The sequence below is a fragment of the Cucurbita maxima genome, unplaced genomic scaffold, assembly GCF_002738345.1.
Source record: "Cucurbita maxima cultivar Rimu unplaced genomic scaffold, Cmax_1.0 Cma_Scf00023, whole genome shotgun sequence".
In the NCBI taxonomy this organism is placed as follows: Eukaryota; Viridiplantae; Streptophyta; class Magnoliopsida; order Cucurbitales; family Cucurbitaceae; genus Cucurbita; species Cucurbita maxima.
In genome coordinates, this window is record NW_019272039.1 from 3,123,170 (window position 1) to 3,191,181 (window position 68,012).

At 35.9% G+C, this 68,012-nt stretch overlaps 9 protein-coding genes across 12 annotated transcripts in view; 5 read left to right on the top strand and 4 right to left on the bottom strand.

The window, feature by feature from the left end:
* The window catches only part of LOC111497115, a 7,772-nt gene extending 1,231 nt beyond the window's left edge, over positions 1-6,541 (top strand). Inside the window, exons 3-12 of the mRNA XM_023147779.1 lie at positions 164-244; positions 1,072-1,181; positions 1,298-1,433; positions 1,617-1,715; positions 2,268-2,373; positions 2,452-2,897; positions 2,960-3,136; positions 3,415-3,612; positions 5,627-5,956; positions 6,132-6,541. Coding sequence (XP_023003547.1) covers positions 164-244; positions 1,072-1,181; positions 1,298-1,433; positions 1,617-1,715; positions 2,268-2,373; positions 2,452-2,897; positions 2,960-3,136; positions 3,415-3,612; positions 5,627-5,956; positions 6,132-6,224 — 1,776 coding nt within the window. The 3' untranslated portion in view covers positions 6,225-6,541. The remainder of the gene's footprint in view (positions 1-163; positions 245-1,071; positions 1,182-1,297; positions 1,434-1,616; positions 1,716-2,267; positions 2,374-2,451; positions 2,898-2,959; positions 3,137-3,414; positions 3,613-5,626; positions 5,957-6,131) is intronic.
* Positions 6,542-8,566: 2,025 nt separating this feature from the next.
* LOC111497215 (nodulation protein H) lies at positions 8,567-12,639 on the top strand. Its single transcript, XM_023147936.1, has 6 exons — positions 8,567-9,110; positions 9,891-10,120; positions 10,194-10,452; positions 11,644-11,823; positions 11,913-12,068; positions 12,168-12,639. The coding sequence occupies exons 1-6, from the start codon at positions 9,081-9,083 to the stop codon at positions 12,333-12,335; spliced, it is 1,023 nt and encodes a 340-aa protein (XP_023003704.1). The 5' UTR covers positions 8,567-9,080; the 3' UTR covers positions 12,336-12,639.
* Positions 12,640-26,714: 14,075 nt separating this feature from the next.
* LOC111497183 lies at positions 26,715-32,251 on the top strand. Its single transcript, XM_023147887.1, has 3 exons — positions 26,715-26,945; positions 27,764-29,612; positions 30,293-32,251. Exons 1-3 carry the CDS (start codon positions 26,887-26,889, stop codon positions 32,213-32,215), a joined length of 3,831 nt encoding a protein of 1,276 aa, XP_023003655.1. The 5' UTR covers positions 26,715-26,886; the 3' UTR covers positions 32,216-32,251.
* A 2,231-nt stretch (positions 32,252-34,482) lies between these two features.
* On the top strand, positions 34,483-37,897 carry LOC111497263. Of its 2 annotated transcripts, XM_023148019.1 has the most exons (12): positions 34,483-34,616; positions 34,694-34,839; positions 35,008-35,076; positions 35,377-35,490; positions 35,569-35,685; positions 35,800-36,336; positions 36,416-36,750; positions 36,834-36,933; positions 37,017-37,076; positions 37,156-37,239; positions 37,314-37,430; positions 37,552-37,897. In XM_023148019.1, exons 3-12 carry the CDS (start codon positions 35,020-35,022, stop codon positions 37,858-37,860), a joined length of 1,830 nt encoding a protein of 609 aa, XP_023003787.1. In that variant the 5' UTR covers positions 34,483-34,616; positions 34,694-34,839; positions 35,008-35,019; the 3' UTR covers positions 37,861-37,897. The 2 variants fall into 2 exon arrangements, with proteins under 2 accessions (XP_023003787.1, XP_023003786.1); XM_023148018.1 differs by having other exon boundaries at positions 34,483-34,839.
* Positions 37,898-39,492: 1,595 nt separating this feature from the next.
* Positions 39,493-41,788, top strand: LOC111497403 (NADP-dependent 3-hydroxy acid dehydrogenase YdfG). Its single transcript, XM_023148188.1, has 5 exons — positions 39,493-39,960; positions 40,037-40,296; positions 40,439-40,532; positions 40,868-40,979; positions 41,141-41,788. Exons 1-5 carry the CDS (start codon positions 39,825-39,827, stop codon positions 41,349-41,351), a joined length of 813 nt encoding a protein of 270 aa, XP_023003956.1. The 5' UTR covers positions 39,493-39,824; the 3' UTR covers positions 41,352-41,788.
* An 850-nt stretch (positions 41,789-42,638) lies between these two features.
* LOC111497146 (CDPK-related kinase 5-like) lies at positions 42,639-46,613 on the bottom strand. Its single transcript, XM_023147819.1, has 11 exons — positions 45,691-46,613; positions 45,079-45,209; positions 44,932-44,973; positions 44,726-44,834; positions 44,577-44,655; positions 44,190-44,486; positions 44,004-44,116; positions 43,751-43,858; positions 43,614-43,676; positions 43,358-43,525; positions 42,639-43,237 (listed from the first exon to the last, which is right to left on the bottom strand). The coding sequence occupies exons 1-11, from the start codon at positions 46,270-46,272 to the stop codon at positions 43,100-43,102; spliced, it is 1,830 nt and encodes a 609-aa protein (XP_023003587.1). The 5' UTR covers positions 46,273-46,613; the 3' UTR covers positions 42,639-43,099.
* Positions 46,614-49,043: 2,430 nt separating this feature from the next.
* Positions 49,044-54,356, bottom strand: LOC111496962 (mitogen-activated protein kinase kinase kinase 5-like). 3 transcript variants are annotated; one of them, XR_002720536.1, is made up of 12 exons: positions 53,475-54,356; positions 52,517-53,281; positions 52,350-52,437; positions 51,823-51,885; positions 51,566-51,729; positions 51,258-51,333; positions 50,677-50,736; positions 50,413-50,538; positions 50,032-50,241; positions 49,846-49,946; positions 49,411-49,739; positions 49,044-49,330 (listed from the first exon to the last, which is right to left on the bottom strand). XR_002720536.1 is itself a non-coding variant. In XM_023147551.1 (11 exons), exons 1-11 carry the CDS (start codon positions 53,972-53,974, stop codon positions 49,568-49,570), a joined length of 2,325 nt encoding a protein of 774 aa, XP_023003319.1. In that variant the 5' UTR covers positions 53,975-54,356; the 3' UTR covers positions 49,044-49,567. The 3 variants fall into 3 exon arrangements, 2 of the variants coding, with proteins under 2 accessions (XP_023003319.1, XP_023003320.1); XM_023147551.1 differs by having other exon boundaries at positions 49,044-49,739; XM_023147552.1 differs by having other exon boundaries at positions 49,044-49,695; positions 53,475-54,355.
* A 3,705-nt stretch (positions 54,357-58,061) lies between these two features.
* LOC111497148 (transcription factor HHO5-like) lies at positions 58,062-60,089 on the bottom strand. The gene is made up of 5 exons (XM_023147822.1): positions 59,633-60,089; positions 59,324-59,538; positions 58,842-59,226; positions 58,689-58,765; positions 58,062-58,600 (listed from the first exon to the last, which is right to left on the bottom strand). The coding sequence occupies exons 1-5, from the start codon at positions 59,829-59,831 to the stop codon at positions 58,346-58,348; spliced, it is 1,131 nt and encodes a 376-aa protein (XP_023003590.1). The 5' UTR covers positions 59,832-60,089; the 3' UTR covers positions 58,062-58,345.
* Positions 60,090-64,776: 4,687 nt separating this feature from the next.
* Positions 64,777-68,012, bottom strand: part of LOC111497096 (probable disease resistance protein At5g66900) — a 3,505-nt gene continuing 269 nt past the window's right edge. The window contains exons 1-6 of the mRNA XM_023147735.1: positions 67,291-68,012; positions 66,727-67,136; positions 66,273-66,628; positions 65,927-66,129; positions 64,957-65,836; positions 64,777-64,919 (exon numbers count right to left, since the gene is read on the bottom strand). The exon at positions 67,291-68,012 is cut by the window's right edge and continues 269 nt beyond it. Coding sequence (XP_023003503.1) covers positions 64,989-65,836; positions 65,927-66,129; positions 66,273-66,628; positions 66,727-67,136; positions 67,291-67,936 — 2,463 coding nt within the window. The 5' untranslated portion in view covers positions 67,937-68,012 and the 3' untranslated portion in view covers positions 64,777-64,919; positions 64,957-64,988. The remainder of the gene's footprint in view (positions 64,920-64,956; positions 65,837-65,926; positions 66,130-66,272; positions 66,629-66,726; positions 67,137-67,290) is intronic.

Consider the following 68,012-nt stretch of genomic DNA (forward strand, 5'->3'; position numbering starts at 1 on the left):
AGTCCAGATAACATTAGGTTTCCTTTCCACTTGATAATCCCATAATAATCGTTCCATAAGGTCTAGAATCCTTTGCGGAAGAAACCATTGTGCTATTTTAAATCAGATTCGGCAACTTATCTTCTTGTGCTTCTGGCTAACTGCTTTTCTATTTATGTTGAAGGAAGCGTATGAGGAGTTCAAGCATGTTCTACTTGCCTTCATTTATGACAAGGATAATCAAACATCCCCAGTGACATATGAGGTGGATAATACTATTTTCTCCATCACATCAGTGAATATTATCTTTGGTATTTTGGATATTGTTCAGTGGTTGTTGACTATGCCGCCATTTGGAAACCTGTAACATATGCCTGTTCTTCATAATTAGAATGCACATTTTGTATTTGGGCATCATATACTTCCGACTGTTGGAAGGGTAACCTTTCCTTTTTAACCAAGAAGGACTTCCCTGCTCTCTCATGATTCATCACTATGGAATTCTAAGAAGGAAAAGATGGTCCATTAATTTCTTGGGATTTGACCACTTTTTAGGTCCATTAAGCAATCAAACTGAAGTCTAATGTTTCACGTTAGTTTTTACTTTGACATGTTTAGAATAATCTCTGTTTAGATTCAGGCCCTCAGGCATTCTATAAGTTCAGTACATATATCTCTTTTGCCTAGAAAATTCGAGCTCCCTGGTTCTGGGTGCGTAGCATATGGAATTGTCTTGTATATTGTCAATGTTTCTTATTTGAGACAAAGAATTGTTTATTTTATTTAAAAAAATCATTGTTATTTTTATTTGAGATGTGAATTATCGTCTCATTATTCACAGTTGCTTTCCCTATTATGTTTATGTTGTGTGTGTGTGTTTGTGTATGTTTTTTTTTAATCTCTAAGTTAAATATAATGCAAAATCTACCCTTTGAAGTCTGAACTACGTAATTCTCAAGGAAATTTTTGTTTTCTTATGATGGATACTTTTAGTTTAAAGTGCAATATGTTATTCTTCAGTGGTCTGAACAGGGTGGAACTCTGAATTGCATTCAGTTTTTCTGTCTGAAAGTGCATTTTCTTTTGTTTCAGTGGTCTGAAAGGAGGAGATTTGATATTGCTGGACTAATGTCCTCAGTCTTACGAGCTCATATGCAGGCATATGATCCAGTCTTCTCAATGACCTTGAGATACTTGATAAGGTTTCTTTCTTCATTTTTGCAAAAATTTCCTCCCCATAGTTGGTTGTATGCTTGATAAAAGTTTGCATTGAATATAAAATTTAATTACTTTTATTGTTATTTGTTATTTCTTGCAGCATACATAAAGGTTTTTGCTTTCATGAAGGTGTGTCATCTCCCATATCAGATCTCACTGAGAGGTTGCTTCTAGATGAACTTGATCCGCCTGCCACACCCAAAGAGAGCCTGTATGAAGCGCCTCCATTTGATGAAGTGAGATGTCTGAATTTTTTTAATAAATTTTTTAATTAAAAAACTTGAGCTTTTAGGTAGTTCTATTAATGATGTGGTACAATGTGAGGGTCTGTCCCTCTTTGCATGTTTATGGTTTCCTATTTATCCAGAGTTGTTATTTTCTTTGCTTCTTATTTTTTTTTGTGCTTAATATGAGTGCAGGTGGACATTCAAGCTCTTGCACATGCTGTAGAGCTAACGAGACAGGGGGCTATTGATAGCTTGAGATTCACCAAAGGTGATTTGTTTCATGCATTCCAGGTAAGCATCTATCTGAATTTTATCCTTTCTGATGTTTTGCGTTTATTAGATTCAATTTAAGAAAATCTTTGTGTATAGGTGCTAAACCCACTGTATGCTATTTAGTGTTGCACTAGACAATTTGAACCATAACTTTATTGGGTGTCATGCTTGTAATTTATACTAGCATGGGACTTTAAAAAATGACCCAGAGTTTGTGGTGAATAGAAATGGGTAGTCATATTGGAACACAAGGTTGATGGAAACATTGAGAAATTTAAGGAAAGAACAAGGACCATAGTTCATTTAAAAATTTAGTTTATGTAACTCTGTAATAATTTTTGAGATAGATTGTTAATTTTGTTGACATTTTCTGATACCAGAACCTTTGCTCTTTATCTCTCGATTTTCTCTAACATGCAAAATGGTTTTATTCTGTACAGTATTCTCTCGATGTTTTGTGGTTATGACCATCAATTCCAACTATCTTGGCAATTAAAATAGTATTGTTCATTTTGTTTCATTGTCATGATGGTTTCATTGATTATATGAGTTTTTACTTCCACATCGCAGAATGAGTTGTGCCGGATGAAATTGGACCTTTCTGTTCTTGATGAGCTTGTTCGTGAGTACTGCATCTACAGAGGAATTGTGGACTCTGGTTGTGGAGTTCTCTCTGGTAAAACTCAAACTCTTAGTCCCTTTATCAATAAGCTTTTTTGCCTTCTAAACCCGTTTGCCATTTCTTGATAATCAGGGATGCAGAATCTCTCTAGCTCATCAAAAGTTAACCAATCAGAGCTGGAGTATTGTTCATCTAGGAATACTTCTTTTGAAGTGGACTATGCAACCAGTAAACTTTCGGATGGTGAAATTTCTGTCAGTAATTCTCGTGTGGATAGTTCTCCTGAAAATATTGCTGATGTGACGAGCTCACAAAGTAATAATGAGGTTGAGTTACGATATGCATCGGAGCCAACGTCCAATCGAGAAGATTGTAGCACTAGTGATTCAGTTCATGTGGGAAATTCAAGAACATTACAAGCAAACAAGAATCGTGGGATTGTAGAAAGGAGCAAGCGTAAGAGATGGAGAGGAAGACACGATGATAGAGAACTTCATGATGTGTCTTACAGTGGATGCAGTAAAGCAGAACTTAGCGCTATAACAGTGGCCAGTATGATCATGTCTAAGGAACAGCAGGTAGATCCATAACTATATTTCTTCCATCTAATGAAATGATCTGACTGAAGTGTGTTCTGCAGAACCTTGAAAAACATATACCGATAGACTCTACTGGCAGGGAGGATAAATATGAGATTGTCTTGGGGATTAGGGAACTGGCTAGTAAAAGGTTGGCTGCCGAGGTTGTGGAAGAAATTAACGCCCTGGATCCGAACTTTTTTGTACAAAATCCTATTTTACTATTCCAACTTAAGCAGGTAAATTGGTTTTAACGAGGTTAAGTATGAGTTTTCTTTTTATACTCGTTATTCCTACTACACCGTTAGCTAGTTGTTATGGATGGAAGTTTACAACTGTATGTGGTTTGAGGAGAGTTGTTTATTTTCACTTGTCTCAAGTATGGAAGTAGATGGCAGTCTTAGTGTTTGTTGAAAACAATGTATTTAGTTTCTTCTTAGCATTGAAAGATGGGCAAAATCTTGTTGAGTTTATTGAATACTTCTTTGGAATTTATTTTACGTTCCTATGGTTTCAGGTTGAATTTTTGAAGCTGGTTAGTTCTGGTGATTATTCTAGTGCTTTGAGGGTCGCATGCACTCACTTAGGCCCATTAGCCGCTAATGAGCCTTCCTTGTTGAAGCAATTAAAGGAGACCTTATTGGCTTTGCTCCTGCCTAACGAAGATTTTCTTGGGAAAGGCTTCCCTGTGAATGCTCTTGCTAATTCTCTTCAGGTATTAGACGAAAATTATAGATGCCACTATATTTGAGGAGAAAATTTTATATTTTACTGATCATTAGAATAGCATATTCGTTACTTATAATCAGTATATGCTCAGATTCTATCCCTTCTGGCCATCCTATAAAAGTATATGCTGACATTCTTTGGTCACTTTGTCAATTATCTAAATGAGCTTTGCGAGCTTGGTGACTTCATAGTGTGATTGGAACTTGTGTGTATTTGTGCCAAGTTAAAAGTGAAGAAGGTGCTTGGTGCCTTCATAGGGAGGTGAATCCATGTTGCGGTTCTTGTAAGCCCTACATTGTGGATAGTTGGAAGTGAAAGAAAAAGAGAATGATTTCATTATTAAGTCTTAAATCTAAAAAGTTGATTGGAATTATCTTTGACAGAAAAGCCTTTGGTTCCAAGTAGAGTAAATTTATTTCTTTTGTAAGTTACTCTTTTTTAATGAATGATTGTCATGACATCGAAGCTAAACCAGTTTGAATGGTGTTTGGCTGGCGTTCTCTGGGTGTTATGATTTTTTCTGCTCACTCAAACAACCTTCATTCATTAAGGGCAGCCCCCTCTTAGTTTATACTATATTTTACCAAACTAAAGTGTAAATGTAATCTTAATTGTTGTGATAGAGTTACTATTTCATTCAATCTGCAAAAGATTTAGCTTTTCTGGTGTGTATTAAATTTCTACTTGGAGTAAATGTTTGAATATGCTCCATTCAGAAAGAATCTTGTTGCACATCTAGATTTTTCTTTATACATTGAACCACATTTATATACTGGTCACAAGCTAAAGTAATCGTTCTTCAGTGTAGACCATTATTTAGGTACAAATGTTCAACCATTTCTAATGCTGATACCTCAGGATCTGACCCATATAAACAGGCTAGTAGTATGTTCACTTATTGACAATGAGCCATGCAAACTCATTATTTTTTCATGAACAATATTTTATTCAGAAGTATTTCCTTTAGAAATAACCAGAAATAAGAGGACATTCCAAGGGGAAGAATCCAGCCAAGAGATTTTTTGGGAGGATTTTCTGCAATCCCTTTGGCTTGATGGGGATCCCTCATCTCCCCCTTTGTTATCCTCTATTTGAAAATGAATTTGAGTTTCTTATATTGAAAAAATCAAGATTATTTCAATATAAGTTAAAAAAGTGCTTCTTTTATTCAATTAAACATGTTTTTCAAATAATCAGTTCACTAAAATGAAGGTGGTTTGGGTTAATCAAGTGAGAAAGTGCATGCATGTATGTATTGGTAGAGAGATTAGTATGAAAAATGAGTGCAAAGAGGTAAAATAGAGATTAAACATGGAGGAGAGAGGGGAAGCCTCCTTCCTCTTTTCTATTCAATTTGATAGTTGGAGCTCAACCATAATACATAACTTATCTTCAATGTGCAGATAGCTGGTTTCTGTATTGTTTGTATGTTTGTTTGTTTTTGTTTTTATTTTTATTTATTATATAATTTTTGCAATTATTACTTTTTAAGGACGATGTGGGAAAAGTCTTAAATTAGTGGCAGCTACTTCATTTATTGTGGAAGGCCTCGTGGTTGAGCATTGATCTCCTGAAATCATACATAATTTGAGTGGATGTTTTCTTTTTCTTTGTGTGTGTGGAGGGGTGGGTGAAGAACAGATATTTTTAGACTGCAGGAAGGAGTAATTTTCCTTTTCTTATCTAGTATTCTAGTGAAAATTTGAACATTTTGCTTTGGGAATTATCCGAATGAATGTTTGTTTGACTGACCTATTGGATGAAAGGTCCCGACTTCAAGGTAGGTTGATCACTGCACCTCCCTAATCTGCATCATTATACAAGATGGTTATATATGCGAGCAGGTAAAAGAATGTCTTAATGGTATTAGAATACTGACTCAAGAGGAGATAAACCTCGTTACATTTACAAAAAATTCTACCATGAAGAAAATAAAATAGACTATGCTCTGTTTCTATTCATATGCAGCAATATGACTAAAAATTTTACATTTTCGACAGGTTGCTTTTGGTAGGAGACTAGGTATTGAAGAACCCCGACTAATGAAGTTGATGAGAGCCACAGTTCACTCTCATAGTGAATGGTTTAAACTTCAAATGTGCAAGGATCGGTTCGAAAGTCTTCTGAAGATTGATTCCTTGAAGGAAGTTAATCTGCCTTCGCTTTCTACTTCTGGTGCGCTGTTGAAATCAAATTCAGATAGTTGCATCCATGGTTCTTCCCAAGTGGCAAAATCTTCGGCTGCAGCAAGAACCTCGGAAGATGGTAGCAGTCCTATGCAAGCGTCATCGATAGATGCTGGTGATGAAAATGCAATACTTAAAGTCATGGTAAGCAAGTTCAACTTGAACAACAAACTTTTATCACCCCCTGTTTTGTTTGGATTTGTTTCCACGGGCTTTTTACGAATTATGTCTGGTAGAAAATGCGGTTTTTTTCTATAGTTCTTCTGTTGAAGGCTTTCTCCATATACTTATGATGCCAAATTTTTGTGCTGGGGTTCAGGAGTTTCTTGCTTTGCCCAGGGCTGATGCCATCCATCTTCTTGCACAGTATAATGGAAATGCAGAGATGGTCATCCAGCAAATATTTGCTTAAATTGACGTGTAAAAAGTTGTACTGTATGATGAGGTTCATTTGTTTATTATTTGTCTAACATTATTTCATTCATTTTGTGTACTTTACATGTCGTATACCATCTTCATATATGCTAGAGCTCCAATGTATAAAGAGTCCGTACAAAAGTTAGTATTCCTGATGTTCTCTTATTATATTTATGGGTGGTGAATGTGTAGTGCAGTCGAGTAGATCGGGAGTATATAATTAGGAGTCAAATGTGCATAAGAATGGATTTCGATCATACCAATTGTAAATTAGATGTTATCTATTCCATTACATATATTTGTTTTGTGGTGGGAACAGGATTGGCAGAATGTAATTATTTATTCCATATTTAAACTATATTGATATTCTGTGGAGTTAAGTTATAAGGTAGTAACACAAATTTGCTTGATTTGTGGAAGTATATATATGTATATGAAAAGTTGTGGGGTGCAAATTTAGGCAGATGAGCCCATCCATAGCCATGATTTTTATGGACCAAAAAAGCTAAGAGGGAATAAAACAAAAGTGTACCTACAGGGACCTAAGATTCTCCAAAAACACATTTTATTTGAAAATAATTGTTGCAGTCCATATCCAGGTGGGACATTTTTATTCAACTACAGCTCTCTTCCTTCTCCTTGGGTAAAAAATTACAATAATTGAACAGTGAGCAAGAATGGAAGGCAAATGTTTTTCCACTTTATTTTTATTTACATTGGATGAAATCATATCAGCGTGGGATTCACGTCTTCATTTTAAAGCTTCAACTGTAAGGCACCTCCTCTAACTAATTAATTGCCTTGCGTATTTCTAACCTAACATCTTTGCTTGATTTCGCTAACAGGAAAAACATCATGGTTTCAGTTTGTTTTCGTTGTTCTTTTTTTTTAAGACGGTTACAAAAGTCAGAAGTCAATGTTGACGGACTGGCTTGTATAATTTTTTTATTTAGAATAATATGCAATCCTTATCCATATGTTTGACCTACACGCTGATATATGGAGGAGTTTAAATAATTTGAAATTAGAAAATACTTAATTCAGTTGACAAATTGGCCAGAATTAAATATAAAAAAGAAAAAAAAATTATGTCACATCTGTTATCGAAAAAACGTGGTTAGTATATAGTAACGTCTCAACATTGACAAGTTCAATGATGGTTTATAACCCTTGAATTTTCTTTTTATCTTATGGTTATGTAACATAGGGATTTAATTGTTATCTTTTTTTAAAAAATAATGTTATTAGAAATTGAACCAACCCGAGCAAAATATGATATGTCATAGTGATTCTAAGTGATACTTGTTTTTAAATTGGTTGGTTTTGTTAAACTAATTATCTTTAAGTTATTTATTTGTTTACTATTAAGAATGGATAGTCTAATCAACCGACATAATAATCATTTTGTTTTCAATAGTCAAATTTAAAAAATGGAACTTATTAATCAACAAATTTACTATGATCTACTTTTTCATAAGATTACACAACCAACGTTTGGAAAGAAAGAAAGGAGGTGTTTTATGAAGCACTCAAAAGCATGGGGTGGGGATGGTTCATTACAAGAATTGCTTGCGAGATAAGGATGCTGAGTTTAGGCACTCATTGTGAATGATCATGCGGCCCCATCCTCACCCTTTTTTACTTACCACTCATAAATTAATTCCATACGTTCTTCTAAACACATTTTACACGATTCATACTCCACCACTTATCAATAAACTCGTTCGTAGTTCATTACTTGAAATCGAGATTGAAGTCTAATTAGAAATTGTTTACAATCAAGTCGGTTATTTTGATATTGTAATATGATTTAATGTTACTAAATTTACAAATATAACCACCAATTTTGTCGAATTATAATTTCACTTCATTATACTTGTAGAAATTGATATGGAATATGTAGCTGTTCAAACCTGCTTAATCTACTTGTGGCTTCTGTCAATAAAAGATTATTTCTAAATTTTAACTTTAGAAAATGTAGACCTAAATTTAATTTTGTAGGCAAATTATATTTTAATGATGAAAAAGGGTAAAGTTAGGATGTCAGGTTGGACACCAAATTCAAGAGATCAAACGTGTATATATATTTATAAATTGAAAAAAAAAAAAAAAACACTTCCTTTTAAATTATTTTTAAAGAAAAACAGAAAAGGGAAGAACAGTATAATATAGTGTCCAGTTTAAAATAATTGTGGGGATCGTTCTCCAACGAGGCTCCTGCCGCCTGCAGTGTTCTTTATTATTATTATTTTAATTGTCCAGAAAGTTGTATTAATAAGATCACATTAGCAGCATTTAAAGCCAGGTGTTGGAAGGTGATAAAATTAATACCGAGATCTTCCATGATTAATTTATCTCCCTCGCAAGGGAAAAAAAAGGCATCGTAGTCTAAGGAGTGTTCTTTTGACGATGCCTTTTTTCTCCCTCACTGCCCCACCTTCATTCTTTGACGCGGCTCTGCAACTTTCTTTAGCGTTTGGTAAATAGCTGTTTTTTTGCACTTGTCGATTGGTTCTGTTTCGCATTACGCCGTCTGGGTCGAGTTTTTGAGTAACAGACAACGGGAGTTGCACGGAGTATTTACAAATTTTCGATTTTGTTTGGAATTTGAAAACAGACCGAGTCCAATCCCATTTAAATTACGCGTCAGCTTGTTTCTTCTTGTTCTGTGTGCGTCACGTGGCGAAGTTGGCTTCTTCAGCTTAAACCCAAATGCGTCTCTCTTTGAATCTCTCTCTCGCCTGTTTTTGAAGCTGATAGGCAGCTGCTGGGGTTAGAGTACAAACAGGGTCGACGGTTCTAAGCTGATATCTGTCCTCTGTTTCTTTTTTTAGCTGTTCTTGTGATACACATGGCGGAACGTATCTGTTTCTTCAACAAGGTACTCCTTCGTTCTGTGTTTTTCTTCTTTGTCTGCACTTTACCTTTCCAATTCGATTTTCTTTTGGTTATAGCCAAGTTGCTGGTTTGCTTCATGCAGATTCTGGGTTTCAAAAGATTTTCCTTCCTAGTTTTTTCTTTTTTTTTTAGTTTGAATGTTTTTGGTTGTTTTGAGGTCGAGAAGCTTCTTTTCTTCGTTTATGGAACAATCTACCTTAAAGATATTACTTTTTTTGTTCTTTAATTCGCGTTACCACCATTGTGATTTAAGGGTATCTGACAAACTGTAATGTATTTTGGCAGTGCCATGGCTAGTCTTCTACATGTTTCTGTGTGGGGTTTTGGGGGTTGAGGGGGGGGGGGGGGGGGGGGGGGGGGGGGGGGGGGGGGGGGGGGGGGGGGGGGGGGGGGGGGGGGGGGGGGGGGGGGGGGGGGGGGGGGGGGGGGGGGGGGGGGGGGGGGGGGGGGGGGGGGGGGGGGGGGGGGGGGGGGGGGGGGATGCGTTTACTTTACTATTCCTTGGGCCAGTTCATATATTGAAGAAATTGTTTTCAGAAATGTGTCCGTAGCCATTATTTTCACATGGAAATGTTCCACCTAAACTGTACATGTATTTGAGTTTCACTGGGTATGCGTTATTCATCACTTTGTATCACCATGTCCCTGTACTTTAATCTTCAATTCCTTCAATTTTCTTGTGAAAATTTCATCTATTGGATAGGCCTGAGTTATTATATTGTGACAATAACCTATGTTCTTCTCACCTTTCATGGTTTCTCAGGATACTCTGATTATAAAACCTCCCAAGAAATCTCCTCTATTGTTGAGAATGGCAGTTTTGATGTTTGCGATGGTCTGTAGTGTTTATATATGCTCAATCTGTGTGAAGCAGTTAAATACTCGCACCAAGGCGAGATTTTTGAGGGTTCAAATAGCCGAATGTCCTGAGCTAAGTATTAGACTGAAGAAACTTCCTCCTGAGCATTATCCAAGGCCCAAAACTTTTAGCAGGTATTTGAAACTTACGCTTCTGCTCATTAGTCCCAAAGTTTATCTCTAAATACTTGCTTTTGTGTTCTATCAGGGCTGAATGCTCAAACAATCCAGTAAGACTCTTTGCGATTGTTTCGATGCAGAGGTCAGGAAGTGGATGGTTCGAGAGTCTTCTGAATAGTCATGTTAATGCAAGCTCTAATGGAGAAGTGTTTTCTGTTTTGGATCGGCGAAAGAATATTACCACAATTGTACAGACTCTGGATAGGATCTACAATCTGGACTGGCTCAGTAGTGCTTCTAAGAACCATTGTTCTGCAGCAGTAGGCTTCAAGTGGATGCTTAATCAGGTAATAAACAGTTCCTTTTTCATCATGTTATGACCGTTAATTGATGATTTGTAGCCATTATACTACTTATATATTTGTTTCATTCAAAGGTGGAAATGTTATTGGTAGCCCTTTAAAGTTCTATATTTTGATCAAAGGACTTTTCATACTTCTTTCAGAAGTTGTAAAATTAGTCATGGAAGGTAAAGGGCCACCCTTTGTTGAAAATTGTTTTCCGAGAATATAAAATACAGCTTTGTAGTATTTACTTGAATACAAAGCATGCAAAAGATAGGCCCTAAGCAACAAAAAGAGTAAGGTTACTGTGAGATCCCACATCGGTTGGAGAGGAGAACGAAGCATTCCTTATAAGAGTGTGGAGACATCTTCCTAGTAGATGCGTTTTAAAACCGTGAGGCTGACGGCAATACATAATGGGCCAAAGCGGACAATACCTAATAATGATAGGGCTTGGGCTGTTACAATTACAATAAGCAACTCCAGTTGAGAATTTTAATGACAGAAAACCATAACAAGCTACATTTACTATGAGTCCCACATCGGTTGGAGAGGGGAACGAAACATTCCTTATAAGGGTGTGGAATCTCTCCTTATTAGATGCGTTTTAAACCGTGAGACTAACGGCGGCAGCGGGTGTGGGCTATTACATTCACAAAAATTCATATGGTGACATTAAAGTGAGCAGTGCTCCAAACGTTTTTGAATGAACCCTCTACACCTTGATATACTCTCTTATTCCTCCCGAGCCAAAAGATTCAAAGAACTGCAAATAAACCATCTTGCCACAATAGCATCGAGTTTGTTTATTTTGAGAATGCCCAATTCATAGCATACGTTTGAATGACAAAGTATGGATTGAAAATTTTAAGGGGTGTTGGGGTAACTTCTTATCTTTCTTTTGAATCTATATGTAATTCTTAGAAGCTTCCTTGTGAGTTATTTTACATTATAATAGATGGTTGTTAGGTAGGTTTTATGTACACTTCCTCCTCTCCACCCTTGAGGAGATACAAGGCCATGTATGTTCATAAATCTATCTGATTATGTGGAATGTTGTCAACCTGATTCTTATAAAAAATGTAGTATATGCAACATAGTATTATGTTCATTATCTGAATTACTTGCTGTTTTGACTGAGGGATCTCACTTGATGAATTAGAAGAGCTAACTTATGTGATTTTATTTAAATAGGGATTGATGCAGAATCATGAAGAAATAGCAGAGTACTTCAACCGTAGAGGTGTTTCTACAATTTTTCTCTTTCGGAGAAACCTACTACGTCGTATGGTTTCGGTTCTTGCAAATTCATATGACCGTTATGCTAAGATGTTGAATGGAACCCACAAATCACATGTGCATTCTCTAGAAGAGGTTACTCTCCCTCTCACTCTCTTGCTACCTTTGGCTAGATTTTCTTTGTTTCTCGGGTCTTAAACAGATTCAATTGAACATTGTTTCAGGCCAAAGCACTTTCCACGTACAAACCTGTTATAAATGCTACCTCCTTGATCTCTGATTTGGAGGGAATGGAGGCAACAATTGCAAAGGCCTTAGAGTACTTTGGTAACACGAGGCACCTAATTTTGTACTATGAGGACCTAATCAATAATCGAACGGTAAGGGACAACTGGAAACTTAGTGATTGTAATTGCCTTTCCCCTACCCATCTTCTGCAGCTTTGTTGTTTACTGTCAAACCCTCAATTCTTGTTGCAGAGACTGAAAGATGTACAAGAATTTCTTAACCTGCCGCCAGTGGAACTAACAAGCCGTCAAGTTAAGATACACAAAGGAAACTTGTCCGATCACATCAAAAACTGGGAAGATGTTAAGGTTACTCTTAAAGGGACCGCTTATGAGCATCTTCTACATGCAGATTACTGAAAAGATATCCTCCTGCCAGTTCTCTTAACAAAGTAGCTGAACCAGTTTGAATGGTGTTCGGCTGCATGTTGTTTGGAGCGTTGTGACTGTTTCTTCCCTCTCAATCAACCATCATTGATTGAGGCCAACCCTTTTTGTTTAATACTCTGTTTGGCCAAACTGAATTGTAAATGTAAGCTAACTTTTGCGAAACCAAAGTAGGAGCTTTTGTGGTGTGGCTTAAATTTCTACTTGCAACTAACTATTTGGTTGGCTCCAATTAGAAAGAATGTTGTTGCACATTCAGATATTTCTTCATACTTTAGACAGCCTTTACATGCCGGCCACAGGCTAAAAAGTAAGAAAGAGTTCTACAAAGACAAAGACAAACGTTAGCGAGAGACTGACAACATGTGAAGAAGATTTATGACTGAAATAGTGTACTCAAAAGAGAGACCAAGTTTATCTCTAATAGATATTGTTATCTATCTCTAATAAATATTGTTATGTTGTTCTCTTCAGATGCGATGTATATTGTTTTCTTTCGACTTTCTCTTAGGGGATTTCATATAAACACTAAAAAAGTTCTCCTTTAATAATTAGGAGTCAACCCCTAGAACTCCCAAATTTCCCTATATAAAAGTCTTCCCTTTTGTGAGAGATGAAAAGTCAAAGACCAGAACTTAATTATTTAAACCCCCCATTAACAAATCGTAATTACTTCTGTTTAGCCAATTGGGAGCCCAAAATGGGAGCCTCCACTGCTTGGGCGAGCTCACGAATAACACAAAGTATCTCCCACTTCTCCTATAAATAGCCCCTCAGTTTATGCTTCTTCTGCACATACTCTCTCTTAACCCTTCTAACATCTCATTACACCTTTATTGGCTTTCCTTGGAATTTGTTCGATTGCCCTCCTCTTCAAAACCATGCCACCAACCAACCTAAGCTTTGCCTTTCTTTTCATTGCCCTTCTAGTTTTCTCTCATTTTATAGATTCTGCCTCCACCAGGCCACTCAAAAAAAACACAAACCACCAACTCTCTGCCAGGCCAGCAAAAGAGGCTCATTTCCAATTCCATGGTGAAAGTGTGGCGGAAGGAAAAGGAACAGATGGCCTTGTTTCTACTCCAAGCCCTCCCACCGCAGCGGCGGGTTCGTCTCCAGGCCGGAAGGTGGATGACTTCAGGCCAACCACCCCCGGCCATAGCCCAGGCGTTGGCCATTCCATTCAGAACTAAAGCTGCAATATTATGATTATTATTATTATTATTATTACCATTACCTATTTCTGTATGATGCATTTCATGTGAGGCCGGAAAAACCAAAGTCGGCATCGTGTGATACGTATGTTAAGCTTCATAGTTAGCTCTATGAAGTTTATGTAACTACTTGGATTGCTTTCATGAAAAAAAAAAAAAAACGAATGTAAAACCATTTATACATTTTTAAATGGAAATGGAAATTTGTTCGCTTTATTTTAGTTTATTTGCTTTGTTTATACTGCTCTCTAATCAAATGGGAACAAACTCGAGCCTTATCATAGATCATATAGCTGCACAAAGAAGAGACCAAATCTATATACATATATATATTTTTAAACCTACATTCCAGTTCAGCTTTATGCAGTTCCATTTATCTTTATTCATATTTTCCGAGGTTGATCCAAAATAAGTAGTTCCCTCCTGGCGGCCTTGGGGATGCTACATTTTTCATACTTCCATGCTGCTAAGATATTAAATTGATTCATAAGAACTACTTGTTAATTGTTATATATATATATATTACATTATTACTTTTTATTTGAATGTGTTATTTGGTTGGTATCTAAACCATTATTGATCATTCAATTTAAAGGAATTCGAAGTACACATGAGAGGTCTAAAGTGGTCATTTGTCCATGTGAGATCGCACGTCGGTTGGAGAGGGAAACAAAACATTTTTATAAGGGGGTGAAACCTCTCTATAACATAGACATTTAAAAATCTTGAGGGAAAACCGGAAAAGGAAGCACAAAAAAGACTATATCTGCTAATAGTGGGTTTAGATCGTTACAAATGGCACTATAGCCAGATATTGAGGACGCTCACCCCTAAGGGGGTGGATTGTGAGATTCTACACCGATTGGAGAGTGAACGAAACACTCATTGTAAGGGTTTATAAACTTTTCCTTAATAGACGCGTTTTAAAACCATGAGGGTAACGACAATACATAACGGGCCAAAATGGACAATATCTTAAAGTTCGCTAAATAACCTTAATCATATTTTTCTTAATTTTCAGATTCCATTTAAATTCTTTTCACCCATCAAGGTTACATACTATACTCAAAATCCTCAGCTCTCAAATTATTATGAATCTAAATTTGATTCCCCAAACAGTTTTCCATGGAACTCTCTTACTGACATATCAACATTGTTGGGATATCCAGCGATGCTCTTATTTTGGGGGGTTTGGTATGGGATGGAAGTATTTCATCCATGATGAATGATGAAGTTTGGTATCATAGGAAAAGTTAGCATTATACAAAAAAGAAGTCATAAGACTTGTATAATTCATAATATAGTGATTAAAAGGACGGCATGATTAATGGAATAATGACCCTTTTGACAAAGGAAAAGACCTGAAATTTAAAAAGTGGAGGGTTGAGAAGAGATCATCCCTTCCACCAAATCACCGCCCTCTAAGCTATGCCTCTCGCATGCAAACCCTTTTCTCATTGCTTTAATATATACAAGTAACCACCAAAACACAGGCCCTACTCCACAACAAATGCTCTTGCCTCTGCTCCACACCTTGCCACTATACATATTCAACACACTCCTTTTCCTTTTCATTTTGTATGCCAATATTAGTGGGAGGGAGGCTTCCATATATTCAGGAACCAACCCGAGTGGCCTCTATTCGGGAAATATTCTGCGATCAATTTTACCTATTCCAATTTTAAATCTGGTTTAAAACTACGGCATGGCTGCTGCAACAGACTCTCAAGTGGACTTGAGGCATACCACTAACCTTATTAAATTTAGCCTTACTATCATCAATATCATCATCATCATTATATTTTAAATTTGAAAATTGACCTTCTGATTTGAAAGCTATTCTCACACTTTGTGACAGAATGAAGTGGTGTGGGCTCCTTTTTTCCTCTTGCGATCTGTGGTGCCTTTGACCTGATTTTCCCATTATATTAAATGTAAACCATTAGTTATATAATGGCTTAATCTACATACCACATTAGTATTCATACAATATGCATTAACATTATTTTAATTTTGACCAAGTGTTTATAAACTTCTCCAATTATGTCCCGGTTCATAGGGAGCTATATAGCTATAGGAACTTGAAGGGAAAATAGAATGGTTTTGGTTGGGGTATATTCGAATTAAAATAGACAGGCAGAGGTGGGTTGACTTGGAAAAGTGAAAGTGTCAAGTGATACATGTAAATGTTTTTTAAGGTTGTAATGATTTTATAATATAGTGTTGGAGTCAAAAGCGTTGCATTAAACTATATAATAATATTAATATGTGAATAAATATTGAAAAGAGCACACGAGCACTTATACTAGGGACTGCTGAGATTCGGTCAAATATACAATTGTTTTGTTTTTTTTTTGTTGTTGTTGTTGTTCTTTGCGTTAGTGGTAGCTGGTTCAAGTAGTTTTGAATATTCAATCATATCTATGCACTTCCCTTGTACTATTACTCTCAACCAAAAGCACTCATTTTCTTTTTTAATAATATATTGCAAATATCTATCTCACAAATATTTTAAGCGGGTTGGCAAAAAACGAATAGCTTATTGGTTTGAATCAATTTGATCTCCTTCCATTACAAGACCATCACTGCTTTTATTGCAAAGAACAACAATTGGCTATCTGTTGTGACTAAAAACAAGGCCTGAACTGAGCAGTTTCCATAAGAGAAGTAGGCGCCAGTTGAGCATTGAGCAGGCTGCTGTGAGTTCAAAAAAGGTATTTTGTTCAATTTCCTTGAATGAATTTAAAAAGGTCTCAATAGGAAAAGCTAAAGAGAAGGACACAATCAGGCACCAAAGTTGATCGGAGATCGACCTCTATCATTCCTTTCCCTTCCCTCAATAAATATTACAACTTATGTTAAGCTAGTTGAGAGATCAAAATCCAATAGCCTCAATTCATATCCAATACGAATTTGAAATAAGAAGCACGCAACATTCCATTCTTTTCGACAGGCCCCTTCCACATTTGTTTAGAGTCAACTATCACAAACTCATTCATCATTTTGGATCTATTTAAACAAAAATAATCGTTGCTAAAGCCAAAATGAAAAAAGTTAGAACGGAAGCCCATGAAAATGAAATCAGTGAAACTATTTAAAATCTTAAAGTTGGTTCTTATGGCTAGTTTGAAGTTAGTTTCTATTATTATTATTTTTTTATTTATTTTTTTTTTTTTGATGAAACAAGTTAATAATAATCAATTTAACTTGTTACAAGTAGGCTAAAACTAGTCAAGTATAAGAAATGTGTTTTTTTCAATAAAAAAAAAAAAAAAGATTATGAAATATGATTGAATATTAAGTATAAAGTTCATTCACTTCCTGTAGATGGGGTCATCGCAAACAACACAAACACATATACAAACATAAACTAAACACAAAATTTCATTACCAACTACCTAACGCACACATGATTGGAGAAGATGTGTGTCCAAAAAAAATATTGACGCATTACAAGATCCTTGATTTATTTGACCCAAACATGAAAATTGAAAATTGAAAAGCAAAAAGAATAATAAATAAGAATGGAAGGGGTGGGTGGATCTTGGGTTGGGGTGGTCCTAAGCAGTCGCCTACCCCCTAATAAACTTTGTTTTGTGCAGCCTTCATTTCCAAAACTCACTCTTTTGGTAATCATAATTTTATAAACAAAAAAGAGACAGAAGGAATCGTTGGTTCAGAAAGGCTGCAGCTTGAACGCAGCAGTACTCAACCATCAACCATGTGCTCCTGTTTTTTTTCTTCTAACTCTCAACTTTTGAAGTGCACATCCTTTGTCCTCTACTTACTCAGAGAGCCTCAGCATCTTGTTCCAATCTGGTTGTTAGTGCATTAAGTTGGTTCCTTGTTTTTTCCCCCTGCCAATGCCTGCTCGTGGGTTTCTGTGTCTTTTAATAATAGGGTTCTATAGCTTCACTTTGTTCGAGGCCGAAAAAAGGAGGAATTTTTAGGGTTTTGTAACAACCAACTTGCTAATTTCTTTATTAACCAAAGGGGATACCAATTCTTTTGCCTGCCTTCTACTTTCTCTTCATTTTTTTCATATGCCCTTTCACCCACTTGAAAGCGCATTCTATGTGCATGATGCCTCCAATCCCATTAAATTCTTCCAAAAAAAATTAAAGAAATTTGCGATACAGGAAATTCAGGACTACTCTCAATAATCCTAATCGTAAATTGGAAGATAGCAGATTAATCGATACCTTCTATAATAACAATTTCTATAATTTAGCTTTGATTTACAATCAAGTACTTAGTTATCAATTTAAATATTTGAAAAAATAGTTATAGTGACAGTAATATAGCAATGGAAAGTCAAAACATGCCATTTTCATGCATACTTGGAACTCATTCTATGATTAATGGCCTACCTTACCAGAGCTCCAATTATATTATTGTATGTATTAAAGCCTCGTTAATTTGATCCCACCCATACTTATCATAATTAAATCACCCTCTAAATAACAACTTAATACGTTCCAACCATTGGATGGATTTAATCACTGAATCCAAGGGTTGGGACGCTTTGACAAGCCACTGCCTCTTCTTATTCATAAAAATGGAAACCCCAAACTGAGAAAAGTGTGTGTATATATATATATATGTGTACATACAGAAGCTTTAGAGAAAAAAGGCCAAAAAACAAACAAAAGGCTGAGCAAGTCATGGCGGCCCGTTGGTTTGAAATCTTCAGAAATATATTATTCTTTTGAGCACAGTAAAACTCTGTACTTGTGTTCACACTTTCGAATCTTCCCTAGTGTTTGGGACACTTCATTTCTTTTCTTTTTTCCTCTTCCATGTTTCATGTCTCTCTCTTTTCTTTTTCTTTTTCTTTTTATTTTATTTTATTTTATTTTTTCCTTCGCTGTTAGAGAATTTGGCCCTTCAAGAGACCTCGAATGGACTCTATAAATACCCAAACAAACTCAAGGGATTGTACGTGCCCTACTAAGCTTTCATCTCTCTCTATTTACTTACCAATTCCTTTTTTTATCTCTTCATTGAAAAATGGGCTCTCGATTATTTTTAGCTTACTTCTTTGTACTCATGATTTTGTCTCACCAACTGGTTGTGAGTGAAGGAAGAAGGGTGAGAATAAAGAGAAATCCGGTGCGGTGTGGGAGTTGCATGAGTCCTAGCAGTGCAACAACCATGACCAAATCAGAAGCAGAAAAAAGCATTAATAATGAGGCTAAATACAACAAGAAGAAGTTGAACCAAAGAATAGCGAGTGGCTTTGTGGATGCCTTCCGCCCCACCACGCCCGGCCACAGCCCAGGCGTTGGCCACTCCATTCAAAACTGATACCCAATTCAATGGATTTCATTTCCTCTTCACATTCCTCGTCTTTCGTTTTATCTCATGTCGTAGCCTCAACTAGTTTTATGGCTTAATGTAATCTGTTTTTCATGTTGTAGTCTAAGCTTCATTTGTAATGTAATTTCCTTTTCATTTTTTATGTTTTTTTTTCTTTTGTATGTATTTAGGTCAAATTGTCCACTGCATGATTATTAATTATCCTCCCAAGTTTAATATTTTTATTCTATATTCTTGACCTTAATCATATATTTAATCCTAAACTTCATTTGAGATTTAAGCATTCAACTCCTTATTTTTAGATGGAGGGACGTAAGTTTGGATAAATTTTATATCTTGAATTTATTCTTGGAATATGAATAAATAACGCGTAGCATTTTGATTAGGTCTAACTACAAAGCTAGGGTTTGCAACCATTGAGCTAGGTTAATAAGCATATGAGGGTTGCATGAATATGCATATATCTTAAACTTATCGCCTTCTCTCTCTCTCCATAATCTCTCTTTTTCTGGCTGAATTTGTTTGAAAGCATATTTAAGGGAATATACTGAGCATGTTCCAGGACATGAGGTCCTTATATATGAAAATATATCTTTAGATATATATATATATATATAATATAGCCGCAGTTGTTTATATTAGAGATCATATTATTTGTTGGATATTAAGTTATTGATTATACAGCTAGACACTCCCAATGCCCATATCAACTATGAACTTATTGTTTATATTAAGTTTAAATTATTCTTCAACTGTGAACCTATTCCAATGCCCATATCATATACGCCTATTGTAGTTTATTGTAGTTGAAAATGTTTTTTATTTCAAAGATAATTTTATTTAATTTTTGGGCGCTGGATCCTCCACACTCGAAGACAGAGTGAAGAAACACATGCAGAGCACATGAAGTTGGAAAGTAGGGCATATAAAATTCAGTGTCAAATTGCACATTTATTGGGCCGCCATTTGCTCTGTCTTCTGGCAGCTGTGTGTGCGTGTATAAAAATATGGTCAAGTTGGGTCCTAAAAAGACATCATTTTTGACGTTTAAAACTAAGAAACAAAGTGTTTGGAGTAATAGAATATGAAAAAGAAATGGCACGACTTTCCCTGGGCCTTGGAATGGAACGCCGACCTTTTATTTTAACCTTAATTTTGGGTAACCGCCACAGAATCTGCTTTCTTCTACTTTTTTTTCTTCTTCTTCTTCTTTCTGTGCTGATGATCATTCAACTCGCAACCACTTTAATTTGCAATATATGTTCAATCACATTAAAGCCTCTGGGCATCAAGTTAGGTTTGTGTCTCTTCTAAATGCTAAAAGTACTTTTTTTTTTTTTTTTTAGTTAAGTTTTTTCTCTCTTTTCAGCATCATTCAATTGATGAAATGAAATGGGTAGGCTAGGCATCATTCAGTCATTTAATTGAATAGATTGATTAAACCCTTTTCTCCTTTTTGCAAGGTTCATTCTTCTTCAAGATTTCGGGGCGTGGGGTTTTGGTGCTCTTATTTGATTTTACTTCAAATGAATCCAGACATTAAATTAAAATATAACTCGTGCACTGCTTGCAAGCTTATGTTATATATATATATATAGAATAATTTCCACTATCCCAATAAGGATACTTAAATAGTCCACAGACCCACTAACAAAGACGCATTAGGGTACCCTTTAAATATTATGATCATGAACATAATCAAAATTTACAATAAAATTGAGTGTGTAAACCAATGAACGGCAGAAAATTGAAGGAGAAGATAGTGGGAATGTTGTTGGAAGTGGAAGAGGTGCACGTGGAATAGTGGGGGAAGGACACTTTGTAATATAGCCCTACACCCTTTCGAAAGGTTAAAACATGTACCTTCGAAACTGAAGGAGAGGGTCCAAAAGCTTTGGAAAAATCTCTGAAACCCTAACCCTACCTACCTACTTCGTACTAGTCTACCCTAAACTTTAGAGCTCCAACACCTTATTATATTTTAAAACATTGCATTATTAATTCAAAAAGTGACCCAAAAAGGTTAGAGATATGGGCCACGGGGGAGGGGGGCGAATATCGACAACTAAACACACCTAAAGTGCTACATGTATAAACCATTCATATTACTATTTCTCATTTTTTTTTTTTTTTTAATAACCCATTACTTTATACAACAAATAACAAACCCATATACTCCAATTCCCAATTCACCATATATATAGAACGTTAGGTACAACGCTTTCTGCGTACACAAAAATCTTCCCTTCAACTTCCACACCAAGCTTCTCTCTCTCTTTTCTTTTTCTCTCTCGAGACATATAAACGATGAAGACAACTCAAAGGCTTTCTGGGGTTTGTGTTTTTATTCTTTTTTTGGTTTTATGTTTAAGCCATGAGGTTGTTTACGTAGAATGTCGGCATCTCAAGTCCTCAAGATGCAAAAAATGCACGAAATTGATCAATCCGCCGGCGGTTAATCTCGGTGGAAAGAAAGCGGCCCCCGGCGATGTGGGTTTGGCCGGAAATCGTCAAGAATTTAAGACGAGCAAAGCAGAACAACCTCAAGACTTCCGTCCCACATCGCCTGGGCACAGTCCTGGAGTTGGCCATCATATCAACAACTGAAAGGCTTCTGATTCTGTGCGCTAAATTTTAGATTCAACAAAAAAAAAATAGCATTTGCTTGTAAAGTTATGACTTAAAGATGTGTTGTTTTTCATAAATCACAAGAAATTATTGTGCGCTTAATTAAATGGTATTTGTCTTTACTATTCTTCCTTCGGTTGTAATTTAATTGCCCATTATGCGCCCATTCGGAGGTCGCTCTCTTGATTAAGAACCAAAAAATTAAGAACAAAATGCTATAAATCTTAAACCATTTACGAGAATAAAAACTTAAATAGTAGGTTTTATAATAAATGTAAGCCGTCCAATATATTCTTTTAACACCGCCCATTCTTTAATATTTGACTTATAATTTTGATGATGATTATTGAAGAAATGGAGAGGAAATAAAATGGTAGGTTTTGAACTAATAAAAACAACATCAATAGATCCAAAAGTATTGTTTATTTGTTTTAATAAAAAAATGTTTTTAATAATTATGTTACATATGAACATCTTTGTTGGTAGAAAAAAACAAACAAAAGAAGTTTGAAAATGATTGGGAGTGTATGAGTTACTAACTATGATAATGTTATGAATTTAAAAATAAAGTCATTGAATCTCAAAAGGATGTAAGGAACAATTAAAAAAAAAATGGAAGTGGAGGAAAATGGTAGGAGGTTAGGTAGTGATCGAGAAAAAAAAAATTAATTTAAAGGTTGCTTTTTTATTGAATAATGGTGGTTAAGTTAGTTTAAGTGGGCACACCCCTAATGATCCACTCCCAATTTAGAGTTCATTAACTTATGTAATAAACAACATATCTCATAACCATTTGAATATAATTCAACATATTATAATATATATATCATAAGTTACTCAATGGAATTTACTACTACATTTTTTAATCTCTTTCTTTATTCGGAGTTAAATAGGTATGTATATAGAATAATAATTATTTTAAAATGGAGGGTAAAGACAACAAATCCAAGAGTGAATCTAGAATCTTATTTTTATTCTTTTTTTTTTTCCTTTTCCTTTTTGTTTGAAGATGCTTAATTATTTCATTTCATGGTACAATAAGGGTTTCGGCCCCACCAAATAAGACACATTTCGTGAAATTTGATCGTAAAACATGCAAGTTGAAGCATGTGCTGTGTTTTTTTTTTCCTTTTTTCTTTTGGGTGTGTGTATAAATAAATAAAACATACACATTTCCCTTTTAATTTCAATTTCATCTTCATTAAAAAATAAAAAAAATAAAAAAAAAAAATTATAAAATACGAAGAATGAGGAGGTTAGGTGGGTGGTTTTATTAAACATTGCCAAATATATGGCGAGGGGAGGTATTGAGTTGAGGCAATATGTGACTTAAAACTTATCATATCTGAAATGATTGGATAGATCATAATGTGGAATGATTCTTTTGATTGGGAAAGGAAACAAAGTGAATATAAAAGGCCTCTTGGGACTCTTCCTACAAAACACCACTATTTTTGTTCACCCAACATATAATATTGTCCATTGGTGTAATAAAGTTGCATGATATTCTGTGTTGGGTGTATGGATCCTCAACATTAGATGGCTATTATTCCAGCGCCCATCTTACAGAATAAACTATGCTTCATAAACTCATCTCCACAATATTTCCTTTTTTCTTTTCATAAATCATCTCTTATTTTCATACTTAGTGTCTGATATTTTCACAATACTTTACATAATATGAGTCGAATCCTCGTTTGATTTAGGGAATATGTTTATGAAAAACTATATTTTAAAAAAGTAAAATAAGACAGAGGTTATAGTTTAGAAACTAGAATAAGTTGAAAATGCATAGGTTGAGATGGATTACAATGAGTGGATGGTGGTTGATGAATAAAGCGAATGGGTTTAGAATCTTATTCCCATCACCTTTTGGTTGCAGGTAAAATATAGGAAAGGCTTACGTTCCTTGAGCAAACCTATGTCTAAATTAATTAATTATAATTAAATAAATAAAGGTCACATTCCCTAGGTTCGCCAACACAATATCCTACCTATATTATCCATTTAATGCCTAATTAATTTCACACTTCATAATTCCAACCCTACTCCCTCTCCCATTTATATTCTTACAATAATTGTGAGATTTAAACAAACCCATCTACTAATGTAATGATTAACACTCCGCAATATTAATTTACATGTTTGTGTTAACTATATAGATCACTAATTCTAGTTTAGCCTCGGAGTTTTTTTAGAAATTAAAACATTTTATAATAAGAACAATAATTAAAAATTCCCGTACTCACATCCATATGTTTTGGAAAAAGAGGGAATTGGGAATAAAAATAAGAGAGGGAAAAGCTAAATAATGGGCACCGAAGAGTCTTATCAGATTAAGTAAAAGTAAGATGAGATTCCATCAAAGAGTTTTATTTCATTATTTATTTATTTGGGAGGGGGGCTGGAGTTGATTAATTAGATTGATATGCCATATGCTTTTGATGAGAATATGAGATCACATTTTTCTGCTGCCTAATTAGATTCAATTTGCGCCTTAATTAAAATAGGTTTAAATAATCATTTTTAAAGAAATTATATGAATACATTAATCAAATTAATGGCCATCAAACCATTTAAGAATTCTTTTTTTCTTCTCAAAAGAAAACAAGAACCATCGGAAAAAAACATATCTTCATAGATTCCCCATGTAAGATTATGGATTCCCTGGCCTTTCTTCAAAGTTCATTCATAGTGGAGACAAGAAAGGCCCAAGCCCATCAATACTGAAAAGGCCCAAGCCCAACATTTCTTTGACACGAGTAAACTTGAAGGGAACAAATTAAAGAAAATAAATCTAAAAAATTAGGCCCTAACAATCATTAGTTTTTTTTTAAAAAAAATTAATAAATAAATAAATTATATCACTTGGTTCGATTTTTTTTTTTTTTTTTTTTTACTTTCAGTTCTTAGTTTAAAAAAATTTCTAATAAAAATGGAATTACTGTAGATGATTTTTCTTATATCCATTAATTAATTAGTGAAGAAAATTATTCAAAAGTGTCATTTTGAGCATTCGAACAACAACAAAATTAATATGATTGAAGTTATTCTAGATCTAGCGAAAATTTTTGTTACAATAAAAATATCCCAACTAAAATTTAAAGTGTTCTTATTTATCTATTTAAAAATTATTATGGTCGGATCGAACAAAAGATGCTATAAATTTTTTGAATTCGTTCCTACAAAATTTGGAAAAAAAAAAAAAATATTTTCTTTAATGGAAATTGACCAAAAAAAAAACAATTTAAAGATGTAAATTAAAAAAAGAAAAAAAAAAGTGTATGATGCATTAATAATTATGAAATTGTGGTTTTAAATTAGTTCATTAACGATTTTTAAATGAAAAAATGAGAATGAGAATAGGAATTTATCCGTTTTGATTGGAGGAGGAAAATAGGGAATTAAGTGAAGAAACAAAGGAGCGTGAAGTCCGCCTTAGTGTTTACGCTGTCGCTGTGGATGAGGGTGGGGGCCACTATCCGACTCTTCTCTTCATGCAAACCATGGAATTACACCACACCCTCAAATCCAACGGTCCTGCCCGCCTGCCTCTTAACTCAGATTCCGACATCTGGACACACGAATCTAGGGGATTGTGAGACCGCCGCCAACCCCTTATTCACAGCTCTTCCCTTTTCTTCCCAATTAAATTTAATCCCTTTTTTCTTTTTTACTTCAAATTCTCTTCTTATTTCTCAAATTTTAAACACAATAATCTTCCACACTTCCCATTTAATAATTGTTTTTTCACTTTTTTTAACGTTATACAGATTGAACTCAATATTAAATGATTATAAACCTGTATATTAAAATTCGGTAGATATCAATAAACTATAACTAATTAATTCCATTTAATCAGCATCTACCAACAATTAATATTGTTAGGTTGAAATAGCTATATTAAATTATCTGTCTGTTCATTTTTATTAATAAAATATCATTATAATTTTGATTTCAATTCAAAACTTTACAATATCAATGAACAAAATATACATATCTCATTAAAAAAAGAAAACAAAAATAATAATTTAACCACTTCCGTGTGGAATTTGGGGTCTTTGTTAAAAGTTACTGGTGGCATGCTCTAATATTTAATGAGCTAAAATACAGGAGGATAGAGGTGGATGTGTTTTTCTTTTTCTTATAAACAAACAAAAACAAAAGTACTTTTCTTTTTCTGTAAAAAAACCAAAAAGTTCCCAGCATGTAAGCCTGGTGTATACTGTATTGCATGCCTCCTTGCTGGCCCTACTTCTGCCCACCCATTATTTTATGAATACAAATCTCTTGGAGCTTATAAAAACAAAACACTCCTGTTTCAGAAAATAAATTTAAAAAACAGAAAACACATGAATCATATATGAGATATTGTTACTCGTTTTAACCAAGATGCGTGTACGCGTGGAAGTGAATTTGAGCTTAATATTCAAGATTCCCGAAACTACTCTTCGTGATGATGATAGATTCATTATTAATGTATATAACTAATTCAATTTGAACATTAATCTATACAAAATTATTGTAGAGAGAAATGGTAAGAATGGTTGTCGATAGATACTTAGATACCATTATATTGTTAACGGCTAATACTTTTAGGAATCAACAATATCTATACCATCAGTTAATTTTATAGGACCTATTCATGCTGAGGATCAAATTGGAATGGCTTAGTAATGTAATGTAATGTTAGCTTTTTGTTATAATGGATTCAAATGACTTTTGGTAAATTGATATACAATCCATCCGATTCTTTTATATCTCGCAATTTCATTTTATTAGTAAGGTAAAAGGAAACTAGTTAAACGTAATTAATAATCGTTGGAATACATTTGGGTATGATATTTTCTTTCTTCTTTTTCTATGAAAAATACTCATTAAATTATACAGTAAATTACCCAACAAACTTGACCCTTTGATTTCCACCCAATATACTGATTTAAGGAATACATTTAATTGAAGTCCCAACAAATTTGAATTAATTCCCTTTTCCAAAACATTTGTTGGGTCAAAGATTACAAATCAAAATTTTAAATTTTAAATTTTAATCCTCCAAAAAAATGGGTGTCCGCGCCGACTAAATTTGCCAGCCAGACCGACCAAAATTGATTCCGGCAGCAAGCGACGCCGTGAATCATTGGGCGGAGTCATGGGGGCGTTTCTGTAATTTCAATCAAACATAGGCTATTTTTCACCTTTACACCTTTTTTTTTCCCTGTTTTCACCGGCAGCCTTCCGTTTGGTGTTCGGTTTATCAGGTGTTGAACGCCGAGAAGAAGAAACCCAACGCAATTTCGAACCAAAACCCTAAAAAGAATAGTTCCTTCCGTCGGAACTTAGATGTTATTTCTCTGTGCTTCTTCATGGAGTTCCAAGTCCTAAATGCCAGAGCTCCAACCCAGCTCTCACTCTCTTTTCCCCGGTAAACTTTCGGCTTTCATCATCCTTTTCAGCTCACTCTTATTCTTTACTTCTACTACTGTTACTACCGCTTTATTTGTCCTTCTTTTATGTCATCCTCCTACTTCACTTCCGATGTTCTCACAAACTGGAAAACGGGATTGTTCAGTTATCAGTTCGATTTCATTTCCTTTCTCTGGTTATTCCAATTTGTCACTGTTTTTCTTGGAACGTCGTATCCATTTTACTGCAGCTGTTGTTTTGCGATTGCTTGTTGCTTCCGAATGCTTCTCTGTGGAGTTTTAATCATTTTGTGCACGTATTTTTCATCTGAACTTATTCCGAGCTTAAGAATGGTTTGGATGATAAGTTGGCTTGGTGGTTTTGGCTCCGATTGTTTCTGCCGGTGTTAATTGCTTTCTGGGGCCTATCAATTTCTTAATAGGTATGCTAATCTAATCTCTTCGCGGTTCAAATTAGAACCGTCTCCATGATTTTCGGAATCAAATCATCGAGTGTTTTAAAGCTTGTTGTTAAATACACTTTTCATCTAACTTGAAGAAGAAAAATCAAGGTGATCAGATTTTTATCTGTCATTATAGCTGCGGTTGGATATTGTTGACCATCATGTTCAAAAACTGCTAGTCTTGGACATACGTAGACATATTCCGTGAATTCTTCTGTATGCTCTCCTCTGCATTTTCAACCAGCTCATCTGACTAGCTTTTCAATTTATTGTGTCTGATTTTCGTTGTTTACAGACTTTCCTGTACTTTTTGTTTATGTTGGTCGGAGAAAAATTATCCGAATGACTGGAATGCACCCTTTTGGTCTTTTCAGGGGACTGTTTTATCCAAACTTTACCAGGGCAATCATTTTTATTCTAGTTCTGTCTCGTGCTTTTTTTTACCATGCTACATGTGGACCATGCATCATTTCTGAGCTGCAATCATTGTCAAATGAAGACGCTGGATACTACATGAATAATCCTGCCAATGGCCTCCATAGCACCTTTCCTGCAGATATTCGCTCAGGCACCAATCCAACAACCCGCTCGAGTTTTGAAAGTGTTTGTTCTGACAGTCGTTTTTTTTGCTTTCCTTCAACGCTGCCTGACTTTACATTTCATGAGAAACGGATGGGTGTAGAAGTGTCTTTGGGTCAGTTTGATGGTACACCACCACCCGTCGGATCGACTCAAGATGACGAGTTGGCTGCAAACAAAAGCCAGTCATCAGATTATGGTGTATTTGAATTTTTTGAAGGTGGCATAATTTCATGTTCTCTAAACTCAAGACAGGGTGTTAATGAGCTGTCTTCCATAGAAAAACATGATAGCGGGACTAAATTGGATGTTTCTACATGTAGAGGGGATCTTCATTACCTGAAAAGCCCAAGTTCTACACAAAAGAAAGATCATGTTGTTACAAATTCATATTTTTCAGATAGTTCTTTATCTCCCAACGTGGATCTTAGTCCCACTGAATTGGAATGGGGACATAAGTTTTTATACTTTCCTTCTTTAGCGTCACTAACTGTGATGAATACGTGCAACCAAAGTATTCTACATATCTATGAACCATTCAGCACTGACTCACAGTTCTACTCTTGCAATTTTAAAGAGGCTTTAATAGGACCTGGTGAATCAGTCTCTATTTACTTTGTTTTCTACCCAAAATATTTGGGCTTGTCCTCTGCCCATCTGATTTTGCAGACAAGTTTGGGTGGTTTTTTGATCCCGGCTAAAGGCTTTGCCATTCAGTCACCTTATGGAATCCAGCCTTTGTTAAGCCTAAATATACACTCAAGTGGGAGATGGACTAACAATTTGTCTTTATTCAATCCCTTTGATGATGTTCTCTATGTTGAGGAATTAACAGGATGGATATCAGTTTTCAAAGAGGATAAATGTCACCATACAGAAGCTGTTTGTAGAGTAGATAGGTATCAGGTATTTGATGAGCCAAAGCAATCAATTAAGAAAGAAGGCTTGGTTGTCCATCATGGTCATATAGGCTCACCATTGTTGTCTATGAGACCGAACAAACAGTGGAAGATAGATCCTCACAGCAATGAAACTATTATGGAAATGGATTTGTCATTTGAACGTGGAGGGACAATCATTGGCACATTTTGGCTGCAGTTATTTAGGCCTTCACAGGATAAGCCCGATGTAATTGCGGTTCCTCTGGAAGCTGAACTTGAAGGGGGGTCAATCGATGATGATCATAAAGGGTCTGTATTTGCATCTTTTGAGCCTTTATTATACCGTGGAAATGTTTTTGTTGCCATTGCTCTGGAGAACAGTGCTTCTCACTTGCTGAGTGTTCTTAAGATTATTGAAGTGGCTGAAAGCAAGGTTCTTAAGTTCAAAAGCTTGGAAGGCTTGCTACTTTTCCCTGGAACTGTCACACAAGTTGCTTTGATTGCCTGTAATGAGCAAGATGCTCACTTTCACAAGGCTTCACCTGAAAGTTTCAATATGTATAGTAAATGTAAATTACTTGTGTCAACAAATGAGTCAACTAGTTCTCATATTGAAATTCCTTGCAAGGATATATTCCTTCAATGTTCAGAATACTGGAAGTACTCTTTCATGGAAGATGGAAAGCAAAATGTACACATCGCATCTGGTAATGTAAGAACAGAGTCTTTGGCTAATCATGTGCGTTTAGAATCAGAAATCGAGGTACATATTTTCTTAAACAAATTTATAAGTATTACAGTTTGTATGTTGGGAGATTGTTGTCATTCATTTAAGGATAAAATTTGTTTCTTACTAGCGTACTTTTCTCATGTTTATCCAATAGTATAGTTGCTGGTATGACTGCACTCTTTACTTGTGCATTTTTATTGCCATTTCACTTTTTGAATATTTCTGTAGGATACTGTAAAATCAAAAGCTGTAATTTTAAGTTCATAGAATGCCTTTTCAATTAATTTGAGTTGAAGTTTCTTGCACCTCCACTTTCTTTATTGGCTGAATATACTTTCGTACAAACACCCATCTTCTCATGTAGCTTTCTGACTTAATGTCATGGTTTTTGCAGTTTCAACTTTTTTTCTTAGTCTGTATTTTGGTCTTCAACTTTATTTCATCCTTGTTCCACTTATTAAGGGTGGCAATTGTGAAGCTTGGTAGCCAAGAGCTACTAACGACTTTGATTTTGATAGGCAAATGTGCTAGGATTATAAATTCGAAACTTTTTTTTTTTTACTTTAATTTTCTTTTTTATATTTAATATTTGTTGCGAGCATGACAGCATGAGATATTGTCCTTCCTTTCTCCCCTTCCATCCATATTATACACGTTCATGCATTGATTGTATATACTTGTATAACTGACCAAGATGTTTCTTTGAATTTAAGGCTGTGGAGAGAGTAGAAGCAGATGAATTGGTGCTTGAAAATTGGGTTTCCATGGGGACCAGAAGGTCCATGTCTGTGCTTGATGAGCACGAGGTATTCTTTCCCATGGTCGAGGCTGGAAGTCATTCTACTAAGTGGATTACTGTAAAAAATCCAAGCAAGTGGCCGGTTGTAATGCAGCTAATTAGTAATTCCGGTGAAATTACTGATGAATGCAGAGAACCTGAAGGATTTGTCATCCATCCATCTGGTGGTTTGATTCACAATGGCTCTACTATGCCGAAGAAGTATGGTTTTTCACTAGCAGAGGATGCTGTTACGGAGGCTTATGTTCATCCTTATGGGAATGTGCTTTTTGGGCCAATAATCTTTTACCCTTCTGATGGATGTCACTTCCGAAGTTCAGTTTTCGTAAGAAATAATCTATCTGGTGTAGAATGGTTGTCGTTGAGAGGATACGGGGGTTCATCTTCTCTGCTTCTTCTTAAGAGTTCAAAGCCTGTTAAGGGTATAGAGTTTGAGCTTGAATGCCCAATTTTGCTCAACATCTCCCCTTCAGAAAGGTCATCCCGTGTGGAAGAGGTTAGCCATGCCTGTACAATGTCATTATCTAAAGAGTTGTATGCTAAGAACACTGGCGACTTTCCTTTGGAATTCAAGAAGATTAAAATATCAGGTTCAGAGTGTGCATCAGATGGTTTCTTAGTACATAATTGTAAAGAATTTTCCCTTGAACCTGGAGAGTCAAAAAACCTTACCATATCATACCAGATTGATCTTTCTTCCGCTGTAGTGTATAGAGATCTTGAACTGGCCTTGACTAATGGTATTCTTGTAATACCCATGAAGGCCAGTCTTATGCTCAATAATTGCAGAAAATCTGTGTTGTGGACACGGCTGAAGAAATTCTCTTTCGCTGTTCTCCTAATTGCTCCTGTAATGTTCTTGTTCTTGTGTTGGAATTTGGCGCATATGATATCTTTGAGCTTTCTGGACTTATGCGTATGCAGTTCCACAAGAAATGTAGAAAAGACTTGTTCTGTGCATCCTAGTGAGAAAAGCAGTCAATTCACGAATGTTTGGTCTGTTTTTGAAGGAGAGGGAACACCACAATCATCCATGCAGGCAAAATCTCATGTAATTGTGAATTCTGATGCCGCAGAAGCATCTCAACCAAATTACCTGACAGTGAAAACTGATATGGAGAGGGGGAGGCGGCGAAAGAAGAAAAAGGGAGGTGGCATAAAATTAGGTGGTCTAGTTGAAGTTTCCAGTAGTCGAAGTGGTAATTCTACGCCTTCGTCCCCTTTGTCCCCCACTGCATTTGGTTCACCGAAACGTGTATGGGGTATGTCTCCTGATGTGAACCAGTCCATTGAGGCGAGGACTCTCTTTTCTGCTCAGGTGGATGACAAAACCCAATGTCACAAGGCATCACCATCTACACCTACTTGTGTCACCAATGCGCTGAAACCACCTGCAGTTAATGTGAAGAATTGCATTGACAACTTGGCTTCATCTCCCTCAAGGAATAGTTACAGTAAACCAATTTTGCTGCCTTCAGCCACTTTTCCATCTGCTGGGAGGCCTGTCCCAAATGTCATATGCTCCTCTCTTGTTGCTCCAACCTCAAAAATTGCACCGCATGCTCGAGCTCCTGGCTCAAAACTCTTCAACCGAAAAGGTAGTTTAGATGGGGAAGGTAAGTGTAGGATTCAGGATAAATACAAATATGATATCTGGGGTGATCACTTCTCTGGACTTCATTTGATTAACAAATCAAAGGATGCGCCTTCCATGATCATCCCCAGATCCATAGAAAGGGACTCTGATAGCTTTTTTGAAACGAGTCCCCAAACTCTCGTTGCCAAGTCCCAGCCAATTTCTGGGAGTTCTTTTTATCAGTATCATCCTGAAGTTTGATCAATTAATATTAAAAAAAAAAAGAAAAAAAAAATCGGTGGCTTTTGAGAATATTTTTGCTTGCCATTTCGTTTCGGTTGTTCCAAACAAAGCTCAGGTGTAGTAGAGGAGCAGCGTTTCTTCTTTCATTATCATTGCAATTCAATGGCGTGATCTATATATATTATAGGATCACAAATCTCTCGCATGGGTGGTTGGAGACTAACCCTGATGAAAGAAAGGGTGCTTGCTTGTGTAGTTAAATTGGGTTTTGGGGGGTGTAGGGCCATGTAAGTGGGCCAGTTGAAAGAAAGGGTGTCCATTGGACCACAGATACAGCCCGCCCATAGACAGGGCTTGGGCCCATGATGGGTATGCTTAGCAATTTCCTACTCTTGAAATGCAAGAAAGAATGAAGAACACTTAAAGAGGAAAGGAAAGAAAAAGAACGGAGAGGAATCTTTTTTTCTGAAATAGAAAAAAAAAAATAAAAAATTGTCGTGATTCATGATGTGCGTGCTTGCTTTAGCTTAGCTTTTGGCATCACTTCTCACGTTCCTGCATGCACAACCAAATATGTTTCTTTTGTACTTTTCAATTTTAGTTATTATTTTTTGTATGGATGAATTATGGAAAACCAAGATGTATTCTAAATTAGTTTTGATATTAACTTTTCTTTTTCTCTAAACCTAAATTACTACTCAACTAACCACAACGTGAATACAAATGGGCAAGCTTTTCCCTTTTTGATTTACCATTCTTAATTATTAATTATCATTTCCTTGATATTGTAAGTTTTACCGTCACTAGAAGTAATGTGGGGTGAGTTACTTTTCTAGGTCGTTCTATCCATTTGATCTATTTCTTGTCTAGGGAGATACCTTTCATTCTGTGTCATTAGATTTAGAGTGTAGTTAGTTAAGTATGCGTCAATTTATCATCTTTGATGCGAGCATAACCTTTAAATTCGTGGTTCTTAATCCTAGTATCTTAAAGTTAGTTTACGAACTAATCAAGTATTTTTGTCCAATACACCTCGTGTCGAGGACATTATCTATTAGGGTGGTCATGGACTTCTCTTCTCTGGTGGGAGTTCTCAATCGGTATAATATATTCTTTGAAAAAAGAAAAAAAAGAAGAAGGAAGATTCACATAAGGAGGATTAACTTCAAGTGGAATATTATTTATATAATTTGAATAATATTTGGACCTACACGAATAAATATATTATTTAAATTAATGGACTAAAATGATAGTATAGTCCATTTAAAAAAAAAAAATAAACAGGATTATTATTTTAAAAAATTGCCCATTGACCTCTTTGAATCTCGTGTACGACTGAAGGGATTTACGCGTACCACTTTTGTAACAATTCAATTAACCAAAAAACTTGTTCACGTTTTTTGATGTACCAAAAATTATCCTCCTTTTGTCATTCCTTTCAAAATGCACTTTAATATTTATTTTATTTTTATTTAAAGTACATTTTTCAAAGATATTTTTTTTTTTTTAAAAAAAAAACCCCCTTGAAAGACAATTGAAGTTTGCTATCTTAATTAAGATCAAAACTTGATTATCACTCTCTCATCTGTTTTTTTTTTTTTTTTAAAAAAAAAAACATCAAAATTCTTTGCTTGAATAAACAAAAATTTGATGGCACCACTATACATTTAGGCTATCATGGCTGTCAATTAAAAAATAAAAAGTTGTACTAAAATAAATAAATAAATAAAAGTAGACATTTAACTTTAAAAAAAAATTAAGAACATAAAAAATCATATCAAATGCAAATAATTTAAAATAAAAAAGCTAAAATCTAACTTTAGGAGCAATGTTATATAGAAATTTGTGAGAGGTATGTCTATTGATTTTTGTTTTTTTTTTCAACCAAATATTAGTTGGGTGGAGAATAAACCACTATATTTATAAGGGTGTGGAAACCTTCTCCTAGCAGGCAAACGCGTTTTAAAGTCTTGAGGGGAAACTCGAAAGGAAAAGCCTAAAAAGACAATATTTACTAGCGGTGGATTTGGGGCGTTACAAAGTACTCCACCTAAAATATTTGATAGGTGAATTATATGATGTCATTAATTGTAATTATTTTAGTTTTTGTGCACGTGAGAAAATACTAGTAATTAAAGAAATGAGACTAAAAGTGGTCTAAGTTGAGAGAAAAAAAAGAGATTTTGAAATGGGAGCGTGAGAGTTAAATGCAAAACACAAGCGGGGTCTCTCTCTTCTCTTTGGTGTGGGACACCAAAAGCAGTTCGGACAATCCTACTTTGTCACTCGACTCGCTGTACGCCAAACACCCATCCGACAATTCCGTCTCTCTCTTCATTGGCGCTCAAAAGCTTATACATTCACACCTAAACAAAAACATGCTCGGCTCAACTTCAATTGCTGAGCTCTAGTTTATCATGTTGTGTTTTACCCTGTTTTTCCTTTTTTCAATAATGCTTTGGCCTTTGCACAATTGTTCCTTGTTGTGATTTGCAGTTGGGTTTTGTTGCTTCTGTAATTTCTCTTTTTGGAAGGCGCATTTTCAGCACCAAACCTCGTCGTCTCTTCTGCTTTCTCCTTCACGCTCTTCGAGATTCAAACACCCACCATTGCTTTCCTAAACCACACACTATATTTTGCAGGTGATTTTCGATTTCTGGGTCCTCTGTTTTTGAGCTTCCCGCTCTATTATTTTGTACAAAACGCTGTCTTTTGGGTTTAATCTGTTTTTATTCATTTCGATTTCCGCTTCCTTTTTTTTCGGGTTGTGGGAATATTGATTTTTGGTGGAATTCCTGTTCTTTTCCCAGCAAAAGTAAAAGATGAATGCCAGAGTCCGCGGCAGCACTCAAACCGTCAAAACTCATAATCATGACAAGGTGGATTTAGTTTGTTCCTTTTTCTTTTGCTTTCTCTTTTTTCCTTTTCCACTGAAAGCTGTCTTATTGTTCCAACTTTAGATTGCTTTCCCCACAGAATTAGCCTGCGCTTCGATTTATTTGGTTTTAAGCTTTCACTTTGATTACAATTTGAAGCTTTTAAAGCTGCCCATCAAATTCCTTCTGAATCCCTCTGTTTGTCTATCCGGAAAATGGAAATGACTGCCATTCTTATTCTTTTTTATGCACATTTTGTTCATCAACTTTTATGATTGTTTTTTGTTCCCTGAACTTTGATAGAAGGTGAAGCAATTAGAAACTGGGAGGAGCAAGACGATGGCGAATGACAAACCTGGGATTATCATAAATCGACACAGAATGAACAGAGAAAGAAAAATAGCATTGCTACAAGATGTAATTATGTCCTTCTCCAACTGCAATTTTAGGGAAAATGTCGGTTATTTGATGGATTTGTAATTTTGAAATTTTCAGGTTGATAAGCTGAAGAAGAAGCTCAGACATGAAGAGAATGTTCATAAGGCATTGGAAAGAGCTTTTACTCGACCTCTAGGAGCTCTCCCTCGTCTTCCTCCATATCTCCCTCCTTATGTTAGTATAACCTGCAAATTTCATCCTCTCTTTTTCATTCGTTTTTCTATTCTTCATGAAAAGAATGGATAACACTTAGAATTTTGAAATTTCCTGTTTCCTTCCTTGTTGCAGATACTAGAACTTCTTGCTGAAGTAGCTGTTCTAGAGGAAGAGGTTGTTAGGCTAGAAGAACAGATTGTAAATTTCAGACAAGGGCTCTATCAGGAAGCTGTATATGTATCATCCTCCACCAGGAATTCGGTCGATTCGGCCGACACAATGGATCCCATATCGACCAGAATTTCGAAGCATCGAAGAACGAAATCATATTGCCAAAATGAGTTCAATTCTGCAAACTCAATAGCCAGGCTGCAGCCTGCACTGGCCAGATGTTCTTCAAGTCGAAAGCTATTGTCGAACGACAACTTCTTGGATCGTAATGGAAACTGTTGTAACAGATTTGGCAATGGGAAACATGTTCCTGGGAAATCGAGTTCCTTTTTGTTTCTTCCAGAAGATGGGCAGGGAAAGGAGAATGAATCATATGCAAATTCTGTGAAAAGTAAGCCATCTCCTGAAAAGAAAGTTGATAGAATTATAAGCCCATTGAAGAAGTCCCCTTTCAAGCAAGAATTTTTGGAGAAGAACTCAAGTCCTTTGAAGTTTCAGGTTTTTGCTTGGCCATATTGAATTTAACTTCAACCTAAATAAATTTCAATAACTCATTGACTTGCTTCCAATTTTGCAGCCGGAGTTTAGATTGGATCGAGAAAGAGCAAAGGAGAATGCATCTAGTTTGTTTGATGATACAGAGGGTAGTAGCTCGCCAAACAAAATTTCTGAGGACATTGTGAAGTGTTTGTGTTCCATTTTCATAAGACTGAGTTCATCAAAAGACAAAGTTATGGACTCATCAGATACTCAAACTTCAAATGGACCAGCAGAGTTGCAAGATCCTTATGAGGTCTGTTCAGATTTCAAATGTAGGAACATTGGTCCCTATAGACATCTCTGTGCAATCGAAGCTAGCTCCGTGGATCTCAACCGATCAAGTAGCGCAGTTTATCTAACTCATAGGCTAAAGTAAGTTGTGCAGATGTCTTTTCTTGCCTGAAAATTTCTGGTGATTTTGTTATCTGAATGAAGCTATTCATTGTAATGCACAGAAACTTGTTCCAGAGACTCGCCTTGGTTAACTTGGCAGGTCTTAACCATCAGGAGAAGCTAGCTTTCTGGATCAATACCTACAATTCATGCATGATGAACGTGAGTTACTACAAAATCTTCATTTACCTGATAATTAGAGTCCTAAATCAAGAAACTAACAAGGCTGCATTGTGTGACGTTAGGCATATTTAGAGCATGGGATACCTGAGAGTCATGAAGGAGTTGTGACATTGATGCAGAAGGTAAAATGAGTATGCCATCTTGTTTGGTGGGGCTGTTGTTGTTCATGACATTCAAACTGAACTTTTGTTGTCATGTCAGGCAACAATTGTTGTGGGAGGACACCTTCTAAATGCCATAACAATCGAGCATTTCATCTTGAGACTTCCTTATCATCTGAAGTTCGTAAGTCCATCCTTTCCAACTCCTCTAAAGAGTCCAATGCTAAGTTGTTGATTCATTTGGTTCATAAACTTCAGACCTGCCCAAAAGCAGTAAAGCACGACGAGATGAGAGAACGCAGCGTGTTCGGATTGGAATGTTCTGAACCGTTGATTACGTTTGCACTCTGTTGTGGAAGCTGGTCGTCTCCCGCGGTAAGTATGCTACATTTGCATATGACATTGTCCATCTAAAACATCTGTTACCATAGTATCACATCTCAGGGGTTGTGAGGTTGGGTTTTACTGATGTAAAACATGTGTGAAATGAATGAAGGTGAGAGTGTACAGAGGATCAAATGTTGAAGAGGAGCTAGAAATAGCGAAGAGGGAGTATTTGGAGGCAGCCATTGGGATTTCAAAGAGGAGCAAGAAGTTGATGATCCCAAAGGTTTTGGATTGGTACTTACTTGACTTCGCAAAGGATATGGAATCACTGTTGGATTGGGTTTGCTTGCAGCTTCCAAATGAGCTGAGAATTGAAGCAGCTAAATGTGTGGAGAGGAAAGGGAGAGAGCCTGTCTCACAAATTGTACAAGTAATGCCATATAATTTCACCTTCAGAATGCTGCTGTTACACAGATGATGAAACACGAGCTAACTAACTTGATTTATTTTATTTATTTATAATATCTTAGGTGTTATAAGCTAATTTAGTGTAGTTAACTTCATTTGGTTCGAGTGAATTGGATTATTGGGCAACTTGGGTATTGCTGGGCCTGGGAGTGGCCTTTCCGGTCCTCCTCTAATTCTCTAATAATTACTCCCACCTCTCATTTTCGTGAATTAAATTGCTCCAAAATAGAATTTGTTGAAAAAGACAATTCAACTCTCTCGCTTTTTATTTGTTATTTGGATGATGAAAGTCCCACATCGACTAAATTAGGAAATGATCATGGATTTATAAGTGAAGAATGCTAACTTCATTAGCATGAGGCTTTTGAAAAGTCCAAAGCAAAGCTGTGAGAGCTCATGGACAATATCATACCGTTCATCTCACATCCACTACCTCCCTCAATGAATACCCTCACGTACGTAGTTTCCGTTTATTCATATACCCTTCGTTTAGAACGAGAGTCATAGATATCTACGTATATATCATTTTAGATAGAAGGAAAACAGAAAAGGAGGCGTTGGGGAAGTTGGTGGGAGCGAGGAGGGGGTGGAATAAAACTTTTAAAAGAAAGGGAAGTAGTGGAATCAAATCCCATTTTTCCAGAATCTTCCCCTTTACCCCTCTCCCCTCTTTAAAATATATATTCCAAATCATTATTGAATTCCAGAGCACGCGGTCTAGCTGGAGTTCTTATCGACTCATCCAAACATCTTATTTAATATGATTGCTACGTTGCGTCCCTTTCTTCTTTGTATCATTTGGAATGTATAACCCAACAATTAACTCTCAAGGATTACTACAATACAAGGGTTGGAACCACAGAATTGCATCCAAAACCCTGCGGACCTGACACACAACTCAAGTTTGGTTCTTTCTTTTTCCTAATTTTAGATTCCTTCTCTTCCATTTCTGGAAATTTGAGCATCCACCCCTTTGCCGGCGCCACCATTCATGCGTCTCTCCACCCCTTCCTTCAATTAATACATCTTTTTTCCAGAATCAATGTGACATAATGTATTGAGTTAAATGAAAACAATTAGAGGGCTTTTAGGATGCAGGGAATGATTGGAGGAGGTTTCGGTAAGCATGGAGGTCACGTTGGCGGTGGAAACAGTGGCCACGTGACCATCACAACTCTGCCCTCTTTCTCACCCACCGCATCCCTTCGCAACCCAATAATCCCATCATTTAATGCTCCCTATGGCGCGCGCGCGCACACACACACACACAAATAAATAGTACACACAAATTTGGTATTGGTAGAGCAAACTTAGAATCTGTAACTTTACAAAATTCCAGTAACAATTTGTGTCCAACATGTTTTGACTACCAACCTAGTGGTGGTACAACATAAATGTCTCTCTCATTCCAAACTTATTCCCCTCTCCAAAACTTCAGCTTAAAAAACATAAAACAACACAAAACAAAACGCAAACCAACAATTTGAAGAAATAAATATCACATTTGAAAGACTAAATTGTTAGGGGTTATGAAAAGATTTTTTGAGGGACATTTTATTTAAAAATAAGAACTTATATATATAAAGGAAGTTGTTTCTGGATAGAGTATTTGGACTTTGGTGAGGAGGAGGAGGAGGAGGAGGAGGAGGAGGAGGAGGAGGGTTAGATGGTGAATGATTATGGAAGGGGATGCAATGGGGAGAAGGTTTAATAGAAGAAAAGGTGAAACCCAACAGTCCCATAAACCCCAAAATCCCAAATCCAAACCATGTCTCTTCAAATTGAGGCAAACCCAATGAACTCAGACAGCGATGGAGAAGATCTTCTATTCTATTGACTCTTGTTTCTTCTTCTTTCTTATATAAACAACTTCTTCCAAATTCTTTTCCACACACACATATATATATATATACACATCTTTATCTACTTCTTCCATTTTCTTTTCTTCTCTAATTAACCATTCAATTCCCAAGGATGCGCAACGTGGGTAGTTCAAGCTCTGCCCGAGGCATCGCCGCCATTGTTGGTGTTGGCCCAAAGCTCGGCCGTTCTGTCGCTCGCAAGTTCGCCCACGAGGGCTACACCGTCGCTATTCTCGCTAGAGACTTGGGTATGTAGTCAATCGATTACCATCTTCAAAATGGGAGATTACAATCCCTGTCTCTCATTTTGTCCAGTTTTTTCAGGTAGGTTATCGAGATTTGCGGATGAGATTGCCAGAGAAGAGAAGGCTCAAGTGTTTGCGATTCGAATAGATTGCTCTGACTCGAGAAGTGTGCGAGAGGCATTCGAAGGAGTGCTGTCTCTGGGATTTGTCGAGGTTTTGATTTACAATGCGAATCAGCAAGTTTCGAGGCAACCCACAAGATCAACCGACGTTCGTATTGAGTCATTTGAGAAATCTCTCGCTGTTTCATCGGTGGGTGCTTTCCATTGCTCCCAACAGGTACACTACAGGGCTCCCTCACTTTTCTCCATTTCTTCATTCCAATAAGCCCAGTCCCATTATATACAATATATTTTCCAGAAATCAAATAAAATAGCTCTAGAATTTAGTGTAAAAAACAAATTCGTTTCGAAATTTGTAGGTTCTTCCGGGTATGGTGGAAAGAGGAAGGGGTACGATTCTCTTTACAGGCTGCTCAGCTTCTCTGAATGGCGTTGCTGGTTTCTCTGACCTTTGTGAGTAGTACTTCTATCTGACATTTACAAGAGCACCGCCCCCCCCCCCCCCCCCCCCCCCCCNAAAAAAAAAAAAAAAAAAAAAACAAGGATTCCTTTTTCTTCTGAAGATCTTTTTAGCTGCACAGGAGAGAATCCGAGAAAAAGTTAGAGATATTTTGGAATTGAAAAAAACTTGACGTAATTGTGTGCATAATATGAGTGAGACATCCCATCAAATTTGCAAAACGCACTCATATAATTGCAACATCGATGATGATAGAGGAAGAGAAAGGAAATTGAAGTTGATTTTTATGTGTGTGTTTGTCTATGTGTGTACGTACGATTTGGGACAGGCTGTGGGAAATTCGCATTAAGAGCATTATCTCAGTGCTTGGCCAGAGAGCTCCAGCCCCTGGGAATACACGTCGCTCATATCATCATTGATGGTATCATTGGCCTACCAAGGTTTCTTCTTTCAACTCCCCCTTTTCTTCGAATCCAATACTCCCTTCTTTCCCCAACATGATTCCTCTTATTTTCTCACCATTCAAACACGACTCCCAGATTCTCTGAAAGAATAACACCCAAATTGGAATTGATGTGAAGATAATTTTGAGTTTTTGCAGGGCAAGTCCAACATCCAACAGAGGAGGGTCATCCTCCTCATCATCTACGTCGTCCTCGTCATCCATTGGATCGCATTTACAGAGTGGAATTGGCGATGGAACGATGGACCCAGATGCGCTGGCTCAGACCTATTGGCACTTACATGTTCAGGACCGGACTGCATGGACCCAAGAAATTGATCTGCGACCTTCAAACCCCAGATTGTTCTAACTCCATCCTTTTTCTTTTCTTTTCTTTTAGAGAGAAAAAGAACAGCATCATCATTAGAAGAAAAGAAGTCGTATTGTGTTGTGTTGTGTTGTGTGCTTGAGCTTGTCCCACATATTTTAATATTCTGTAACAAAACGCTTAAGGGCTCACACCCAATCATTTTGATTCACAGACGTGTCTTTCTGAATCCCCCACCTGCCGGTCAAAATCCAAGCTTTGTACTCTCTCTCTCTCTCTCTCTCTCTCTCTCTCTCGAAGATACCCTCTCCATTGATTCTTTGTTGAAATGGATTATGTATGGATTATGATTCTGGTTTCCAATAAGCTTGATAGTTTAGGAAGTGAGTGGTGGTTTGATCAGTAGTTTGGCTGTTGTTTGTGTATGTAATGTTGAAGATTTGATTGATCTTGGTTAGGATTGAATGGGTTTTGATGATAATTATGGTTGTGATGTGATGTGATTAGATGTAGCTGTCCTCCATGGGAGCTGAGGTTTGGGCCTAGTGGTAGAATGCAACAGGGTGGGTGGGGTTGTATGGGATCCATTCGTGTTCTCAAATGGGACAACTCATTTTCCTTCAATTTTCCTTCTCCCTCTCTCTCTCTTTCGCTCTCTATATTTAATGCTCTGTTTTTTGTTCTGTTTTGTTTTTAACAAACAAATCTTTGAATTGAAGGTGTTTGTATTTTCTCTGGATTTCGCAAGTTATTGAAGATACCACATTCACCGATGGGATGGAGTTTACTGTTTATGTGCTTTGTGGGGTACGTATCACTTCTTACACACCTTAAACAATATTATTTGAATATTCAACTACAATTATTATTTCCATTTATACTATATTTTTTCATCTTCTAAGCTAATCCTATCTCAATTTATAAAACTTAGTTTGGTTGGAGTTAGTAATGGGGTGAGTTTGAGGTGTAATAACTCAAGCTCATCACTAGTAAATATTATCTTCACAATTTTAAATTTTAAAACGGTCTACTGTGTAGAAGTATTCATATCTTTGAGCATATAAAAAATGTTATGTTCCTCTCTCCAACCAATGACTTCTTGATGATGTCACACATAATGTCTAGCTCTCTAATGATATACCATGTAGTGCGTTGTCAGCCTTAAAACGTGTCTATTTAAAGAGACTCCAAATCTCACACAGAGATAAGAGATAGATATTGAATTTTAAAATGTGAGTGTAATAAAAATGATATTATCTTGTTTTTCTTTTTCTTTGAATATATACTAATAAGAATGTATATATATATATATATATATATTTGAAAGGGAGGTGGAAAAAGAAGTTTGATTAAGAATTAGATATACGATCCTTTTCACTGTTCAATAAAAGGGGAAGCTAAAAACCGACATTATAAACAAAACCAACAACATCCGACATTTGGTCAGAAATTCTGTAATATATAATATATAATCTTCTAATCACTCACCTGAAACTGAACATATTTTACAACGCCTGTACAACAAAATCCTATAAACGCCTACCCTAAACACCTTCATCTCCCTTATCATATGGACGTGTGTGTTTTAGTTGATCAGAGATTTGCAGTCATTGCTGCTTGAAGATGCTCCAGCGATCCCGCCGATTGACTGACGACAACGGTAGCAGCTCCTATGAAAGATTATGGAATTTGGGACACCAAATCAAATCTTTTAGCCACCCACCTCTCATTCCTTCGGCAGCAGAGGGCAATCAGTAGTTTTGAGATTTCTATTTCAACACGTCCTATTATTATTGACGTCTACCAGTCCGGCTGGATGGCCCATGTAAGAGTTTCACAAACCCAAGGAAGCTCAGCTTCCCATCGCTGTGTCTAATCCAATCTTGAAGAACAGAATGAACAGGGACCGAAGGGCTCAGACCAAGTTCCTGAGAAGAGTCAACAGCATCAAATGATGATGGTTAAGAGTTTCATCTTTTTATCAATAGGATACGACTCTCTAAGTTCGAATTACAACGCATAGTTAACACGTGATTGATTGAACGTACCGAAGCTAGTTCCTCGATCATGATCGCCCTATTTCCATCCTTCTCAAAATGTTCGTAGGCACTGTGAGCAAGTTGTTCCCAGTGACTAAGGTCCTCCAGTTGACGGACACTAAGTGTAGCTGCACAGAACTCCTCAAAGTCCATCCTTCTGAATTGCAAGGCGTTGAGCTGCCAGGAAATAGAGGTAATCAATATGATTGAGATTTTATAAAGCTAAGAAGATATTATCACGCCACGAACACGTCAAGTAGCTTACCGATGTCAAAAAGTCAATAATTCGTGATTCTTTCATTGCCTCTGTTCCGTTTTTCATCAGAGTCTGGCAGTAAAACAATGGGATCTTAGAAATAATAACAATGGCAGAAAAAGGAAAGAGGAGAGGATGATCCAAACCTCTTTTATGTTTTCCAAGCTTATGGTGCCATTTTTATTTGGTTCCAGGAGTGCGAACTGAATTTTAAAATAGCTGAGTTCATCTTCAGACAATGTCTTTGACAATGCCTGCAAAAAACCATGGAAAGGAACTATAAGAAACAGAAAGAAATTCATAACTTCTCCATGGGAGGTTTTAACATTTAATCTTGTTTCGCATCATGCCCGTTTTCGACCTCAAGAAACTCTCATAATTGAATGGCACAGTACTCACCTTTAGAGCAGCTTTTCTTAGAGAAGATGAACACATATAAGCTCTCATAAGCTTAAGCAAACGTACATCAAGAGGAATTTTTACTTCTCTACAATCTTTAAACCAAGGATGGCCTGCATGTACATACTCGAGTTGATAAGTAGGAATCAAAAGGAAAAAAGAACTTCAAAGCTCAGAAGTACTCACTTAGAGCTTGAGCAGCACTCATTCTTTTCTCTGGGTCTTTATTCAAAAGGCGCTTAACAACATCTTTAGATTCAGGAGACAAAGATGGCCAAGGTGGATCCTCGAAATTTGGATCAACCTTCAAAACAGACTTGAAAATGCCAGACTCGGTCCTTGCCCAGAATGGACGGCTGCCACACAGCAGAATATATGCAATCACACCAATACTCCACATGTCAGCCTCCGTGCCATAAGATCTACGTAGGACTTCAGGAGCTACATAATAAGCACTGCCAACAATGTCGTTCAGCCTCTCATCTGCAAATGAATCACAACATCACAATCATACAAAAATTCAAGAATCATTACAGGAAATTTCGACTATTTGGGGAAAGCAAACAAACAAACCTGGTTTTACAAAATCTGATAAGCCAAAATCTATGGCCTTCAATTGTGAACTTTCATCCTTCCACGCATATAAAAAGTTCTGAACCAGCAAGCAGCTATATTAGGTAACAACTCCAGACAGATTCAAGGCAAAATTGGTATTTGTTTACCTCAGGCTTAAGATCCCGGTGCACCACCCCTTGGAGGTGGCAAAATGCAGCTACATTGAGGATTTGTATCAATACTGATCTTGCATCATCCTCCGAAAATTTCCCGCCTCTGTGATGATTGAAAATAAAAACATCGTCAACCAGTCAATTTCAAGTCCAATAAAATGCCCAAAATCCATAAAGCATAACGACTCCACAATCGATACCTGGAGAGTATTCTATCCAAGAGCTCTCCTCCTTCACACAATCTGAAAATTTCATACAAAATTACAGTCCCTCAATATAAACTTCGTCAAAAAATAACAGTTCCAGAAATGCATGTTTTTAATATAAACGAAGAGTTTAGAGCTTACTCCATTACTATATAGACATTGTCATGATCTTCACATGCATCATGGAAATGCACTAAGTTTTTGTGTCCACTCAAAGCTTTCAATATCTTCACTTCCCTTCTGACATCCTCAATGGCAATGGCAGTGGTCATCTGACAACAGTTCATGACACAGGATCGGTTAATCAGAAACAAGCAAGTCCAATTCAAAAGGATGCTACCCACTTTCACTGATATACAAGATCAAAATGTTGTATTATATTCTACCTCAAATTAAGATATTAATTGAACATTAACATACTAAATAAGGGGATCGAATGCATCCCAAAGTCCATGGTTTGCCAGCCAAACCAGACTCACAAGACTGAAACAATCGATCTATGAAGTCAACTCTTAAAACACCCAAGCTTTCTATATCATTTGGATCTCTGTGAAAGGATGTTTCTGGTTGTTAGCTATGGTGGAAAGGAGGATATCACAATAATTTTTCCAGATCTCATCAACATAGCCTCAAGAATATCAAGATCAATCAATGATTCATCCTTCTTCCAATAATCATGAATTCATAAAAAGGGTAATATAGTTGTGCAAAGTAGAAGTAAAATTCAATACAAACTGGGGAGAGAGAGCACACCTTGGCTTTAGAGATGACCTTCACAGCGACTTGGTGCCCCTTAAGTTCCCCTTTCTTGACCGTCGCTCTGCATGTGTGCCCAAAATGCCCCTTCCCCACCTCTTCTCCGAGCTCATACTTGTTCCTAAAATGCTTCGAGAATCCAAAGCTCTTGTCAAGACCAGGCCCATCAATCTCCTTCCCCTCTGGAATGGATGCCTCATTCGGCTTCACTGAGCCGTGGCGTCTAGCCAATACAGCCATTAGATGTTTTGCAGGGGACGGCGGCGGAAATGGCTTCCTGAAGAACCGCTTGGGCGTCGAATTGGAGCTCACATTCGCCGGAGATCTCGACGGAGACTTCTTCGAGAAGAGATAGTGAGCGGGACTCGGACTGAAAAGGGGGAAGTAGGGCGACTTCTTGGGAGTTTCCAAGTCGAAATCAATTTTCTCTCCCTCCCTCTCATTGCTGGGGTTTTCGCCATCGACTGTGGCCGGAGGTAGCTGCAACGGCAGCGGACCTTGAACCCCTTGAACTGAACCCCCCTTCGGCGGAACGGCAACGATCTTCATCGACGACGGTTTGGATACACAGATACCCATGATTTACGGCCTAAAACTCCGTAAATCAAACACTGGAATTCGAAGACAGAACGTCAGGTAAGATAATGCACATTAAAAACAAAATTCGCAACTATAATCTTGACTTCCTGGAGAGATAAGAATCTAAAAATGGAAATGGAGCTCTTAATTGTGTGATATGGTGCCAGAGAGATGGGAGATCCAAATCAGAGAGGCCAAACGAGGATGCCCTCCACTTTTAGATTTGAACCCCAATTGAAATAAAGGAACAAACCCACCAAGAAAAAAATAAAATTTAATTAAAGGAAGCTCGGATGAAACATCCAATAACGTGACACTCAATCAATCCATCCATCACCAGCTTAAACTTTCTGGTTTTAAAAGGCAAAGCGGTATTGTATTTTGGTGGCCAAGGAAACGAGTGGTCAAAAAACATACACCATTTTAAAATTTGGGACACTTGGCGAACATCTGGATGGGGATTAATTTAAACATTTAATATTTGGAAAGTTAGTTAATTTACCACTCTGTGTATATTCTTAATATTTGTAATTTTTAATAAATAGTTTCCAGAAAAGGCAGCCGCTGCTCTCCTTCCCTTCCAATGCAGCATCCACTTCCTTCATTTGATTACATTTTAAATTTGTTTTGAAATTATTGAGACTAAATTTCTCATTTTATTTTTTAATTTTGAGTTTGACTTTGACTTTTTAGCATTTTAGTTTGAAATAATTAAGAATTAGAAAGGATTGAAATAATTGGTTTTTTTTTTTTTTTTTTTAGTTTGACAGAGCAAAAGAAATGGCAATTCCTAACAAATACTTGGAATAGGGGAAGTTGGGAAAGACCGAGTAATGGGGTTGACCAAAGCGTTCTCGGGTCCAGCTCATATTTAAAAATAAAAAGAAAATTGGTGGGAAAAATTTAATTATGGGATTAAATAAAATTGATAAAATAATAAATAAATAATATTACAAAAGTCAACCCAACCGACCTAAAGAATAAAAAAAGTTTGATCGGCAATGAGCAAATCTAATTGGGTCATGTGGGCCATCATCATTCTTTCTCATCAACTTCAATTTTATTTATTATTAATTGTATTTGGGACCACTTTTTCAGTTTTTTTTTTTTTTAATATTTATTTTATTTTACATTTGAAAAAAATACATAGACAAATTATGTAACCTGGCAAATAAACTATACATAGCTAGCGACAAATAATTATAGAGTAAATAATATACTAATTTTGTATGTATTAAAATGTACAAAAAATTTTGTATATAAATTGGAAGTGATGATTAGAAGCTTAATTGGTCGTAAACGATCATATTGATAACAACAATAACGCCAACCAACATATAAAACTTGAAATTAAAAAAAAAAAAAAAGTGATTAGTAATTGAGTCATATTAGAAAGTAGTGTTTTTGAAGTCAATCATTTGCTCTAATATAACAGCACTCATAAATTAGGTGAAAAAAGAGAGAATAATGGGATTAAATGAAGAATTAATGTTGCTATGTTTTAAAATAAAAATAAAGAGAGTGTCAAATACAACTTAATCAAGTAGTGATTTCCAAAACTTAAACCTAAATAATTCATAAGATAAGAAATTATTAATCAATTTAACTTCCATTTTGATTACAAACTTATTTTTCTAATAATTTAACTAATGTTTCATATCATACATGAAGATATATTTTTAGTAATATTCTTTTTAATTTTAAAAAACTGTTAAAATGCGTTTTAACTTTTAAAAAACATTCAATAATATATTTACTGTTAAGGTTTATATGAAAAATATTAAAGTTTTGTCAACCGTACTTTTGAAAAGTCAATTAATTAAACAACTCAAACTTGACATACAAGTAATCTTTAAGTTGGAAAGGCAATGGTAAAAACCACCTCTTATACTGAGAATTATTTTAAATTTAACAAATAAATTAATTAATTAACACCTTTGAAAGGTCGAGGGAAATTTTTGAAAATTTTAAAATTTAATAAAAAACAAAACTATTGTATTATTTTTTTTTTTTAAACAAAGATGCTTTTTCCTATAATTTCTGTAATTTACGATTTTACAGATTGCATTTTGAAAGACATGGAATTATAGTATGAGAAAGAAAATGGTTTGGTAACAATGAAATGAAGGTTGAGGAATCAAGTTTGTTGAAGACGGAATTGTTGGAGGATAATGACATACGCTCTTACGAGTGCATGAACCGAACAATGAAGCATATGATGACACAATGAGCGGCTGATGGATTTAAAGCGATGGCCTACCTCTTCCTCAACATCTAATTTTTATATCTCAACTGATTCTCAATCTCATTTTCTACGCAAATGACGATTTTTTTTTTTTTTAAATTAATCGCCATCGACAAAGCCAAAATTAGGAGAAGCCTGGCCGGCAACCACCATTTGGCCCAGAAGAAGCCAACTTTTTGAGAACAGATATGATTACCACTGAAGGAGCAGTTGTGTTGTTCTTCATGGCAGCTTGGTCCGACTGTCGAACCTGCTGATTGTGTAGGCGTCCAAGGGGGCCACTTAGTTGTTGGACTCATCTTCATTTGAACAGCTGCTCTGCAAGTTCCATCGCAGCTTCACGTCCACCAAAATTTCTTAGGACTTGGAATTCAATTTGTGTTCTTCGCTTCTAAATTTCTTAGGATTAGTCTGTGTTAATATTAGTCTGTATTTTGGTTCTTTGCGCTTTTAATTATCTTATTTTCATCTCGAATGTTTACTTCATTAGCAAGAATCATAAATTTGTATCTGCACTTGTACTAAAAACACAAGAATCAGAAATCATGTTGCTGAATGTATCAGACAAAACAAAAGAATTGTCTATTGGAATCAAACAAACGAAATTTGCAAGCAATTGCTGTTGGACCATATGATTCCATTATCAAACCTCTCTGGTATATACAAATTCAAAATTCAGATTGAAGTTGTATAAGGAAGTGGTGATTTGGAATGATCAGTGGATGTCGCCATTACTGAAGCTCTAAAATGGAAAAAACAGCATGCATAATTGTTTCTCAACTTCCACTTCAGGGAAGACTTCCACACCAGAAGCTTTTACATTTCAAAAGAACATATCAGAAGGAGAAAAGAAAACCTACATGAGTAGACAACAATCTATGCCAGAAACTCACCTACTAGGCACACCATCTGAATCTGGCTTCTCGTTCTGAAGCTGATTTTTCACCGATACTTCAGCCACCCCTGCCAACTGCTGGTCGATTGAAGGTACAAGCAAAGCCAGAGGCATGCCTGGCGCAGATACTTTCCTTCGCTATAATACTGCATGGCTCATCTTTTATTGGTTTGATTTACATAGCCGAGCGCATTTGCAGGGGAATGCATACTTTGGACTGAGCGTGGAGGAGACAGTAGTGGAAGGGCCTCAAGGGTAGAACGGGGGGAATAACGAGACATTGCTGTTAAGTCAGAGATTTCATAATGAGATAGTGGGCCAATCACACTGGGAAAGAAGAAAACAATAACGTATGAAACTAGGTCATGCAGAGCATTATAATGAATGCATTAACATTCATGGACTGGAGAGCATGGGAAAAAGCAACTCTTGCCTCTCGGAAGCTAATTTTCCCTTGGGATTTTGTGAGCTTGGAAGCATGGAAAGCTGATCAAATTTACTTGAAAACTGTTCACTTGGGCTATAGCATTTATCCTGGTATCATGAACCACACTGTTACGAAAAATTATAAGTTAAGCCCGGGGCGAGGGAGGGGGGATTGCATCTGTGTTATGTTTACCGTCGAATTTGATCCAGCTACGGCCAGCGAGAAAGATGGAGCTTCTGGATTCTGCAAGTTTTTCATAAACGGATGTTCAAGCAGCATGGCAGCAGTCGGCCTCTCTGCCGGATTTCTCTGAAAGCAGCATTTTAAGAACTCTCTGGCTTCGTAAGATAATGATTCAGGTATTGTTGGGGCATCTCTCATGACCTTAAACATTGCTGCAGCCTGTATTAACAAATGAATTTGTAACCACCAACCAGTCTACCGAACTCATAAAAAATAACTACCAATGATCAATTGAATATGCAATTCACCAATTGGCATGTGTGGAAAAAAATGAAAATTCTATCTTAGTTGATGCAGCTACAAGCACATGCCAAGTTATCCAACACTCACCCCTTCATACTCGCTCCAAGGTGGCTTGCCAGTGAACATTTCTATAATAGTGCACCCAAGGCTCCAAATATCAACAGCCAGGGCAAGATCAGAGTTGTTATCTTTCTGCATCACAGACAGAAGAAGCTGCAGGAAAAAAGACAAATTTCAATCACTTCCATCATTGCTAAATAGCCAATCCAAGTAAATTATTACGTCAGTGATTGCGGTCATTAAGAGAAACAATAAGCCAATAACATGTCTAATGTGGGAACAAGAAGATACCTCAGGAGCCATCCAGTATGGACTTCCCTTTAAAGAGAGATCAGCAACTTGTCCTGTAAGCTGTACAGATATATATCAGCATCATTCATGTCTAATCCTACAAGAATAAACAATTCTCTCTCCAAAGGCAATTCAAATTAACACCATCTGAAGTCATTAATCCTAACAATCATGCAGCAACCAATTTGTAAGAATCATTCAAACAAAGATGACTTTTCTCCGAACTTTGGACTGCTCGACATGATACTAAAGTTGAGAGTGCCTAGACAATAACATTACACAAGCTGAAACAAATTGAAAAAGTATATAGGTTGTGAGCACTAATTAGACCATGTTTGCAGCAATTGACTAGAGCAAACAAATATTATACTTTTCCTCGACTGTTGTCAACATCAAGAATAAAGACACAAATGGGTGAAAAGAAAAGGTTCGACTATCGAAAGTAAAATATAAACCCAAACTCAGAGATCAATGCCATTAATTTATTGAAATTGGCAAAAATACAGAAAGAAGAGGGCTAAGTAACAGATGCTAAAAGGAGGAAATAGTAGAGGGAAATTCGCACTCAATCTCAAACTTACATGTTTAGCCATTCCAAAGTCAGCAAGCTTGACAACCCCACAAGAGTCTACAAGCAAATTAGCACCTTTAATGTCCCTGGATAAATGAAAAATTAAATCCCCAAACAGATATAATCATATAGACATAAAATAAGCTTACACGCAAGTCCGTAATTATTTTCTTTCAAGATTAAGAAGATATTTGAAGATAGAAACTAAAATATTCAAGCATTTCTTTCTTATTTTCAATAGAATTTTTATGGTCATCTTGATTTTACATGTCAACCTGAAGACTTATTATCAAACGCATCAACACAAATGTTCCATACCGATGTATAGTCTTTGTGCTGTGTAAGTAGGCCAGCCCTGAGAGGATGTGACGAGTAAAATTCCGAACAACAGATTCTGTCATGGCTCCACAATGTTCACGGACATATTTATTAATTGAACCAGGATGAACATACTCCAGGTATATATACAATCGATCTTCAACCTAAATAGACCACAGCGTAAGAATTATATTTAGATATAAGATTATAAAAATGAACAACTTTAAAAAGTTGCAACAAGCACGATAGTTACTTACAACATCACTGCCATAGTACTGGACAATATTTGGATGCTTTAGCTGGCTCAGAAGTTTGATCTCCTGTGACAGTTAGAAGAAGAGAGGCAAAGCTAAACAAGATCAAGTTTCATCCTGCCATGAGAGGACAAATGAGAAACTATGGCACTTTAAAATAGTAGAAGATTAACACCACATGGATGAAGATTGCTGACGGCAGTATTTAAAAATAGCATGAGCCAATTTTAAGCCTGCCTCAATGAAGACTAAAGAACAAGTCACAGAAAAACATTTCATCATTTTACATAACAGGTTGTAGCAAGTAGGACGTCAGATAGGCACACCTTCAATCTTACATAACAAACAAGAATTTGTCAGCCAAATGCTTGTCCACTAATATGAAAACTATTGAAGAAGATCATCCTACGATCATATAAGGAAGATCTTTCAGACATGCAAAAAAAAAAAAAGTTTGTGACAAAAAACTAAAAGAGTGTGCAACTGTGCATATGAGAGTTGACATCAGCTCATATGAATATTGAAATTACCTGTTCTAATTGCTTTATACATTCAGCCGATTTCGGATCATCAGGAAATAATTCAACTTCCTTCATTGCACATAAAGATCCATTTTCTCTAGAGGGAGTAAAAATTACACAATCAGTCCGCAAAAGCAAATGACAATAACAGAAAATGTCAACGGAACTCATATTACCTGTTGCTTGCAACGTAAACACTACCAAATGTGCCCCGGCCAATAAGCTTTCCTTTCTGCCATTGATTTTTCTTTGAGATTGCCTCAGTTTTAGTGTTGGCTTGTGTAATTGGTGTTGATTGTAAAGGCATTGAGGTTGATGGTGAAGGCATTGGTACTCCAGGAGGAAGAGGTAAAGGGTGGACACTCACAGGACCAGCAGTTTCTCGATGCACAGAACGTGTTTCAAGGGAAATCTTGGTGTGCAATGGAGATGCAGGTCCTGTAGGACTTCTGGGATCTCGGTGGGGACTTCTACCTCTTGGACTATGCATTCTTGGGCTATGCATTCTTGGGCTATGTGTTGTTGGGCTATGCATTCTTGGGCTATGCATGGGAGAACTCTCAGAGCTAAAAGTGGAGCCATCAAAGAATGCAGGAGGAACCCTCCGCATCATTGCTGAGGCTGGCAGCTCGGGAGCAGACCAGACGTGATTTCCTACTGGAGTCCCATAATGGAAATTTGGCAGCTCAGGTGCAGACCAGCCTTGATTTCCGACTGGAGCCGCCTCATGATGGATATTTGAAAGGTTAATGGAACTATTTCTTTGGGGACTGAGTGCAGGACTTGCATAAGGACTAGTAGGAGCACTTCTACTGGGAACATCAATCCTGAAACTGTTCCGCGATCTTTGCGGATGTCCTAATGCATCTCGACTCGCCCTGCTAGACGACCTTGTCTCAACCTGCTCTTCTTTCCTCTGCCTCTCCCGGGAATCAAATATACTGGTTTATTCGATTTAACAAAAACAAACTCATAATGGAAACACACAAGATAATTCAATAATCAACAAGACCTAACTTATTACACCATCCTCTAATTGACATGAATGAGATGAGACAAGAAGCATATAACCATCAAATACGGCATTTAACATTAGGAGTAGAGAGAGTACGAAGAACATTCCAGTTCGGGTACCTTCTAATCGGAGCGCTATTGGAGACCCCACCCCCAATCTTGTGAGCAGGGGCAGTTCTATCTCTATCTACATCGCGGTCGTCCCCGCCTCGACCACGCAACACCTTGGGCGACGGAAGAGGGCAATCCGCATCTCCACATCCAGAATTCGAATTCGAAATCCCTTCTCGACGCTGAAACGTAGGGGAAAGCTCCGGGAGCGGCAACGGCACGGCACGATCCTCAGAGGTACTAGGCGATTTGGAGAAGGAGACGGGCTCGGGCGTAGTATCGGACCATTTAGGCAAAGAAGCAGCGGCGCGATCATGTCCGCTTAGGTTTCGAAGCTTCCTTTGGCGCGAATACTTAGAGGCGCCAAAACGCCAAGCAATTCTCCAATAATTATTGTCGTCGGAGCGAGTGGAGGCAGTCCTTCTGGTGGGAGAATCGCCACCGGTGGCGGTGCCCGGAATCCTGACTATGGAAGAAGGGGTAAAGGAGATGTTAGGCAACCAACGCATGGTGAACAATGAATCATTGTAATTCTATCATGGAATGGAAGAGGAAGAAGAAGAAGATTGAAGGAAAGAGAGAGTGACGTGAGTTAAAGAACGCGGTTTGCAACGTCCCCCCATTCCAAACGGTAAGGAATTCCCCATTTGAGAGGTCAATAATTCGCCATTTCTGTAACGAAGTCAAAACTCCCAACAGGCTTACACTTCCAGACAAAGAAAAGATTAAAGAACCCCATAATCCTCCATGTTCGCCTATTTTACAGCTAAATATTCCTTAATCTCTCTGTACTATATTATCTTCTTCCTTTCTTTTTTTTTCTTTCCCTCTCCTAGTTTTGTAGCTGTCAGTCCCAACGTCTTCAACTTCAATCTCCTTCCAACCCATTTTCTTTTCTTTGTTCTGTTTTTTTCTTCCATCATAATATACCTAACCCATTATTACTCATGAATTTTAAAATAGTATTGAAATACCTTAACGTAATGTGAACAAGAAATATGCGGAATTAAATTAATTTGGTTGACCTATTTGAATTTGAAATAATCTATTGCCTCGCCGGCACATGATTGCTTTCATCTCCCAAGTTAATCAACTCCTCCTCCCTAACATCCTACAAACGCACTCAATCTATCACTTTTTTTTTTTTTCATTATTATTATTAAAATCAAATCGGATATAATTTAATTTCCTTTGTTGTTTACTACAATAGGTTCACTGAATTCATCTCATCTGTCATTTCCTAATATAAACATATAGTTTACTACCTTATCACAATATTTTATTTTATGTTCATCATCTTTCTTATACTTATTTTAATCAAATATAATCTTAAACAAAAGTATGTTTCAATAATGTGTTATAAAATTTCTAAACGCAACAATACATTAGGTTAATTTGGTAGGGCCTCTTCTCTCTCTCTCTCTCTCTCTCTCTCTATATATATATATATATATATTATTTCTTGGAAGTCAAACCTTAAAGTTAGCCAACAATTTCCGAAAATAATACTAAAACTCAACTAATTTTATTATTTCGTAATTAGTATGAAGAATTAGGGATAGGTCATAATCTTAAGATTTAGATTTCATGTTATCCAAATCATTTATTTATTTACTTATTTTGAACAAGTCTACTCTTTTGGTCTACGGACTTTAATTTAATTATATATATATACATATATATATATAGAGAGAGAGAGAGAGAGATGGTGGTGGTGTTTGAGAAGCTAGGGTGTGGTGTTGCAGCCTGCCTTTAAGAAGAAAGACAAACCATTTTGACAAACTAGGTTCTGCCTCCGTCAACGACTGCAACTTCCCAACAAAGCTTTGCCCGGATGCTCCCCTGTATTACAGATTGCAGAAGCCTGTGAGCAATCACAAGAACTTGTTTTCTGCTACAACAAAGAAATGAATTAGATGGCGCTGGCATTGCAACATCCAAAACGCCCACCATATTTTGCCTACCTTCTCCACCAAACGCATGAACCCTAACTCGATCAATCATTTGGGGTGACTTTGACATCGGCATGTTAGTTGGAGAGTAGAATGAATCATTTTTTATAAATGGTATTAGAGTTTTAAAACGGTAAGATTGACAACCATATGTAATTAGTTGAGACGGACAATATCTACCATACTATCGGTCGACTTTGACTCTTACAAATAGTATTAGAGTCAAACATCATGTTTTCTATTTCATTAGATATTATATATTTTCTATATTCTAGAATATAGAAAATATATAATAAAATCAAAAATCAATAAAAACTTTTTTGTTTATTGGGGCGATGGGGATTCGTATTTTTTCCATTCCGAAAATGATAAAACAAAGATATGAAAAAGAAAGGTCAACCCGTGTATTTCTTTTAATTCTTTGAACAAGAAAAAAAAATACCATTTTCAATTTTATAATTGAGTAAATTAAAGATTTCTTATTTTTTTTTTACATACCCAAAAAAAAGAATTTCACATTCATCCGCTCAAAATATTAAAAAATTCCAATAATTGCTTTGATAAAAAAAATGTTTATTTTTATTTGAATCTATATTTTTTAGTGATAATTTTTTTTGCGGAGACACAAAATCCAAAAGAGTGGATTATCATATCCTATTTTAGAGAGGACAACCAGCTAAAATGAATATTTATTAATGTAGTTTCATAGTATTAAGGTATGAATTAAATTAATCATAATTGTCTAATTATATTTGTCATACTTCTAATTACAAATTTAGTTAAAATGAGATTTATTTATAGAAAAATGGCAGACTAAATAATTATTAAAATTAATTTGTTTCGTGACCATTTAATTTACCCAGTGTTATTTATTTATTATTATTATTATTATTATTTTCTAATAATTTGTTTTAAATTAACAAATAGTAAAAACAAAATACAAAATTACAGCTCATTAACTAAAAAAAAGCTAACTGTTAGTGTATATAATGGACAAATTATTTATAATATTTCATAAGCACATCAAATAAGAATAAGAATATAAGAATATGGTTGTTCGATCTTATTGTCACGTTCAAAGAGTATAATAGAAAGAATAAAATTATTCTAATAACAACAAATGGATTTAAAGCATAATATTCTTAAGAAATTAGCGTGTAGGTCCATGGAATAAGAAGACAATAAACGAATTAGGTTCTCCGTGTAAAGATTTCAATTTTGAAGCAGATATTACACTTTTAATCCTAAATTCAGGCAAAGAATCAACTAATAAGTTCATCAAAGTTTTTATGACCACAGTTGAGCTAAGGTTGGAGAAGGCACCAACACGATCATTCTTGACTAAATTTAATATCTGGTGTGTAATAAGATGCACCAAGGTGCAGTTAGAAAGACTACTCAAGAGTTTATGGCCTTGGCAGATGATTAATGTAATTAAATTTATCTATACTCTTGTTTGAGCATTTTGTTATCATTAACATCAACTATGATCTTATCTTTGAGTTGGTTGACTTATATTTGAATAAGATTATGGATTAGTATAAAGAATAAAACTAATTTTCATTCTAATCCTTCTCTCATTCAATCATTATTGTTTTGGGTTTTGACATGTGGTTGTGGATGGAAAATGTGTCTAATACCAACAGGTTAAATAACAACAAACTAGACTTCATCTCGGCATGGTCGAGAATTTAAAGTGAAAACAACATCAATACGTTAAATAACAACATATGCGGCATGGTTGAGAATCCAAAATGATGCCCTTTCATAAATACACGCAATCCTCGCCTAAAGTTATGCTGATATTGTGGTTTCGGTTACTAAATATACTACTCTACATTGCAGTAACAAACATTAATGAAAAGTGCACGAGAGTTGTCATGCTTATTCGTTGTGAGTTATGATCACTTCAATACAACGCTAACTTAAATATTGGAAGATATTTGACAAAGCTAACACACGATATTAGTCCAATGGAATTCAGGCAGAAATGATTTCTTGAAGTGCTTTAACTAGCTTCCATTGATGCTAAAGAAAAAAGAAAAGAGAAGAAGTTAAGTCTTTTTGTTTCTCCATTGCTTTTATTTATGGGATGATGCTATATTCCATTAACCCACGTGCTTGGCAGGTGCTCCTCGACCACAAGGATGGTTGATAGCATGGTGAGAATCCACGTGAGAAGCAGCTTCTCTTATCACCACATCAATGGAGCAGAGAGCTTCACAGTCCCATTCCCCTTTATTTCTCTTCTTTTTAAAATCCCCAAATCTCTAAATATTATCTTAATTTCACAAATTGTAAATCATTTTCACAATGCTTCAAATAGCTATTTTGTTATTGAATAATACCGGTTGACGAGAGATATGAACCTTAGGCTCTTCCAACACGCAAAACGTTACTCTTTGACTCGAAGTTTTGATCTTTGTATTGAAAAAAAAGAAATGGGGATGTTTTTATCAAAAACCCATGAAAGTTAACAAAAATGTTAGTGAGAAAGTAATTGGATTGGAAGGTTAGTGGAGAAGATGGATTGATTGATTGAAAGGGTTAAAAGTGATTAATGTTGGATTAAGTTTAGTTGATGTTAATTGAGAAGTTATAGAACATGAATCAAATGGAGTATGAACCTCTACGAGAGAATTGCAGAGGAGGAAGTAGAAGAAGAAGAATGCATTGATCAGAGGGTATTCGCCGATCCCACCGACAAAGTTACAAAAACTTACCCTTCAAAAAGATCAGTTTTCAAAAGCAACATCCTCTTCATCCAACACTACTACTTACTTGTACACATTAATTAACAAACAAAACACAAACAACGTACAATATACCTTATTCTTCTGTGTCTACAAAATCAGAAATTTCAGATTCCCCATTTTGTATCCGTTTCTCTGCAAAACTTGTCGGAACTCAATACACCCTTTTTCTTCTTCAATCTCCAACTTTCTGAATCCTTCCCTTCCAACTATGCCCCTCCGATTTCGCATCTTCTTCCCCTTCCATACTCTCCCCTTCTGTTATGGACAGTGCTTTTCCAGACCCTCCGCCCTGGAGTGGTCCATCTGGAGATCCCGCATGTGTCGCACTTGTCTTTGAGTGGTGATCCCCCTGGTGTGCTTCCGCCATCCACCCCCCGCCTCCTGAACCTTCCGTCGGGCCCAACTTTCGAACGTGAAGCCTGTATTTCTGTTCAAAACGTTTCTCAGAATTAGAATTTCAGGATTTAAAAGGAACCCAGAAATTTGTTTTGCTTTTTTTTTTGTGTTAATCGTACTTGTAAATGGCTTTTCACTTCGTCGTTGGTGAGCCCGTCCACTTGCATCAGTTCCCTTATCTGTTTTGGTGTTGCCACTGGAAGATTGAAATTTAGATCACTAACTGATTCTTAGATTTAAAAGATTGTAATGGTTAAAAGTTAGTTTCGAACCTTGAGATCCGCCGAGTCGATGCAGTGCGTCGACGAAACGCCGGTGGAGCTCCGGCGACCAGCATCGTCTCTGTTTCCTGATGGTCTGTTGGTGTTGGGACAATTTTGCGTGCCCCGTGATTTGCGCCGCCGGCGAAGACAACCCAGAAACAGAAGCGCTGCTTCCTCGGGCGGTGCCGTTCTTGAGGGTCAAATTAGCCGAAAAGGGATCGGAGATTGGGGTCATTAGAGTAAGTTTTGGGACTTCTGAGAACGCCACATCTTTTGTTGCTCCTTTTACAAAATTGTTTTGATCTTTGAACAACTCGAATGCTCTTCGTCTTTTTGCACAATCCCAATGTTCGATTGGGGTCTGCGGCACAGACCGATCGTCTTCATCCCCATTCTGTAAGTAAAAGCAATTTAAATGTAATCCCGAAAAAACCCCCACAACTCAAAAGGAGGAATAATTAATTAAATAAATCTCTGTAAAAGTTAAATACCAAGTTCATATTCGATTTTGGATTTGGAATATCGTCATCAAAATTGGTATTCGTGTTCCACAACTGAGTTGAACTCAACCACCTCTTCTTCTCCCTCTTCTCGCCCTCCCCATCGGCTTCCTCGGAACTTCCCTTCGATGGGATGAACTTTTCAATCACCGGCTGATCCTTCAACGACTGAAACTGCAACACCTCCTCTTTCAATCTCAAAATTGCTGCAAACCCAGGAATCGAAACGTCAATAAACCCGAAACCCATGTTCTAAAATCCCGAAAACGACAACAAATCAGAGATTCCAAAGAGACCCACCATCTTGCAAGAGAAGAACACAGAGAGGGAGCTCCCGTTTGAAAGCATCAATCTTCCTCATTTCATCCTCCAACCTTTTGACATAATCATCGAGCTTGGACTGTTTAGTAAAGGAATCGGAGATGGATGAAAGTTCGAGGAGAATTTCAGGTATGGTTTTGGGTACGAAGTCCAAGGACAAATCTAAGCTGAGTTCCATAGTCAATCAGTTGGGTATGAGGGGCGTTGAATTCTCTGTATGTTTATCTCTATCATTTGCAAGAGAGAGAACAGAGAATGGACGGAGAAACAAAGAGGGGCACTGTATTTATAAACAGCGCAGATTCAGGAGGCTAAGATTCGATTGAACTCTCTGTTTTTTTTTCTTTGTGTGTTTGGTTTTTGTTTTCAGACGAGATCGGGTCGTCGCATCCAGAGCAATAAATCGGCGACTCGGGGAAATTTAATCGTATCGGCCTGGTCGATTTGCCGAGTCTGGTGGTGTTGGAATCTTTGGATTCCGTAGATCTGGTCATGCGGCGAATTGTTTACTGTTTTCTTTTTTTTCCTTTTCTTTTCTTTTTTAAATAAAAAGAAATTACAGTGTCATCTTTTTCAAATTTCAGAAAATAAATTTCTATTAGATTCTTCATTGCCGAAAGCAACACCAACGGTGTGATTGACGTACACGTAATTTTATGTATCATTTTAGGGCAATTTTGACATTTGACGCCTTTTCATTTTACCTTTCTCCTCACTTTTCATTTTCTAACAAAAGTAATTTATTCAACTTTTTAAGTTGCATCTGTTACCATATTTAATAATAAAAAATTGATACAACAACTTTTTTCTTTCAAACTTATTATGTTAAATTACTTAAATTTTACTTTGATGGAAGAAAAAAGCTTTCAACTATTTTTTACAAAATACCTCAAACCATATTAATGAAACAAACATATATGGTCAGTGTCCAACAAAACAAACTCCACTCCATCGATCATAATAATAATAAAGTGTATATTAAAAACCATAATATATATATATATATATATATATATATATATATATATATATATATATATCAGGAATTTGAAAAGGATAAAATTAATATTAGGATAGGCGTTATATTCTGCAACGTTAAAAAATAATAATAATAATAATAATAATAAAATTGGAATTGCCTGAAAATGAATGGTGGAAAATGGGGTGGGTTGATTCCAGTGAGCCGAGAAAAGTATGGTTCAATATTTTGTGCCACATGAGAGAGAGACGGGCATGTGGATTAAGATTTGGACACGTAGACAAGAGATATATTTAAACGGTGAGATTGCCAAAGTGGTGGTGCTTCAGTTGTAAGGATCCAGTACGATCGGACTTTTTCTCGTTCGTGTAAGATTCCTTCATTCTGATTTCGACACGTGTCCTGATGATAAAATTTAATCTGATTGTTCTATTTTATGATTTTTTTAATTTTAATTGAATAATTGAAGATGAGGTATCCTGGGCATTGATTGGTTGTGGTTCCTGCCGCACAGCAGATGGTAAAAGATGCCCTTTTTTTTTTTATGTTTTTTTATACTAAATAATCGTAGCCATCCATTCATTTTTTCTTCTTTTCCTTGTCTTTTGTAAACTTTAATTTTTATTCCTTTATTATTCTCACACATTTTATTTAAATTCCGTATTTATTTCCCATCGTAGAGGGGAGGCAATACTATGGTCAGGACATACTAATGATAAATATGTAGGGTCCAAGCTTCAGAATTGATTAAATGCGGCCTATGCAATTTAATTAAAGCTTACATTACTAAATTCCTCCTATGAGTATATATACACATCAGACCACCCTTGTCTCATTAAATTATAATTATTCTTATTTTGGATAATAATGGAATAAACGAGGATAAATAAGTCAAATAGTATTGGAATAAATAAATAAATAAATAATAATAGAAAACTGTAGAACTGGAGAATCTCAGAGAGAGCTCCGTAATCGGTTGGTGTCTCCTTAGCGGATCTCATATGAAAAACGAGTCTATTAATTGTCCACCGTTCCTTTATTTTTCAACTAAATCCCTAATATATTTTAAATATTCATAATTACATATAAATATAGAGGATATTCTTCCATTTTCAAAAACCCTCCTTACTCTTTTATTTTATTGTTAACAAAAAAAGATTCTCCTTAATTTTTTTTAATAATAATAACATTTTCTCATCATTCCATTTTAACATACTTTCTTATTTTAATTTATTATTTACTTGTTTTTTTAGATTTAAAAATTTTCAACTCGATTTCATAAAATTTGAATTAATTTAGTCAAAGTATCCAAATTAAAAAAAAATTATATATATATATATATATATATATATATATATATATATATAAAAACTCAACTCATTAAAAAAAAAAAAACATTCCCTATCATATGTTAACTCCCAATTTATCATTCCTATTATAGGTTGATCTAAAAGTGTTTAATTTATATATATATATAGGTGGAAAGATTAAAAGTGTACTTTACCTTAGTTTTGAAAGTTATTTTTGGTCAAGTGTTATGTCAAATGATTTTGAGAGAAATATTCTTATACTTACGCTAGATTTTGATTTTGAGTTAAAATTATAAAATTGATTAATGTGTTTTTGGAAAAAATAAGAATTTCTGTTAGAATTTTGTTTGTATAAGATGAAGCTCGTAAATAATTCATATAGTTTAAAATTTATGTGCATAATTTAAAATTTATGATAGAGAAATGATAATAAAACCACCCAAATTTTTTAAACCAAAAAATTAAAAATTAAATAGTTAACGTGTTTACAAAATATATATATATCTTAGTATTCAAAACTTTTTTTTAAATAGATAATCAAACAAATATTTTATTTATAAGCTTAATTATAAATAAAAAAATAATAAAAAAAAAACCAATGGAGCCTTAACTAATAGTTCCATTTTTGTCTTGTAATTAAAAAAATTCCAGTGAAACTTAAAAAAATAATTATAATAATTTATTTATTTTTTTTAATTTTAAACTAAATTTAAAACGAAGAAGATTATCGGAAACTTGCAATATGCACGAATTCAATTTGTTGTTTAAAATTTTCCTTCAGTTTGGAAAATAATCTTATCAACCTAATATATATTCTTCCTAAAAAAAAATTAAATATTCAAATAATTTTAATAATTTTAAAAGTGTTAAATAAATCATTAAATTATTTTTAAAAGTAAAAATTGGAATTAGTAGGTGTACAATTAACTTATTTTTTATTTATTCTGGCAATTAAGTTGTTCTCACAAAAAGCGTAGTTATGTTATCAGAAATGTGTTTAATAGCAAATTTAGAAATTGAATTTCAATTTAAATTATTATTCAAAATTTGTTTTATAATATATTTGAAACCATAAAACAACTAAGTGTAGTTGTATATCTTCTTTTCTTCATAAATTCATATATAAATATTATTTAACAATGTGATATAATTATAATATATTATATCCTATATATTTTAATCTTTACACAATTCTGTATTTAAAATTTTAAAATCTAAAGTTTGGATGGAATCAAAGCATAAAAATATTTGTAGATTCTAGAAACAATTTAACCCATATTCAGCGAATTTAGTAAATTAAAAAAAAAAATAATAATACAAATGCATCTAAATTGAAGTAAGCTAAAATTAATAGCAGCTACAAATATTAGTTTATTTTGAATACTTTTGCATGTTATCAATACATGATTTGACCATATTTGTATAGTGCATACTTTATTTTGTAAAATGGCCATTTAGGAATTAGTTCACTAACTCTTTTTTAACTTAGCATTGCCTAGTTTTAGGTCATGATTGAACCTAAATCAACGTTATTCATACACTAATTAAAATGAAAAGAGTATTTAGTGAATGAAATTATTTTTATGAAGATTGAATTAAAGTTTTGGGAAATAGAATGGTATTGGAGAATCTAATCTAAAACAGTTTTTTAAAAAATATTATGGGAAGGAAAAATGATTCTGAAGCAATGGCTGTTGTGGTGTTACATTTTGAAGGCCATTATGCTCTGTTTCCCCAAATTTGGGATTTCTCTCATTCAACTACTCTCTGCTTTCTTTGTTTTTTTCTTTTTCCCAAATCAATGGCTCATATTGCACCATCATTTGGATTTGGAGTTTCATTTTGATGCACTTCAAATCTTTCAACATTTTTTTTTCTTCTTTTTCTTTCTCTTTTTATATACACAAAGCTTAATCTATTAATCTAAGATTCTGATGTGCCCCACTTGTCCCTGCTGATCTATTACCATCCTCGACTCCTTTTTTGTTAGCTTGAGTACATGCAAATTATGATCGAATTGAGCTTATTTAATCCAAGAATATTAATTAGAGTAGTATGTGTTGGATGATGAAAGTTCCACCTCCGCTAATTTAGGAAATGATCATGGGTTTATAAGTGAGGAATACTAACTCCATTTGGATGAGGTTTTTTGGGAAGCCCAAACTTACGCTCAAAGTGGACAATATCATACCATTGTAGAGAGTCGTGTTGGTCTAACAGTATGGAGATGATAAATCAACTACTTTCCTCACATGGGGTTCGAATTAATGGGATATAATTGTAAAAAAAAAGGAAGTGGGCAAGAAAAGAAAGAAGAAGACATGAACGTTTCCCCACATAAGATATGGGAATGGGAATCCCACAAAACTTACTCCAATTCCCATGTGCTTCAATCACTTCTATTTATTTATTTATTTTTTCTCTTACGGCCAAAATTAAATAATTAATTAAATAATTAAATAAAAATACAACATTTTATTCTCCCCTTTTGTTTTGTGATAAATCTACGTGTTTCCCACTGCATTTCTACGGCAAAGAAATAAAAGGGATCTTTTTTATTCATTTTTCTCCTCTTCTTTTTCTCCCAACCATTTATTTTCCTTTGTTGACTCTCTTCAATTAACTATATTTAATTATCCCTTTTTCTTTATATATATTTTATATTATTCTTCTCTTTCCTCGTTTCTATGCAACCAAAGCAACACCCATTAACCATGTTTGATTATTTATTTTCACTCTCTTTTTTTTTTTTTTTCTTTCTTTATTTCTAAAATATTATATCATCTAAATAATAATAATAATAAATCATCTTCACAAAAGTGGCTACAAAAAGATGGACACCTACCAATGGGCTATACTTAAATCCAGCCCATTACTAAAAGGAAACTCACCATTTGGCCCAAAATGCAAATGACAGTGGGTATGTAGGCCCAGCCCAACAAACGATTACAACGTTGGTTTATTAATTTATTTTTTTAATATTTCCTTGCAAGATTCAAGGAGAGTCATGACGGTTTAAATGTAGTAAATGAAAGAATGGAATGGGTCATAAACATAGCCAATCCAGGTTGGCTTCTTCCTCTTGCACTTTCACCTGTTTCCAAAGGCGGGGTGCAACCGTTTTCAACAACTCTGCAATATCTTCATCACATACAAGTGTCAAACTTTTCAGATTTTTCAGATTTCTGATCGACGATGGCAGCTTGCGCAAGCTCGTGCAGTGCCTCATGTCCAGCTTTTCTAATCGATGCAATTCACCAATCTTCTCGGGAAGCTTGACAAGATCAAGACAGTGTGATATGTCAAGATGGACTAATTCCCGAAGCTTCGTCGTCGACTCCGGCAACTCTGCTAGATATATGCAACATCTAATCCTCAGCTTTTTTAGATTAATCAGTTTTCCAAGATCTTCTGGCAACGAAGTTAGTCCATGGCAATTTGTAATGCTCAGCTTTTGCAACTTCACAATGTCACACACCCCATTGGGGACTGCACTCAAATCGTTGCATAAGTCTATGGAAATCTCCACCAAGTTGGGCAACAATTCCGAGATTTGGCTTGAAATGTGGATGAATGTTTTACCAAATTTGCACATCACGAAGGATATTTTCTGCAGATTTCTCAGTGGTTTCAGGCTCTGATTATTAGTAAAGAGAGGTACTGAAATCCGCTCGAACCTGATTCGTTCAAGATTTTGCAGACAGTTGAATGGTTGATTATCTTCACTTGTCACCTCAGTTGGAAAACACCCAAAATTTGTGATGATCAGAGCTTTCAAATTATTCATTCTCTTGATGAACCCGGGCAAGTTGTATGTTCTTGACTGAAGATTAAGAATCAGAACCTCCACTTTAGGTGCTTCCATGTCAGGCCAACTTGATGAGAATCTCTCATCTGCAACATCTCAAAATCCCCTTTGATTTTAAAGTTAAGAAGTGAAAAAACAAGAAACTGGAATAATATCACAGAAAGTGAGAGAAAGACCTGTGGTTATGGATATCAGGCGGGCATTGGAGGGATGCCTCTCTTGTTCTACCCACCATTTAGGGAAATCATTTCCATCCATCTCCAAGAACAATCTTTTTCTTTGCTCTATGGGCTCTATATTCATCAAGTAGATAGCCAAATCTCTAAGACTATCATGCTGACTAAAAAACTGCTCTTCGTAGAACTCATCATCATATTTTCTGAGGAATAGCCCCACAAAACAAATCAGTTGCTATCATTTTGATATCAATACAGGTAATAATAACATCAGCAGTTGGAGAAACTTTCCATATTTGGGTACTCGGTAATTCAAATTTTTAGCATATATGTGCACAGAATTTACCTTGTTGTGGCAGAATTAAGTAGACTCCGAGAGGATAGTTCATGGAGGGTGACCATTGCTTCATTTTCATCTTCTCCATACAAAACTGTGAAAATGTCAATGAAGGTAGAAGCAGGAATTCTCTGGTCTTCAGGAAAAGAACCTAAATCCATGAAACTCTCCTTCGTCACCATCTTATCATCCAACACATCCAGACTGCTTTGTAGGCATTCAAGAAGTTCTTTCTCCGAATCAAATATGGAGCCACTTCTACACAAATTCCTCCCTGTAACTCTCCAAACCAATGTCGGTCTGCGGGAAAGTGATCTTCCGATTACCTTAAGAGCAAGAGGGAGTCTCTTGCATCCCCCAATTACCTGAAATTCAATTACACAGACTTAGACATCTCACCTGGAAAAATACAATAAACTTCCTTATTTTTGCATTCAAGAAGTATTGAATAGAGAAATATTGCCTTTTCTAAAGTTTCTTCATCAGGGAGCTTAGAACTTCCATTGTCCAATGATGCTGAGCGAAGAAAAAGTTTCATTGCGTTCTCATGGTTCAAAGGTTCCAAATAATAAGACTCACTAAATCTTGGGAAAGAAAACCTTGAAGTGACCAAAATCTTGCAGCAAGGCATTTGCGAAAGCTTATCAAGAAGGCATTCTGATTCTAACCCATTCCACACATCGTCTAGCACAATCAATATAGGCTTTTGGCTTGTTTGCTTCAGCCACAATTCTAAATAGCAGAATGCATGCTCATCACTCTGCCAATCAGGCAATTGAATGCCTCTGAGGCTTTCAATTATGTTTTTCATTATGAGCTTCAAGTCTGGTTTTCTTGAAACTGCAACAAAGATGATCTTCCCCTGGAATATATCTATCAAGATGCCAAAATAGAAAGCTCCAGTGAGAGATGCATCAAGTTTCATTATCTTGCCATGAAATTAGCAGCACCCACATAGTTCATTTGAAGTTCATTCCCGGATTTCAATACACATTTTTATTTCCCCAAAAGAATGATTTAGGCGTACCTTTGACTTCTTTGTCATGGCAAAACTTCAAGGCCAGTGTGGTTTTTCCACAGCCCCCAGGAGCTGTGACAACCAACATTCGAACCTCATTTTTGAGAATTTTGACCTTCAACTCCTTTACTGGCTTCTCCAACCCAACAGTTTCTTCTTGCAGTTGAGGAACCAAACATGGCGATACTATCAAATCCACTGGCTTGCTCGACCCACCTCTGCTATCGATTCTGCAGAGAATCTCCATAAGTTGGTTCATCGACTTCAAGTTCTTCTTCTGGTCTCTAGACATCTGGAGCATCAAAATGTCCATGAAGCTTCGGAGTTCAGTATCCAAGTCCCGAAGCTTTTTGGTGTAAAATGGTTTCTTCAGATAATCAAGATTCCCCAATTTCACATCGCCGCACCGGAGAAGTAGCCGCCTCCCTTCATCCATTAGATCCCTCAATTTCTCTGTTTCTTCTTTTGGGTAATCGAGAAACTCATTAAGCTCGTCGATTTGGTTCACCAAAGGGATTATAGCTTTTAGCTTGAAACTGATATTCTTAAGAACAGGACTGAAATGGATGGCCCTTTCGCCCAAATCCAAGATTACTTTGAACAGCTCCCCAACTACGGCGCCCAAAACAGCTCCACCCACCAATTCCAGCGCCATTTTTTCCGTCAAAAATAGACCAACTGATGGCAAATAGCAATACCTTTACCAATCAGCCAAACCCCCTTTTCTCGCT

What these genes read in the sequence shown, in the direction of transcription:
- LOC111497263 (XM_023148018.1), top strand. Translation starts at nt 35,020, where the DNA reads ATGAATGCCAGAGTCCGCGGCAGCACTCAAACCGTCAAAACTCATAAT. An exon ending in AAATAGCATTGCTACAAGAT is followed by an intron (nt 35,491 to 35,568) that starts GTAATTATGTCC and finishes TGAAATTTTCAG; the next exon opens with GTTGATAAGCTGAAGAAGAA. An exon ending in ACAATTCATGCATGATGAAC is followed by an intron (nt 36,934 to 37,016) that starts GTGAGTTACTAC and finishes GTGTGACGTTAG; the next exon opens with GCATATTTAGAGCATGGGAT.
- LOC111497146 (XM_023147819.1), bottom strand. Translation starts at nt 46,272, where the DNA reads ATGGGTATCTGTGTATCCAAACCGTCGTCGATGAAGATCGTTGCCGTT. An exon ending in AATGTCTATATAGTAATGGA is followed by an intron (nt 44,974 to 45,078) that starts GTAAGCTCTAAA and finishes TGAAATTTTCAG; the next exon opens with ATTGTGTGAAGGAGGAGAGC. An exon ending in TTGGATAGAATACTCTCCAG is followed by an intron (nt 44,835 to 44,931) that starts GTATCGATTGTG and finishes CAATCATCACAG; the next exon opens with AGGCGGGAAATTTTCGGAGG.
- LOC111496962 (XM_023147551.1), bottom strand. Translation starts at nt 53,974, where the DNA reads ATGCGTTGGTTGCCTAACATCTCCTTTACCCCTTCTTCCATAGTCAGG. An exon ending in CATACTGGATGGCTCCTGAG is followed by an intron (nt 50,539 to 50,676) that starts GTATCTTCTTGT and finishes TTTTTCCTGCAG; the next exon opens with CTTCTTCTGTCTGTGATGCA. An exon ending in CTTGGAGCGAGTATGAAGGG is followed by an intron (nt 50,242 to 50,412) that starts GTGAGTGTTGGA and finishes TTGTTAATACAG; the next exon opens with GCTGCAGCAATGTTTAAGGT.
- LOC111497403 (XM_023148188.1), top strand. Translation starts at nt 39,825, where the DNA reads ATGCGCAACGTGGGTAGTTCAAGCTCTGCCCGAGGCATCGCCGCCATT. An exon ending in TATTCTCGCTAGAGACTTGG is followed by an intron (nt 39,961 to 40,036) that starts GTATGTAGTCAA and finishes CAGTTTTTTCAG; the next exon opens with GTAGGTTATCGAGATTTGCG. An exon ending in GGTATCATTGGCCTACCAAG is followed by an intron (nt 40,980 to 41,140) that starts GTTTCTTCTTTC and finishes GAGTTTTTGCAG; the next exon opens with GGCAAGTCCAACATCCAACA.
- LOC111497215 (XM_023147936.1), top strand. Translation starts at nt 9,081, where the DNA reads ATGGCGGAACGTATCTGTTTCTTCAACAAG. An exon ending in AGGCCCAAAACTTTTAGCAG is followed by an intron (nt 10,121 to 10,193) that starts GTATTTGAAACT and finishes GTGTTCTATCAG; the next exon opens with GGCTGAATGCTCAAACAATC. An exon ending in ACCTAATCAATAATCGAACG is followed by an intron (nt 12,069 to 12,167) that starts GTAAGGGACAAC and finishes TTCTTGTTGCAG; the next exon opens with AGACTGAAAGATGTACAAGA.
- LOC111497183 (XM_023147887.1), top strand. Translation starts at nt 26,887, where the DNA reads ATGGAGTTCCAAGTCCTAAATGCCAGAGCTCCAACCCAGCTCTCACTC. An exon ending in CTCTCACTCTCTTTTCCCCG is followed by an intron (nt 26,946 to 27,763) that starts GTAAACTTTCGG and finishes TGGTCTTTTCAG; the next exon opens with GGGACTGTTTTATCCAAACT. An exon ending in GTTTAGAATCAGAAATCGAG is followed by an intron (nt 29,613 to 30,292) that starts GTACATATTTTC and finishes TTTGAATTTAAG; the next exon opens with GCTGTGGAGAGAGTAGAAGC.
- LOC111497148 (XM_023147822.1), bottom strand. Translation starts at nt 59,831, where the DNA reads ATGGAACTCAGCTTAGATTTGTCCTTGGACTTCGTACCCAAAACCATA. An exon ending in CAAAATCGAATATGAACTTG is followed by an intron (nt 59,227 to 59,323) that starts GTATTTAACTTT and finishes TTTTACTTACAG; the next exon opens with AATGGGGATGAAGACGATCG. An exon ending in AAGTGAAAAGCCATTTACAA is followed by an intron (nt 58,601 to 58,688) that starts GTACGATTAACA and finishes CGTTTTGAACAG; the next exon opens with AAATACAGGCTTCACGTTCG.